The following is a 72,089-nucleotide window of genomic DNA, read 5'->3' as shown; positions in this document are numbered from 1 at the left end:
GGAGTAGGCAGGCCTCCCCCAGAGGCAATCTGCCACCTTTCTCCATCCCCCGGGTGGCAATTGTGGGTGTGTGAGGGGGTCCTCCCACACAGCCCGCCCTACCTGCTCCGCTTTGAAGCCCAATGGGGCAGAGGGACTCCCTATAAGGGAGTGAGAGCACTTGCCCGCTCAACCAGCCCTGTTAGTCCTTCGCCTCTCTTTTTTTAGAGACCGCGTGGTCAAAGTGCATGCATGTTAACCCAATTTTGAGTGCGTGTAAGTGCGGTGGTTTTTGTGGGAGGGGGGTGGGCATACTAAGCGCAGGCTTACCTCGCATAGCACACCCACCGGGAGCCGGGCTGAGACCACCAAACTCAATTCACATGTAGCCGAGACCGGGATGCGAACCCCTAGCTGCAGAGGTGAATGGCTTATCAGCGCAGTGCCAATCGCGTTGAGCCACCGCAGCTCCCTTCACCGGACTTTTATCCGTTGTTCCACAGATGGTCCTACCAGAAACAATTATAGTTAAACTACACTATTACTGCATGAAATCATAGTTACTGGCTGCAGCATATGAAAAGGACTCTTTTGTTCTTTTGCATATTAACTGTTCACTGACTTACTGTAGATTCTCTCACCATAGCTAACTGTAGAGGTAAATGCAGAGCCATGAAACCTCAGCTGCAAATCCTGATGCAACGTCAAATCAAGTACAGATGGAGTTTTCTGTTTGCAGTCACCTTTTCATACCTGCAGACTACTCTGATCTTCAGCTGACGACCATTTTCGCACCTCTTGAAAGCCCATGCAGTGGTTCTGTTTCCTGTTCTTCGCTGAAATATGCAACAGCCTTTATCGACCAGGGATTCCATGCTGCACAAAAAGAGGCCACTGCACATCTCCAGCCTATACCCCAGAAGTTCCAATGGGTTGACACCAGTCCATCTGCTTGTAGATCCTTATTTACTTCAGGGATGCTCCTGCTCCTGAGATACATGAGCTTTTAAACTCTCACGGGCCTATGTCCCCTCAGTTACCTTTCTCTGGGGTCTTGGCACTATAAGACATTGTTGCTGATTTTTCCAATATTGTTTCTATGTTTACTACTCCTGGTTTATTGCTACCTACGTGTAAATTCATCGGTCAATTTGCTTCCGTTCCACCCACTTTTTTCTAGTAGTGAACCTTTATCACTTCTTAACCCTTTGAATTCTGTAATTTTTTCTCCCAGAACAATGCAATTTAGTGTCTTTAAATAGTTCTTATGAAGCTTTTTATTTATCTTCAAAGATGGGTTTAGTTAGTGGGACAGTGGGGCATAAATCCTCTTGTAAAATGTTCCTTTATTTGACATGTTATGTTTTATATCACTCATCGCTCCTTAGAGCTCTGCTTGCAGTTTACAAGCACGCCTCTCTCCCCAAACCATCAAAAACATATCAAGAATCCAATTATTAAACACTCCCTCTAGATTTTGGTTAATGTTAAACACTCTGTAAAACTGATGTATACTTACTCTACATTACTTACAATAATACATAACCTGATGTTCCAACTAGATTATTAAGTACCACACAAATTCAAATAGTGGATCATCAAAAATGTAACTAGAATATATAATATGATATCTATTTTAGGTATTATCATTTTCAATCTCTTAATAGTCTACATAACATACCAGCAAGAGAAATCTTTTGATACCTTTAAATATAAAAAGTGTTTCCAACATTCTGGGAACCACATCTATGCTTCTCACATTAACCCCATATAAACATACATGTCTGCCTTATCCTTAAAGTGGTTGTATACCCATTTTGATAACTTTTAATGAATTAACAATAGCAGGCTATAGTATAATTTGGAATTTTTCATTTTTCTCTTACCTGCTTCCTTAGTGAGTAATCGCTGTTTTACTTTCTCTGCGCAAGCGCTGTAAGAACTATCTTTCCGGCCAGCAACAGACCTGGCCGGAAAAATGCTGCGTCTATGCCGGGCACGTCACTTCCTACTGCTGGCATCGGCCCGAGATCCCGCGAGACTCATTTCCCTTCTGACGTAAGGCAGCAACAGGATCGGCACCTATTCGCTGGAGAATGTTTCCATAGTGACCGGACACAAAAACGAGGCGTGGATTCGGCGGTAATGCGCATGCGCGAGATTATGTCCTGTTAAACCTACTGAGGGCAGAAATAAAGCACCGCACCAACACGGAAGGACCATAGTTGTGATGGCGGCGGCTGGGAACATGCGGGAGCATGCACAAGTCACTTTATTTGTAAAAGTAAGAACACTTTTGGAGCATATCATTAGTAGCATTGTAATGCAAAATAACTAACTTGATTGATATATTGCTTAAATGGATATCATTGTCAGAGTTTACAACCGCTTTAAGCAAAAGGCACTATTTACATTATCAACACTTTCTTATTGGTTGAAAAAATTTCTTGCTTCCACAAAATGGGAGATGATTTAGGGGAGTAATTGAAGAAATAGGATTGACTCCAGATTTGGGACACCACAGCTTATGGTTCTACCAATGCTGAAGCAGTGGAATCTAATTTTAAATTATTCAAGAGCTGGCATATGGTTCCCCAAATATTGGCCAAATCTACTCTGGGGTCACAAGGGCAGAGGGCAGGGATCAGCAGGGAAGAGGAGAATAATCTGCAGGGCAGGGTACAGGTTGTCAGCAGGACAGAGGACAGGGATCAGTATGGCAGAGAAGATGGGTCACAAAGACACAGGACAAGGACAACTAGGGCAGAGGAAAGGGGGTCAGAAGGGCAGTGTTTTTTTCCCCCTCTCTCTGTCTCCCTCCCCTCGTCCATCCCCCCCCCATCCTCTCCTTGGACCTACTCAGCTTTTGTCTCCCTGTATCTCTTCTCTCCTTCTCTTCCTATCTAGCTAAATCCTTAAATTGGCTGAGATAGACCAGGGGAATATATGCAGAGGTATATTTTAAATAGGAAGAGTAGTCTTTTGTAGGAAGAGCTCTACCAACATTGTATGTATTTTTTAATGTTTGGGGTATATTGAGACCATTTTTGTTGTATTTTTTGTGTTTTATGTATGTGTGTTTTAAGTATTTATGAATTGTAATGTTGAAAAAGGCTAATAAAGAAATAATTAAAGAAGGGCAGTGTAGAGGGGACAGCAGGATGGAAGACAGGGGGTTAGTGGGACAGTGTATATATGTCAGTAGGACAGTGTACAGGGGTCAGCAGGATGGAGAATGGGAGATCAGCAGGATGGAGGACAGAGGGTCAGAAGAACGGAGGGCGGGGGTCAACAAGTTATTACATAACTCTATTGAAAGTAAATTACAGTAGCAAAATTATAATTAAGTCATTATGAGACGGTATCCTTGCCCATGGATTTTACATAAACTATTTCCAAATATATAAGATTGATGCTGGTGATGTCTATCCCACATACGCACCATGCAACATACAGTATATGGTGGAATTGCCTTATTTTGCATACATTCTGGGACAATGCCTTTGAAATATATAATGCTTTTTCCTCAGACACAGACACCACTGTTTAATGTTTTGAAGAATGTTTTGCATCAAGGTGACTTACTTTTACCTTTTCTTTTACAGAGTTGAAAGAGTGTTCCCCCTGCAGAGATGTGGACATCTATGCAGGAGGCTTGTGGATCGTGAGACTTTCTGGATTTCAGACTCAAATCCCGAATGGGAGTGAAATTGTTCTTGAAGTTGTATTGGTTTGATTTGTTACATTAATGTTTAGTGAGGATGATTTTTCAACATTGTGAGGGTACTGTTTCTGTTTATGTGGTTTTTGAATAGATGTATATCCTTGATGCATTTTTTTTATATATTATCTTAGCCAATGTTGCTTGGTTTATAATAAGCTTTGAGTTGAACCACCTTGGCTGAAATGCATAAGTGGATTTTTGTATGAGCTCTATGGACTGGTAATAAAGATATTGTTGAGCATGTAATGATTGGCTGTATGGTTTTTACTGATAGCTCCCCTCCGTTAGTGCCCAACAGCTCATGGTATTTGCTTGGCAATAGTTATAGTATTCCATAATATTCAAAATATAATGTTATAAAAATTAAAATGCAAATTGTTACATTATAGGCATTAAAAAAACAATGCAGTTGTTTAGTTAAAGCCTATTCCCTTGAAAGGGATTCTCAAAGAAAATCTTCTCACAAATGCTAATATTAATAAAATGCTCTGATTCCTTTTTGTTAGACTATCAAGCAAATCCTCTTTAAACAGTTGAATTAAAGTATTTTCCGATGCTTTTCCCTGATAAAATACTTTGGAAAAACAAAAATACAAATATTTGGAGTAAAATGCAATTATTTCTCAGCTAACTATTAAAACCAAGAATACTTGTTTTCCTAAGTAATACAGAGGATTAGTCTATGCCCATAATTGAGCTGAATATGCATTTGCTAAAATGATTCAAAGAGATGAATGAGAGATTATTATAGGAACTATAGTTATACGTTAAAATTAATTTCCCCTGAGTGAGTAACTGGTAATTATGTGAGTTCACTTTTCTGTTTTACTTGGACATTAATGTCAGTGCTTACCAAGCTTATTTTTTCTATGGACTTGTCACTAAAGGCAATACAATGGCTACATAATTGCTTATCATTTCTAGTGGTAGAAAAACTTTCTAAAATTCATTCCACCAAGAGACCACTCATTTGACCATAAAACTCAAGTTTGCAAAAAGTAGGTTGCTGTCTGTAAATAATTTGGTTTAAAGGCATACTATTTGATGACTGCTACTTGTGAATTTACAGCAATAAGATTTGGGGAGATTTAATGGACTAAGTTGAATATGGTGTTTCCACTAGCAATCAACCAACACATCTCTATATGTAAGAAAGTAACAACAATTCAGTAGAGAATTTAAAAAAAGTGAACTTCAATTCAATAATTATTTAGGGGGAAACTTCATGCTGCTCTATCCAATTTTAAATTAAATTAAAGTGAACTGTTTACTCTAGTTATGACATAATTTATCATAATGTTTTGAAGCAATAGTTTATTTGGAACTTTGACTTTATTGTTCAAAATAAAGTAATATGGACCATCTTTTTGGCTTCTGCTTGTTGATGGAGTTTTCTTATTTTCAGAAACATTTTGTAGACGTTTAAGGAAATGCCTGGATCAGGCTATATCTAACAAAAAAGCCCATTGTTACAATTCTAGTATATTTTGCTACCTAACAAAGGAGCTTTCTAATAGTATAGTAAAGACAAGTTACTAAGTCAATTATTCAGTAGACATGTGCATTTGTTTTCGTCCGAATTTTAGGTATTTTCGTTATTGTTTTAACAAACGAAAACTAACGCACAGAATACGAAAACCGAAAGATCCAACATATACTCTACAAATGCTTTATTTTCGTTTTCGTTGGTCGAATGTGCCTAACCTTAACTCTATTAGTCCAAGATTATTCTACATAGAGAGAAAAGATTCGACATTATAGAGAGAAAAGAGTAGACATTATAGAGAGAAAAGATTCGACATTATAGAGAGGAAAGATTCGACATTATAGAGAGAAAAGATTCAACATCACTGCTGGAATTGGGTGGGGGAAGTAAAATAAAAATGATGATGATGAATGTTATTGGCTGATTGTAACCAAAGAGGATGAGCAGTAAAATAGCTAGAACTAACTTGACATTTCAACACGAACGACAAAGATTCGACAAAGTATCGAAAAAAGTGGAATCTGTCATTGAAGGCTTATGGTGTCTGTTGATAGTTCTAAGAAGATTCGACGGAGCTGCTAAACTGTATGACGCTGCAATCATACATTTCCGGTCAAATGCTCGGCCCATAGTTTATAGAAAAATTCTATTGTTGGTTGACTAGTAATAATAATTAATAAATATAATTATTACTAGTCATACAACATTAGAATTCTACTATAGCTTGTAGGCTGAACATTCGACCGGAAAAGTATGATTGCATTGTCGTACAGTTTCGCTGCTCAGTCGAATCTTCTTTGAACATTCGACAGACAGTCAGACACCATAAGCTTTCAATGACAGATTCAACCTTAATTCGTTCGGACTTTCGGACGAACGCAATTTCCAACGAAAAACAAAATAAATAAAAACGAATTTCGGGAGTAACTAAATAAATTTATTTTTCGGACGAAAACGAAAATCCGAAACAAAATATTTCAGTGTGCACATGTCTATTATTTAGTGATCCAGGAACTCTGCAGGATGAAGAGAACCTGATGCCGCATACACGTGACCGTCTTTTGGGTTCTAAAAAAATGCAGTTTTTAAGGGTCTAGAAAAAACAAAGTTTTTTTCAACTCGATCATTAAAATGGCCTTGCCTACACACGACAGTAGAAAAGAAAATGCTCTAGCAAAGCGCGGTGACGTGCAACACGTACGACGGCACTATAAAGGGGAAGTTCCATTCAGATGGCACCACCCTTGGGGCTGCTTTTGCTGATTTTGTGTTAGTAAAAGATGATTTGCGCTTTTCAGCCTGTTACTGCGTGATGAATGTGCTTTACTCCATTACGAATGCTAGTTTTACCAGAACCAGCGCTCCCGTCTCATAACTTGCTTCTGAGCATGCGCGTTTTTTCACGTCATTAACGCACACACACGACCATTTTTTACAACCTTAAAAACAACAACCTTAAAAACGTTGTGAAAAAATAGAGCATGTTCGAAATTTTTAATGGCCATTTTTTAGATTGTGAAAAATGCTCTGGAGCCTACACACAATCGTTTTTAATGACATAAAAAAAACATAATTTTTTTAGAACCCATGAAACGGTCATGTGAGGCCTTGAATAGGAATAAAGGGCCAGATTCAGGTAGAATTCCGGCGGCGTAACGTATTGCATTTACGTTACACCACCGCAAGTTTTACGGGCAAGTGCTTGATTCACAAAGCACTTGCCTGTAAACTTGCGGCGGCGTAGCGTAAATCCGTCTGGCGCAAGTCCGCCTAATTCAAATGGGGCCCGTATCATTTAAATTAGGCGCGTTCCCGCGCCGAACGTACTGCGCATGCTCTATTTTGAAATTTCCCGCCGTGCTTTGCGCGAAATGACATCGCACCGACTTAATTTTTTGAACGTCGATGTGAGTAACGTCCTTTCCTATTCACGGACGACTTACGCAAAAAAAAAAAAATTGACGCGGGAACAACGGCCATACTTTACCATGGCAAGTCTAAATATAAGCCAAGAAATAGCAGCCTTAACTATACGCCGGGAAAAGCCGACTAGCGACGACGTAAGAGAATGCAACGACCGCGCGTACCTTCGTGGATCGCCGTAAACAGCTAATTAGCATACCCGACGTGGAAAACGACGCAAACTCCACCCAGTGGGCGCCAAAGTACTACACCTACGATCCGAAGGCGTACGAAGCCATACGCCTGTCGGATCGAAGCCAGAAGCCGTCGTATCTTGGTTTGAGGATTCAAACTAAAGATTTTTTTTTTTTCACAATCCAAGGTTTATTGAAGCCAAAGAAAGATCGTACATAGGTTGTAAATACAATAACATACACAAGTTGCGTAGGTATAATATAAATCTGAACATAACAGATAAAAGAACAGTTTCTGAAAAAGGTAAAATCTTGTATATCACAAATGGGAAGGCATTAGGAAAAGGGGGTAAGGGAGGGGGGTAAGAGGAGGGAACGAGGGGGGCGGGTAGGGAGAGAGGAATGGAGGCAGGTCCAGAGGGGAGAGATGGTGGGCTGTAGTCTGAAAGGTATTTCAAGAAGGTAGTGATGAAAGGATGAGTTGGGTGTTTGTATCGTAAGGATATTTAGCTTATTGTGTGGGAATCAGTGATGAGGGATTCATATTCTTTTGAGTATGAGAAGGCAACCCAGGGGGACCAGTTTTCAATGAAGGAGGTGCTGTGTTCGTTTCTCATTGCAACAAGTTCTTCCATTTTGTAAATGTATCTCACTTTTTCCAGCCAATCCCTGACCCCTGGGACCCTGTTTGTTTTCCAGAACAGAGGAATCAATGATTTCGCTGCTGTAAGCAGGTGCCTTGTTAGGGATTTTTTGTACCCTCGGATGGAGAGGGAATTGATATGTAGCAAGCATGCAGCGGCGTCTAGGGTGATTGAGGTTTCGGTTATGTGCTTGATCCAGGTTGAGACCTCTTCCCAGTATTTACTGATTATAGGACAATCCCACCAAATATGTAGGAAGGTGCCCTTGTCTGAGTTACAGCGCCAGCAGGAGTCAGGGATCGCTAAGGACCATTTGTGAGCCTTCACAGGGGTAATGTACCATTGCGTAAGTATTTTGTAAGAAGTCTCCTGGTGTTTTGTACTTAAGGAGCATTTGTGTGCGAATAAACATGCCTTTTCCCATTGACGTACGCTGAATTGTTGGCCCAAATCTCTTTCCCATCTTTCTTTATGTTTTCGAGCTTCCGTAGAGTCATGTGAGATCAGCCACTTGTAGGCTAAGGAAGTGGTTTTGAGAACAGGGGACCTCTTGAGGCAGATGTCTTCTATAGGGGTTAGATTTTGGAAGAAAGAGGTTTTGTGTTTACTATTTGTCAGGAAATTCCTGAGTTGCATGTAAAACCAAGGGTTTGGGGCTGAGTCGCCAAATTCAGTTTTTAGGGAAGTAAGGGTTTTGACTGTGTTGCCTGTCATACAGTGGGTGACTAGAAATTTTTTGGAGGGATCAGGACATGGAAGGAGTCTTTGGTCCAGCCCAGGTATAAAGTCAGGGTTACCTACGATCGGGGTCAGAGGGCCTGGGATTGTGGCCAGGTTGTATGGTTGGGCTAGTTTGTGCCAGATCTGTAGTGTGTTGGCTATGAGGGGGTTGGTAGAGGATTTGAGGGATTTAGAGTGGGGGGTCCAGGGGTAGTAAAGGAGGGGTTGGGAGGAATGGGCTAGTTCTAGTTGTACCCAATCCTTATTGGGGCCGTTGCAGTGCCAGTCTATTACCCTTGTAATGTGGGAGGCAAAATGATATTTCCTGTAGTCTGGGAGGCCTAAGCCGCCTTTGTTTTTGGGGAGTTTGAGAATTCTCAGCGAAATCCTGGGATTTTTATTAGACCAGAGGAATCTCCTTTGGGCCGATTGAAGAGAAGAAAAAAAGGAGTTTGGAATATGGATCGGGAGGGCGTTAAAGAGATACAGCAGCCTCGGAAGCACCACCATTTTCAGTATGGCGGCCCTTCCGAACCAGGAGAAGAATCTAGCGTTCCATCTCTTCAGGTCCTCTGAGATTGATCCCAGTAGGGGGATAAAATTAGTTTTATATAAGGAGTGTAAGTCAGAGGTGAGTCTGACTCCGAGATACTTCAGGGATTCTTTTTCCCATTTAAATTTGGAATTTGCTTTAAGTAATTTGAGTACGTCTGGGGGAAGGGAAAGGTTGAGCGCCTCAGATTTGGTCGGGTTTATTTTGAAGTTTGAGATGAAACCGAACGTTTTAAATAATTTAGTTAAATTTGGTATGGAGATGTGTGGGCGGGTGATAAAAAATAGAAGATCATCGGCGTAGGCCGCTAGTTTAAATTCTCTATCTTTAATCATGAAGCCTCTGATATCTGGGGATAAATTTATGGTCCTAATGAGTGGTTCTAGTGACAGGATGAAAAGAATGGGGGAGAGGGGGCAGCCTTGACGGGTGCCATTACGTATGTCTATAGGGTCCGATAGGGTGGTGTTAATCTTGATCCGTGCGGTCGGGTTATGGTAGAGGGCCTTAATCCAATTCGCAATGTTCCCCGAAAGGCCAATATGGGAGCACACTGCGAATAAGTAATCCCATGATATTCTATCAAAGGCCTTCTCCGTGTCAGTAGACAGGAGAAGGCCCTCGATTTTAGAGACGGTTGCTTGATGGATCAGATTAAGGGATTTAGTTATGTTGTCCCTGGCCTCTCTGCCGGGCATGAAGCCGACCTGTTCGGGACCTATGATTTTAGATAGGAGGGGTTTTATCCTATTGGCCAGGATTTTTGCCAGGATTTTAATATCCAAATTTAGGAGGGAGATGGGTCTGTAATTTGCAGTTTCTGTGTGGTCTTTGTCTGGTTTGGGCACTACAGCTATGTGTGCCGAAAGTAGGGAGTTGGAGTTATGTGGCTGTTGTGCTAGATAATTAAGGGCCTTAAGCAGGGGATCAGTGAGGGTAAGGGAGAATGTCTTATAGTATTGGGACGTGTAGCCGTCAGGGCCTGGGCTCTTCCCTGATTTGAGATCTTTAATTATCATTTGGAGTTCAGAAGCGGTAATGGGTTCGTTTAAGATGGAGACCTCTGTAGTAGATAGCGTTGGGAGATTGCTGTCAGCAAGGAATTTTTGAATCAGTTCTTCTTTGGGTGAGTTTACGTGGGGCGGTTTGTGTTGTGGTGGAAGGTCATAAAGGCCTGCATAGAAGTTATGGAATATTGCGGCTATTTTTTCTGAGGTGTGTTCCAATGTACCTGAGTTGTTACGGATCGAATAGATTTGGTTTGCTAGGGTAGTTTCCCTAAGGGCTCTGGCAAGTTGCTTCCCTCCTTTGTCACCTTTTTCATAAAATATGTTTTTCTTGAAAAACAGAGACTTTTGGGTCTGGAAGGTTAATAATTGTGTGAGGGACTTCCTATGTCTGGTCAAGTCGTCTAGCACTCTATCAGACAGGGATTTCTTGTGTAGTGTCTCGAGATTGGCTATGGTGTTTGAGATGCGTGTGATTTCCAATGCTCTTTCCTTTTTTCGTCTCGCGCCCCATTTAATTAGTTCACCTCTTATAACACTCTTGTGTGCCTCCCAGTTGTTGAGAGGGTTAGTGTCAGAGTCCTTGTTCAGTTTAAAGTATGTTTCAATTGAATCTCGGATGTCGTCATGGATAGTCGGGTCTGTCAACAGAGATGCATTAAGTCTCCAATTGAATGGGGCCTTCTGTGTGGGTCTTAGAGAAAGTGTCGCAGCGACTGGGGCGTGATCGGAGAGTGCAATAATGCCTATTTCTGCCTTTGACAGTGCCGATAGGTTTCTTTGGGAGACAAAAATCAGGTATAGTCTAGCATATTTCTTGTGGGGGGGGGAGAAAAAGGTGAAATCCCTGTCTGTGGGGTGGAGAAGTCTCCACGTATCCACTAATTTAAGTGACTGTAGCAGGACCTTAATTCTCTTCAGGATCTTATAAGAGACGTGAGAGTGACCATTGGATGTATCCTGTGCGGGGTTGAGAGGGATATTGAAATCCCCGCCCAAGATGATACAGCCTTCTCCGAACCACTTCAGCTCTGACACAATTTTAGAGCAGAACGAGATATGGGCGGAATTTGGAAAATATACATTGGCCAAAGTGACCGGAGTGCCTCCCCAGGTGCCCTTAAGGAAGATGAAACGGCCTTCTGGGTCTGACAGTTGACTGGAAAGTTCAAATGGAGCGTGTTTGCTTAGTAAGATGGAGACTCCTTTGGTTTTTGCCAGGGGATTTGTGGCGTGGTATGCTTTGTTGAAAAAGATATTGGTGAGTTTAGGGATGTTAGGACCTTTAAAATGAGTTTCCTGAAGGAAGGTTATTAGGGGGCTCGTCTGTTTTAATTCCTTCAGGAGTTTCGTCCGTTTTTCGGGGACGTTGAGGCCATTGACGTTGTGGGAGATGATCGTAGGTGATTTGCCCAAGTGAGAGTATGACATTTTTTGGGGGGGGGTGAGGGGGGGAAGGGAGAATGAAAGGTGGGGGTGGTTGGGGAGGGAGAGTAGAATGGGCCGTGTGAAGGGGGGGTGGGATGGTATAGGTGAGTGAGAGGAAAGGGAGGGGTATTTGTAAGGAAGGCCTGAGAAGGCAATACACTGAGATCGAGACTGTACTCTGGGTGTCGCTTGTAAAAGCGCAGAGATATCAGGTGTCACCGGGTGATCACCTCTAGTGTCTCCGGGGGGGAAAGTGGGAGGTGTCAAAGTGGATGTTGGTAGTTGGAATATACTATAAATCCGAATATTAAGAACATTAGGTTCCAGGGAGAATTTGTGAAGAAACAGTAAGGTGAGGCATGCATGTAACACAACCCTATACAAGGGTGTCAGTAACAACTGCTTTGAATAACATTTACAGTAAAACTTAAATAACTTTTAGAACGCTTCCCCAGGGATAGCCAAGAGAGTGGATGAGAGAAAAACAAAAAAAAATAAAAAAAGGGGGGGGGAAAACCCCTGGGATGTAAGTGAGTGTGGTCCTTGGTTGTAACACTCCCTGCGTAACCACGGTCAGTGTTTAGCAAGGATAAGCGCTTATGTCCAGTATATTGGTATGGGGGCAGTGAAGGGCCTAGGCGGATTTATTCCGCTAGTATGGAAGTAGGCGGAAGTGTCAGATAGCTCTTACTACATAACCGTGTTGTCCCTTAACTAAACGTGAGACCCCAGGTCTGAACCCGGGCACCAATAGTGGTAGAAGGGTGATGGGACAACATGATTATCTGACCTAAAGGTCTATGTCAACAACTATACAACAATGCTTTGCAACCCATACATCTATTAAACCTGAGCTAGTGTACATCTCAGTAGGGCATTCACACAGTAAAGGTGCTGTAGGTACTATACCAGGTGATGTTCAACGGGAGGCAGGTGCCGGGGGATTCGGAAAGCCGGAGTCAGTCTGCGGTGATAAGGTGTTTCGTATTGTGGCGTCGGTCCCCAAGTAGAAGACCTGTTAACAGTTGTTGACTTAAAACATAATGTAAGAAATGCTAAAAAGGTAGTGAAATCAAGAACAGAACAAGTACTGTTAAGAGTGTTATTTGTGTAGCAGTACAGTAAGGCTGCCTGTAGGCTAAGCCAGGTGGTGTATAACATGGCAGAGTTTCTGATGGTTGGCCATAAGTCTAAGTGGTTATGCCCGAGCATGTCTTAGCCCAATTAAGTCACTGCAATCCGTTTCTGTGATGTCCAATGGGGAGCCTAAGAGGAAGACTATCGACATTTCAGCAGGTTCAAGGGCCGACCTGGGGCACTGATAGGTTTGCCGGCTTAAGTAGAATCCTCATAGCGTCAAAGTTATTATACCTGGAGTGTTGTCCCGGTCTGTGTGATGGCAGGATGAGCCTTCGATCGAAAGTAGTGCCAGCGGGGTTGTTAAGTAGATACCTCCCGTTCCAAGAGGGCGAGCAGGGTGGAGACATACATGGCAGTGATATTTTCTGTGTGCTGCCACCCCTCGGCACGGGGGGGTTGAATCCAAGCCCTGTGAGATGTAACGGCACGATGCTTTCTTCTAGAGCAGAGAACCAGTCTGTCAAGTCTAGGAAGGAAATGCTGATAGATTCCGTGGCAAGTCACATCCTGGTATGCAGCTTTTGAGGTTTCCCTAGGAGGCTCAGTCTTTAGGGTTCCGTTGGGACTATAGGTCGATTTGCCCATGTTAGCCTGAATGGGTAGCGGTAGTCAGCTCGTCGATCAGGGTATGATAATTTGTTGGCCGGGGAGGTAGAGGATGTCCGAGTGGATCTTCCGTTGCCAGTCTTGTCTCTCTCTTTCTTCTCTCCTTTCCCTTCCCTCCTCCTCCCCTCCCCCCCGCGGGAACCGCAAGCCGGCCGGGCACTGTAAGTGGTTCACTGCCACCTAGTGGCCGAGGTACAGATCGCCTCTATGATAGATGTAAAGTCTGCCATTACAGATCTAAAGTTCAGTGCAGGCTTCGGGGGATAGAGCATGCAGGTCATACTGTGTAAATTGAAAGGGTCATCCCTGGGGAACTAAAGGATGAAGGAACGAACCAGACAGTTGTTTGAGAATATTAAAAGGAAAAAAGAAAAAAGAAATAAGGCATAATTTTGTACCTCACATCTTGGGGCTCTTAGCAGCCGGTGAGTTGTGATCACTCCAGCCCGCATTTCTTCTGGGAGTGCCTTGCCTGTAAGGAGATTTAGCTGGAGATGGACCTTGTCTGGGTGGATGGTTGTTAATTTCAGGAGGAAGGCGGAAGTCTGCGTACCATTCCGGTAGCTCCACCGGGGCAATTTGTAGGGCTTCGCAGAATCTCTGGAGGTCATCGGGGGTCTTGAGCATATATTGTCTGCCATTATAGGTAGTTTGAAGTGCGAATGGAAATTTCCATCTGTATTGAAGACCTTTTCCTCTTAGCACGTCCAGCAGCGGGCGGAGAGCTCTCCTGTTTTGCAGCGTTATGGGGGACAGGTCCTGGAAGAGCTGGATTGCGGTTTCGTTGAAGGTGATCTGGTCATTCTGCCTCGCTTTTTGTAAGATATCCTCTTTCAGGGTGTAATTTGGAAGGCAGAAAATGATGTCCCTCGGGGGGTTGTCATCTGGAGCTTTAGGACTGAGGGCTCTGTGTGCCCTGTCGAATTCAATGGGAGAGGCCTCGGGCCTATCTATGAGGCCGTTGAAGATGGAGGTAAGGGTGGGCTTGATCTGGTCAGGGGTAATGGATTCGGGGATCCCCCTTACCCTTATGTTGTTTCTCCGTCCCCTGTTGTCCAGATCTTCTAATTGTCTATTCATGGATATGAGATGGGCAGAGTGTGCTGTAGCGATGTCATCCAATCTGACTAAGGCCCGGTCCCTCCGTTTGCCCGCCCTGTCGTTTACTGCCATCTGCTCCGAGAGCCTCAGCAATTCAGATTTAATGTCTGTGATGGCTGCCGCAAATGAGTTCTTAATATCCGCCGCGATGTCCGTCATAATGGCGTAATTCAGCGGGTGGTCATGCGGGATGTTACCCCTGGAGGAGCCTTCAGAGGCTGGGAGAGAAATCTCGTCGTCCTCCAGGTCATCTGCGCTTCGTGTCGGCGCCATCTTGGGGCTTTTACTGCTCCCGCCGAAGCTGAATCTCACTAGGTTTGCCTGGGTGAGTTTGCCTTTTGGGGTGGTCTTTGAGCGTAAGGAGCAGTTGTGGGGTCCTTTCCTTGCCAGATTGGACATTTTCAGCCGATGAAACCGGGTTGTGTTAAGGCAGATTTCTCCCTGGAACACGGAGCTCCTCTAGCATGCGACCATCCACATCACGCGCCAAGCCACGCCCTCAAACTAAAGATACGACGCAGGAAATTTGAAAGTACGCCGGAGTATCAGCAGATACTCCGGCGTACCTCTTCTGTGAATCTGGCCCAAAATGTGCACTGGAAAATCTGCAGGGATGTTTCCTTGGCTAGAACCACCCTATTTTCAGACACTTGTCTTATTGTTGATATGAGTCAACCTAATTTTTCCAAGACACCAATTTAGTGCTGCAATTGAAACCTGAGCACGCTAGGATCTTCATCTATTTCACTTTGGCACAATATACAGTATATAAATTGATTTGCTTTTATACATTCACACACACAGGAATATAATCATATCAATGTGCTAAAAATCATGCAATAGTGTGATAGTCCACAATCTTTGATAGTCCTTCAGAATATCTTGTGTAACATATTGAGGCCCGGATTCTCGTAGGAGTTACGCAGGCTTTTCCCAGCGTAAAGTTACCCCTGCTATATGAGGCGTACATGAGGCGTACCAATGTTAAGTATAGTTGTCGGGCCAGACGTAAAATTTTTCACGTTTTACGACGTTTGCGTAAGTCGTTCGCGAATAGGGCTGGGCATCATTTACGTTCACGTCGATAGCATTGGCTTCTTGCGGGTTAATTTGGAGCATGCGCACTGGGATACTTTCACGGACAGCGCATGCGCTGTTCGTAAAAATCGTCATTTACGTGGGGTCACATTAAATTTAAATAACACACGCCCACATCTACCACATTTGAATTAGGCGGGCTTACACCGGCCTATTTACTCTACGCTGCTGCAACTTTGGTTTGAGAATACGGCACTAGCCTGTCAAAGTTGCGGAGGCGTAACGTTAATAGGATACGTTACGCCCGCACAAAGATACACGCTTCTACGTGAATCCGGGCCTGAGTGTTTAAACCACCACCATGTAGTTTCCAACAATAGTGAAATATTTACCCTTCAATAGCCTTTTGGGATGTGCATTCACCATATTGATGGACCCATGTTCAAAGTTGGTCAAATCAACATAAATCCCTCCAAGGGTTTAAGTATCAGATCTTCGCTCTCACTTGTATTACCACTTATATAACAAATGAGTAGCACTCCACAGAATGAGCATAAACAAATCTCAAATCCTTGGCAACAAAAGGGAAATAGTAGTCCTACACTGCATGATGACATCGCTGCCCGTTAAGCTCCACCATGTTATATCCACCTAGACTTTTTCAGAGGCTTGAGCATAGGACTGGTACATCACACTATATAACCATAGTCATGCCCATCACTCCCATCACAGCAAGGGAAAGTTTCAGGGTAATGCTACAATCCCTCCCTCTGCTGCAACTCACAATACCTCTAGCTGCACTAACATTTCTCCCCCAATCATATGTCAACAGACAGCAGAACTGTATGCAGTGCTGCAGGGCAAAGCCTATGAGGGAGCTGTGTATAACAGCTGCCCAAACTGTTTATTTTTTCCACTGAATGTGGAGGATATTTCTTCCACAAATGACAATTACCACAATACAGGAGATTTGAGGGGTGTTTTTTTAACTATGTAATTGAAAAGCAAGTCCATATATACTGTAGTGGAGCTTGGTTACCATAGAGAAAAACTTAGTGGATCATTTCATTCCAAGAAGGCTCAGATGGGACATCCCTCCAGATGATGGTCTGACTGATAAGGAGTCTATTGATGAATGGGGTAATTTATTTAACACTAAAGGGAGTGAAGCATTGGAAATTTGGAATAAAGTGAAAGCTGAGACCATTTCAAACATAGATTGAAGTGATAAAGGAAGGAATCCTGTTAAGTATATATCCAAATTCATTACCTTATCTAGTGAATTGAAAATACTGTTAGAAAAGTAGACCAGGAAAGTAGAAAAAAAAGGAAGACATATCTGTAACGAAACGTCCCTGCTTGAGTGCTTTTGTCATATACTGCTTCCTCCCAGTCTGAATATAGGTATCAGATATTCCAACCGCTATCAACAACAAACAAGACAATAATTGTTTGATTGCTAAACATGGACTGTTTATTAGAACCAGAATACAATTCTTAAGCCTTGTACACACGGTCGGTCAAAACCGATGGAAACGGACTGAAGGTCCGTTTCATTGGTCCAAACCGATGGTGTGTGGGCCCCATCGGTCCGTTATCCTTCGGTCGAAAAATTTAGAACTTGCTTAAAAATTCAACTGATGGATGCCTAACCGATCGATCAAAACCGATGGTTAGTATGCAAAAGCATTGGTTAAAAGCCTGTGCATGCTCAGAATCAAGTCGACGCATGCTTGGAAGCATTGAACTTCATTTTTCTCAGCACGTCGTTGTGTTTTACGTTACCGCATTGGACTCGATCAGTTTTTTAACTGATGGTGTGCAGGCACATCAGACCATCAGTCAGCTTCATCGGTTAACCGATGAGAACGGTCCTTCGGACCGTTCTCATCGGATGGACTGATCGTGTGTACAGGGCTTTATATACAGTTTAAGAGGAGGAGGTTTCTACTTTAACAATACACCTGTAACCAGAAACATAAATTAACACAAGCTAATTAACCACTTCAATACCGGGCATTTTCACCCCCTTCCTGCCCAGGCCAAATTTCAGCTTTCAGCACTGTCACGCTTTGAATGACAATTGTGCGGCCGTGCGATGTGGCTCCCAAAAAAAATTTAGGTCCTTTTTTCCCACAAATAGAGCTTTGTTTTGGTGGTATTTGATCATCTCTGCGATTTTTATTTTCTGCGCTATAAACAAAAAAAAGACTGACAATTTAGGAAAAAATAAACACTATGGGCCATATTCTCATACATTTCAGGCGGCGGAACGTATGTACTTTACGTTACGCCGCCGCAAGTTTAAGTGGCAAGTGCCGGATTCCCAAACCACTTACCTGTGAACTTGCGGCGGCATCGCGTAAAGTCCACCCGTGTAAGCCATCCTAATTCAAATGATCCAGGCAGGGGGAGTGGATCATTTAAATTAGGCGCGCTCCCGCGCCGATCGTAATGCGCATGCTCCGTCGGGTAAATTACCCGACTTGCATCGCGCTAAATGACGTCTCACGGACGTCATTTGTTTTGACTGTAACGTAAATGGCGTCCAGCGCCATTCACGGACGACTTACGTAAACGACGTTCAATTTTGAAATTTCGACGCGGGATCGACGGCCATACTTAACATTGAGTACGCCACCTAGGGGGCATCTTTATCTTTACGCCGCGTATCGCTTACGGAAACGACGTTAAAACACTACGGCGGGCAAGCGTACGTTCGAGAATCGGCGTGAGTAGTCATTTGCATATTCTACGCTGACCGCCACCTAGCGGTCAGCGTAAATATTGCAGTCTAAGATACAACGGCGCAGGCTGGTGTATCTTAGGCATGTTTAAGTGTATCTCATTTTGAGAATACACTTAAACATAGGAAAGGGACTTACGTAGGCGTATCTGTTGAAACGCCTACGTAACTTGTTTAAGAATATGGCCCTATGTTTTTTACTTTTTGCTATAATAAATATCCCAATTTAAACAAAAAAAAATTTCTCAGTTTAGGCCAATACATATTCTTCTACATATTTTTGGTAAGAAAAATCGCCATAAGCGCTTACTGATTGGTTGCACAAAAGTTATAGGGCCAGATTCACAAAGCACTTACGCCGGTGTATCTCGAGATGCGCGGCGTAAGTGTAAATATGCGCCGTGTGTATCTATGCGCCGTATCCCCAAAACGAGATACGCCTGAAAAACAGCTTTTTCCGACCAACGTAAAAAGATTACACCGGCGCATCGTGGGGCGCAAAAATACGCTAGACGCACCATTGTTTTGCTAGTCAAATATGCAAATGAGGGAGATACGGCGATCCACAAAAGTACATTTGTGCGGCGCAGGCAACGCGCTGTGCGCATCAGCTGTATGTACGGTCTAAAGTTACCCTTTATAAAAGCAGCCTTAACTTTGCACCAGACATGTGCAGGTCAGCTAAAGCAACACCATTAGGGACGAGCTGAGCACACACACTTGCAGGACAACATTCTGTATGCCAACATGCCAGGGGCATCCATGGTCATAGCTATACTAGTGGCTTTAGATGCACGCAGAAGGAGGAGGGAACGGAGGAGGAGGAGGAGGAGGGCACGAGAGAGGATATACCGACCACGCATAGACGTCTTTGGCATGGCTGATTCTGAGGTGTATCGCATCTTCAGATTCAGCCCTGATGCCATCCAGGAATTAACCACAACCCTGAAAGATGACATCACCAGCCCAACACATCGCTCACATGCAGTGCAGCCACTGGTCAAGGTACTGGCAACACTCCATTTCCTCGCCACTGGCTCTTTTCAGCGCACAAGTGGAGTGGTGGCTGGGATGTCCTAATCCTCCATTAGCAGATGTGTGCACCAGGTTATCCCTGCAATCCTCAGACGCATGGCCAACCAAATCATCAAACCCACCCAGGAGGACCTGCGGATGAAGGCAATGCGTGATTTCTACAGAATTGCAGAATTCCCACGCACCGTGGGGGCCATTGATTGCACACATGTGGCACTACAGCCCCCCCGTGAGACAGAGCACATATACCGCAATCGGAAGCATTGGTATTCCATCAACGTACAGGTGATAGCCGATGCCCAATACCTCATATGGCACGTCCGTGCCAAACACCCAGGATCCAGCCATGACAGCTGCATATTCCGTCAGAGCCACATCCCAACAGAATTTGAACAGAACGTGTATGGGGACAGCTGGCTGGTTGGTGAGTGACATGGGTGTCAGACATGACTGTCCCCCCCCATGATGCCGACATCATGAGGGGCACATGCACGACTAACATCCTCCTGTCTTTTCCCTTCCAGGTGACTCTGCATATGCACTTGGACACCATATCATGACTCCATTCCGGAACCCCCAAACCCCAGGAGAGCAAAGATACAATGAAGCACACGCACGTACCCGTAGAGTGGTGGAACGCACCTTTGGCCTCCTGAAGTCCCGTTTCCGATGCCTGGATAAGTCTGGGGGTACCCTGTTGTATTCCCCAAACTTTGTGTGCCAGATCATCGGGGCATGTTGCATGCTGCACAACTTCGCCATGAGAAAGGGCCTGGAGATTGAGCTACGTGATGACCTGACCCCCGAACCAGACAATCCCCCCCTGACCGAGGGTACCCCATCTTCTGAGGGAGCAGCAGTCAGGAGACGCCTCGCAGAAGGCATCTTTGCACGTTAAACCCACACATTAATCATGGCACAAGTAGAATGCACGCATGCACACCACTGTGGTCCCTAGCACACACACCCCACATCCTCATCAAATTGGATTAGACCAAAGTACACCGCATGGTACTAGGGAGCAGCAACGCCATGCCAAGGCTCCAATTATGTTACTGTACATTCATACACCATTCACACGGACCTGGGATCACTTCTCCCTGGTCCTGGGGAACCCTTCTCCACCACAAATGAGGGTGACACCCAGTTTCCGGCAGGAATGTCACCCCAACATTCATACATCATTCACAAACATAAAACAAATCATAATCACAGTAAAAACAAAAACAAAAATAAAACACTGAAAACAAAAATACACAAAAAATTAACGACGTTGGTGTGACCCACGCCCGGGCCGGCCACGGCCCCGGCCCCTCAGGGGAGACTCATGGGGGGGAATCAGGGGAAGGAGGAGCCTCCCCTGGTCTCTGCCCACCTGCCGGCCTGCCCTCCAAGGCCACGGCTATCCTGGTGAGGCCCACATTCAGGGTTGCCGTATTGGCCTGGACTGCCTGGGTCAGGGCACACACCTCCTGACCCACGCCTGCTGTGGCGGTCTGCATTTCATTAAAGCAGTTTATGAATGCCAGGGAGTTAAAGCTTAGGTCCATCACTGAGTCCTTTATGGAGGCCAGGCTCTCCTCCATCCGGGCCAAAGTCTGGGTGACCTGACCCAGATGGCAGGTCTCAAGGGCCTGGTCCCTCCGCAGATTAGCAGGCAGAAAGTCTGCCACCCCCCTGGTCTTGTCCTTCCTGCCTCCAGATGAGGCTTGTGGCCTGGGAGTTGGAGAGACCCTTGGGGGAGCCCTGTTGGGGAGGAGTGGGAGGGGCTACCCCTGATGGAGGCCTGACTGCTGCCAGCCACAGGGGGAACGTCCTCCAAATGGAGAAGTACCTCATTGGCACTGGTGACCTCCTCCTCAACCTCCTCCCCCTCAACCTCCTCCTCCTCATGAGGTGAGCTGTGGCCACTCCCCTCCCCTGAGGACTCCTGGCTTTCCTGGGGGTCTTCCTCAGCCTGATGTCCGGGGGATGGTGCAGACTGGCCAGATGGCCCCGCACCCTCCTGCCCATCTGTGGATGACACAAAACATTCACAGGTTGGAGGATACACACACTTGTCACATATCCCCCCCCCACACACATGCTACTCGCCAGATAAAAAAAAAAAACGTATCTGTCCTTACGGCCACCTCGGTGTCAAAGCCAGGCAGGCCCACCACTTGCTGCCTGTGGAAGCACTGGGCCACCGCACGCTCCTCAGCAGTCAGCCTAATGGTGCATGGTGGTCCCCCTCCAATGCCCCTGGAATGTGCTGTTAGCTTGGCCAGCTTCCCACGGACCAGGCGCCTCAAGATCGTTGATCTTTTTTGTGATCCCACTGACAGTCCTCGTCTCACCCCCCAACACATTGATATCATCTACAATGTCCTGCAGGATCTGCTTCTTCCTGGCCGGGGTGGTGTCCCGACTCTCAGGGCCATGCAAAAACCGCCCATATAGGGTGATGGCCCTGGTCAGAATTTCCTTCTCCCACACAGAGAAGTTTAACTTCCTCTTCTTTGGTGCCATCTCAGCACCAAACACTCAGCACAAACAGACACAAAAAACAGACAGCACAAACAGACAGCAAAAACAGACAGCAAAAACAGACACCAAAAACAGACACCAAAAACAGACAGCAAAAACAGAAAGCAAAAACAGAAAGCAAAAACAGACAGCAAAAACAGTCAGCACAAACAGACAGCAAATACAATCTCCAATAACACTCTCCACTAAGGCTTTCCAATAACACTCCGACACAAACAGCCACAGACAACAGAACAAAAGCACCTTGCTTCAGGAAGGGAAACACATGGATGTACTTTTGCAATGGAAGGGCGTATGTCTGGGCCTATTTATGCACTGGGCGTATCTCACTAAGTACGCCGGGCCTAGTTCCTATCTCACTGATTGCGCCGGGCCAAGTTCTGAGCATGCGCACAGTCTGCGTCATGCGCGCATGCGCAGTCCAGCCGGACCTTCATTTGCATGGGGTCACGGCTCATTTCAATGGAGCACGCCCATTTCCTTCCCACTTTCAATTACCCCGCCTTACGCCTCGGAATTTACGTTACGCTGGCGCATATTTGGGCGCAAATACTCTGTGGATACGGTACTTGCGTCTCTAAGTTGAGCCGGCGTAACGGAAATGAGATGCGCTACGCCGGTCTATATATGCGCCGCTCTACATGAATCTGGCCCAGAGTGCCTACAAAATAGGGGATAGATTTATGACATTTATTTTTATTTTATTTTTTTACTAGTAATGGCGGCGATCTGTGATTTTTGTCAGGACTGCAATATTGCAGCGGACAGATTGAAAACTTTTGACACTATTTTGGGACCATTCACGTTTATAAAGTTAACAGTGCTATAAATATGCACTGATTACTGGCCGGTATTACTCTGCGGTATTTATTTTTTGCGCTATAAACACAAAAAAAAAACGACAATTTTGAAAAAAAAACAATATTTTTTACTTTTTGCTATAATCGATATCCCCAAAAAGTATATCAAATAAACAAATTTCTTTCTCAGTTTAGGCCGATATGTATTCTACATATTTTTGGTAAAAAAAACGCAATATGTGTATAGTGATTGGTTTGCGCAAAAGTTATAGTGTCTACAAAATAGGGGATAGTTTTGTAGCCTTTTTATTTTTTTTATTTTTTTACTAGTAACGGTGGTGATCTGCGGTTCTTATCTTATTCTTATCTATAAAAATGCACTGATTACTGTGTAAATGACACTGGCAGGGAAGGCGTTAAACACTAAGAGGGGAGGAAGTGGTTAAGTGTGTCCTAGGAAGTGATTCTAACTGATGGGTGTCCTGTCACTAGGCAGAACAGGGAAATACCTTGTTTACATAGGCATTGAAAGGAGAGTATTTTATATGGAAGACCTTAAAAAGTTGCCAACACCCCTGGTTTGAGTGAGAAAAAGGAGAAGTTCCCCCAGGATGGGGCTTTAACGGCAACAAAAAATGAAGAGAGTATAGGGTATTATAAAATGTATTGTATGAGAAAATTCCAAAAAAAAGGAGAAAAAAATATATGTATATATAAAGAACAACACAGTAGTTTAAAAGCAAGGTTCATCAGTGGGTGGTTTTGTATATTCGCAGGGATGGGTTCAGGCCCTACGCGTTTCGAGGTTCCGTCCCTTCTTCAGGGGCCAGAGTCCGTGCGAGCTATTATACTGTATGTAATAAAGATTATAATAAAGTAAATTACAAATTGTGTACATATACAAGAAAGGAAAAGCAAAAGATTTAAAATCTGCACAATACACAAAACACGTACCTATCACCACGTGTATGGACCGCGAGGACCGGAGAGCATCATGGCACCGAATCCCTAAGGTGTATAGGGAAAAAGCCAAAAGAGACACAAAAAAAAGATCCCAGAACTCCTAGGAGGCAAACCCTGGGCGAGCAGGAGGGGGTGTGAAAATTACACACGAGACTCCTGCAAAGGCAAGGAAGATAATGCAATTATATATATCAAGGGTAAGGTAAATAAAGTAGTAGTATGCATAAAAAATGAATATAGAGGGGGGCTATACCTAACAAGGGGCTTAAATGGCTTGGAGGCAGGACATGGTAGCAGTCAGTAGCAAAATGGAGTTATGGTTCCAATCATCCAAAAAATCCGCAACGTAGCCACTGGGAAAAGGTCTTATTGTAGTTAGTGGGCAAGGCTCCTAAAAAGGAAACACAAAAGTATGTGGGTAGTAATTATGCTAAGCAAGTAGGATGTGGAAAAAATATTTGTAACACATGAGAAAAAATGCTCAAGTGGGTTACCTTGAAAGTCTAAACCAGCTGTATAACTGCAGAGAAGCAGGGGGTGAGCCGGCAGCGGTCCCAGAAATCAGGAGAAATGAAAGTGTACTGACACTTATTTTATCCAAGGATCTACAGAGGACACAGTATAAGGCAAAAAAGAAAAAAATGTTTGTTTACATAGGCATCTCCTCATTCTGTAGCTCCGTAACACGATCGCGGGACACCGGTTGACATTGAGTTCGTGGGTCCAGTGGGTACAGTCACGGATCTCACGTAAGGGGCACGCGCGTGCCCACACAGCGGCAATTTCAAGGCAACATACAGAGGATGCTGCTTTGCGCAGCCATGCCATTATACATACGTATATTTGCAAGTGGCGGTCAGCAAGTGGTTAAATACATATTTGTATGCTATGGATGCCTTTATTACTTATGCTGTATGTAGAATATGTCCGGTAGGAGTTTTATTAACCACTTGTCAAGCGCCCGCCGTCAAAAGACGGCGGGAGGAAGACTCTGTTATCCTGGGTGGACGTCATATGACGTCGCGCCTTTAAAAATCACTAGGGGGCGCGCGCGCACCCGGGGCGTCACTGAGGACCCGGTGCGATGGCCGCCGGGCACCCGCGATTGCTCAGTAACTGAGCAGAAAAGTGGATCTGTGTGTGTAAACACACAGATCCGCGTCATGTCAGGGAGAGGGGACCGATGGTGTGTCCCTTGTATATAGTGACAACCTCCCCCAGTCACTACCCTCCCCCCACAGTAAGAATCACTAATTAGAGAATACATTAACCCCTTCCTCGCCCCCTAGTGTTAACCCCTTCCCTGCCAGTCATATTTATACAGTAATCGATGCATTTTTATAGCAGGGATCGCTGTATAAATGTGAATGGTCCCAAAAATGTGTCAAAAGTGTCCGATGTGTCCGCCGCAATATCGCAGTCATGATAAAAATCGCCAATCGCCGCCATTACTAATAATACAAAAATAATAATAAAAATGATATCATTCTATCCCCTATTTTGTAGACGCTATAACTTTTACGCAAACCAATCAATATACGCTTATTGCGATTTTTTTTATCAAAAATATGTAGAAGAATACGTATCGGCCTAAACTGAGGAAAAAAATTGTTTAAAAAAAATGGATATTTATTATAGCTAAAAATAAAAAATATTGTGTTTTTTTCAAACTTGTCCCTCTTCTTTTGTTTATAGCGCAAGAAATAAAAACCAATCAAATATCACCAGAAGAAAGCTCTATTTGTGGGGAAAAAATGATACAAATTTCATTTAGGTACAGTGTTGCATGACCGCGCAATTGTTATTCAAAGTGTGACAGCACTGAAAGCTGAAAATTAGTAGGCAAGTGGTTAAAGGGGTTGTAAAGGTAAAACATTTTTTTTCTAAATAGCTTCCTTTACCTTAGTGCAGTCCTCCTTCACTTACCTCATCCTTCAAGTTTTGCTTTTAAATGTCCTTATTTCTTCTGAGAAATCCTCACTTCCTATTCTTCTGTCTGTAACTCCACACAGTAATGTGGGACTTTCTCCCTGGTGTGGATTGTCGTGCTTGCCCCCTCTCTTGAGGGAGGAGGGGGCGAGCAGGAGAGTCAGAACGCTCTCTACATTGCAGATAGAGAAAAAAGCTGTGTGTTAGTGGGCATCCTGACTCTCCTGCTCACCCCCTCCAGGGAGAACGACACTCCACTTAAGACCCAGACCAATATGCAGGTAAAGGACCAGGCCCCTTTTTGCGATTCAGCACTGCGTCGCTTTAACTGACAATTGTGCGGTCATGCGACGTGGCTCCCAAAAAAAATTGGCTTCTTTTTTTTCCCACAAATAGAGCTTTCTTTTGGTGGTATTTGATCACCTCTGCAGTTTTTATTGTTTGCGCTATAAACAAAAATAGAGTGACAATTTTGAAAAAAATGCAATATTTTTTACTTTTTGCTATAATAAATATCCCCCAACAATATATAAAAAAAATGTTTTTTCCTCAGTTTAGGCTGAAACGTATTCTTCTACTTATTTTTGGCAAAAAAAAACCGCAATAAGCGTTTATCGATTGGTTTGCGCCAAATTTATAGCATTTACAAAATAGGGGATAGTTTTATTGCATTTTTATTAATATTTTTTTTTTACTACTAATGGTGGTGATCAGCGATTTTTTCCGTGACTGCGACATTATGGCAGACACATCGGACAATTTTTACACATTTTTGGGACCATTGTCATTTTCACAGCAAAAAATGCTATAAAAATGGATTGTTTCCTGTGAAAATGACAATTGCAGTTTGGGAGTTAACCACTAGGGGGCGCTGAAGGGGTTAAGCGTGAACTCATATGTGTTTCTAACTGTAGGGGGACGGGGCTGGATGCGTGACGTCATTGATCGCCTTTCCCTATATCAGGGAACAGACGATCAATGACAGTGCCACTGTGAAGAACGGGGAAGGTGTTTACACACACCTTTCCCCGTTCTTCAGCTCCTGTGACTGATTGCGGGACTCCTGCGGCGATCGGGTCCGCGGGTCCCGCGGCCGCGGTCAGGGAGCTTCGGACCGGGTCGTGGGCGCGCGCGCGCCCCACGGCTGGGCACTTAAAGAGGGCGTACAGGTACGTGCTTGTTCCCAGCTGTGCCATTCTGCCGACGTATATTGGCGTTAGGCGGTCCTTAAGTGGTTAAGTGAGCTGGTGGAGTCACAGTGAAAATGTATCCCAAAGTAGTGTGCTATTGGACCCAAGTTATTCTGGTGAGTTTTTGGAGGTGGAGGTGATAACACACAGTGGTGTGAAGTAAAGAATGGTTTGTGCATATTTATGATGAGGTGAAATATTTATGGATGAAAGACAGCGTTGCCAATTTAGTTTCATGAGTTTTTTATTGAAATTTTACAGTTTACATGAAGAAACATATTAAAACATATTCCATTTATTCCTTGGTCCTTTATTATCCATAACATTTCCCAGATATACAGTAATGGGTATGTGCCCTTATGATTCTAGGAATATCAAGTGTTTTCCTGGTTCAGGAGGTTGCTATAGGTTCGACGCAATGGCTGTCTCTGAACAGTGGTTTTCTGATCCCTGCTAGCTTATGTTGTCAATGTGACTGTCCTTAGAAGTTTAATAACCAAAATTAAAAGATGGAACGAACATAGAACAAACATTTCTTCTACCCATTTCAGTCATACAGTAGTGATGCCTATTGTCTTAATCACATTTCACAGCGTTGCCAATTTAAAGGAGCACAAGATATTTTATGAATGTTTTTTGAAATACTGGAGACTTTATGAATATTTTTGAAGCATTGGACACTTTATTAATCATTGCTATATTCATGCAAATTTCACTTCATTAATTTTAATAGGACAGTTGTGCATATATACTTTGGTGCAAGGAAGGATTGATTTGTAGGAGGTGAAGTTTCTTTTTTGGATATAAAGCTCTGTATAAATAGACAGAATTTTCAAAATCACAGTCCCACAATATCATTTAGGAATGATCTTAAAAACTGATGAAAAACAGCCTCATGCCGCGTACACACAACCGTTTTTCATGACGTGAAAAATTCAATTTTTTTTTAAATGTCATTAAAAACGATCGTGTGTGGGCTCCAGAGCATTTTTCATGATGTGAAAAATGTCCATTAAAAATTTAAAACAAGTTTTTCACGTTGTTGCTTTTCATGTCGTGAAAAACGGTTGTGTGTAGGCTTTAACGACGTGAAAAAAACATGCATGTTCAGAAGCAAGTTATGAGACGGCAGCGCTCGTTCTTGTGAAACTAGCGTTCGTAATGGAGATAGCACATTTGTCACGCAGTAACAGACTGAAAAGCCCAAATCGTCTCTCACCAAACTTTTAAGCCCCATACACACTATCAGTTTTCCTGCTGGTTTTCTCTTCAGGTTTACCAAAACCATGTAGTACAAGGACCTGCCTGATTGCATTCAAATTTAAACGCTTAAGGTTTGACCTCATATTAGATGGTTTTGGTAAACTTGAAGAGAAAACCATCAGGAAAACTGATAGTGTGTATGGGGCTTAACTAACACACAATCAGCAAAAGCAGCCCCAAGGGTGGCGCCATCCGCATGTAACTTCCCCTTTATAGTGCCGTTGTACTTGTTGTACGTCACTGCGCTTTGCTTGAGCATTTCTTTTTCACGATCGTGTGTGGGCAAGGCAGGTTCTAAACCATTAAAAATGGTCGTGTGTGCGTGGCATCAGACAAGAAATACTAAATAAGAAAAAGACAAAATGCCTTGTTCCTTCAGCGTGCAGGATTCCCATTATTTACTTTTTACTGAAAGCTCGCAAGAACAAAGATACCGACGGGGAGACTGATCGTTAATGGGATAGATTCTATTTGTTCACCATTAGACCAGTAAATAGAACAAGTTATTCCCAATGAATTATTACCATTATCAAACAAATAAAAAAATGGCACATAGTTCGAATGAAACAAATAAACAAATGCCTTCATTATTTTTTGTTATACATTTTTCGGATTTGTTGCCATTCTTTTCTATGTCCATTCGGAAATACATCATCCAAATCTCCAAAAATGAAATTTGTGTCCGGAAAACTAATCTGAATGAACCCGAATTGCACATACTGTATTTAATGTGAACTACTGTATGTTCAATAGCTACTGTATCATTAATTTGGGATTTGTATGCAGTGGAAATGTGTTAAAAAATACATGCATGAATAGGTACTTAAAGGGGTTGTAAAGGTCCGTGTTTTTTCACCTTAATGCATCCTATGCATTAAGGTGAAAAAACACCTCGCTGTCACGGGCCCCCCAGCCCCCCTGTTTTACTTACCTGAGCCCGTTTACCGGCGTCCTCTTCTCTGCGTCGATTGGATAGATTGATAGCAGTGCAGCCATTGGCTCCTGCTGCTGTCAATCAAATCCAATGACGTGGCCCCCGGGGGGGGGGGGGGGGGCGGGACCAAGTCATACACTCAGCGTCTATGGATGCTGACTGTATCACATGGGAGTGCGTCCGCAAGCTAACCCCCTCGGGAGAGAGCTTCTCAGAGGGGGTTAGCTATTGCGGAGAGGAGCCTAGAGAGCCACAGAGGGACCCCAGAACAGGAGGATCAGGGTCACTCTGTGCTAAACAAACTGTACAGTAGAGGTAAGTATGACATGTTTGTTATTTAAAAAAATATATAGCTTTACAACCACTTTAATGTTTTTAAGGTTATCAAAAAGCTATAAGTTCAGCTGAGCTTATGCAGAGAAGACTGTCTATAATGAAGAAATAGCACCAGTTCTCTATAAGGTACTTTTATTGTCCAAAACATTTGTTATATATGTCATATTACTTCTCAACATTAGACCTTGATTTTATTGAGCAGAACTGAACTAGCTACTGATCATTTGTTCACCATATATTCAGTCAAAGTTTGCCCTTTTTACCTTAAGTATTTTTTGACAGAAAAGTTACCTTTTCCTTCAAAAGTTATCAAAGTTTGCAAAAAAAGTCAGTTTTATAAGCTGTTACTGTTTGTTCTATCCCTGTCTGACATATTCTTCGGTTGTTTTGTTAAGGGTTTTTTCACATAGCAGTATGAAGCCTCATTTTTCCCATCATTTAAAAAAGGAAACATTGATGAGAGATGAAAGAGAGTTAACTGAAGACACATTGTGAAAAATTGAAAAATTATGTATGTTGCTCTTATATTTTCCTTCGATTTTTTTGCAGATTTATCTATTCTGCTTTTAAAGATTTTTCTTCTTAATCAGGGGCAAAATGAGGCTTCAACTGTAGCTATGAGTAAACCAAAACCCATGTTGTTTCACTACTTGCCATCTGGGGCAATTTTGCAATTTTTATAGACAGTACATATGCTTTGTTAAAAAAATTAATAGAACCAACAAATATGATATATTTTCTGAAAGAAGAGGCCCTGGGAAATAAAATGGTGGTTGTTGCACGAAATTTGCGCAGTAATTTATCAAACATTTTTTTTTATTATTAAACAAATACACAATACATTTTAGTGCACACAAACACAATTTAATACCCAATTTTTTGATAGAATATAAAAAACGATGCTCTGTTGTGTAACCTTTGTTTCACACCTACAGTATGTGTTTTTTAAATGCGTTTTTCATTTTGTAGAAAGCATTACAGTCCATTCTATTATGGTTTTCTATTGGACACTTACACATCTATGCATTTTTAGCCGCTGCATTTTTTTGGAAAGGGTTAGGGACTTTTTTATTGCAGAAGATTTCATTTTTGGTGCAATAGATTTCAATGGAACTTTAACAAAAACACAACTGAATTTATTCTCCCTGGGGAAGAGATACTTGAGAAGAGATATTATAGTGGTATACAAATACCTTAATGGTGATCCTAGCATAGGACGAAAACTTTTCAGTCTCAGAGAGTGTAAGAGGACACAGACCACACAATGAGATTGGAGGTGAAGCATTTTAACCTTAAACTGCATAGGGGGGGGGGTTTTCACTGTCAGGCCGATAAGGATGTGGAACTCTTCCACAATTGGTGGAGGCAGAGGGGAGTATGGATATTTTTAAAAGACTCTTGGATGTGCATCTTAGTGAACACAACATACAGGGATATGGCAAATGATTACCGACATTGACACAAATACACCTTTTCACAGGTCAAACTGGATGGACTAGTGTCTTTTTTCAATCTTACCTACTTTGATACTATTAATAGGAAAGTATTGAGCGTGACTTTAAAGCGACTTTACACTCTCTGGCACTCAAGTCACATCAAAGTGGTGCAGGAATCTTTTCAAAGCTCCTGCGACTTTAAGTTGCATAGGTTTGAAAGAGTTCCATTGCCATCAATGGCCTGTGACTTATCATTAGAACTTTATGTGTCCAAAGTTAAGGTCAGGAATAAGGGCTAGGGCTTATGCTGCATACACACGATAAGTTAGTCTGATGAAAACGGTCTGATGGACCGTTTTCATCAGACCAAACCAATCGTGTGTGGGCCCCATTGGTTATTTATCCATAGGTTAAAAAAATAGGAACTTGTTTTAAAATTATCTGATGGATAAAAAACCTATAGTCCATCGGTTAAAAATCCACGCATGCTCAGAATCAAGTCGACGCATGCTTGGAAGCATTGAACTTCGTTTTTTTCAGCACGTCGTTGTGTTTTACGTCACCGCGTTCTGACATGATCGTTTTTTTTTAACCGATGGTGTGTAGGCGCGACAGACCATCAGTCAGCTTCATCGGTTAACCGATGAAAAGGGTCCATCGGTCCGTTCCCATCGGATGGACTGATCGTGTGTAAGCGGCATTAAGGTTATTGGTTAGACTTAGTGATAAGTTCACCTTTGTTGATGTTTTTTTTTATAAATTCCAGCCCCCCTATGTACCAATATAGCATTTTACAAAAAATATCACAGCTTTCATTAATTCTACAAACACTTACTTGACCTCCATCCATATTTCCAAATGTATCCATTATTAATGTCTAACTTCCTGGACAGACTAGAGGTCATGACACAAGAAGAAGTTGACCAGCTGACCTCATTAGCACACACCCTCCTACCTACCCACCCATTCCCAGCTGCACATTTTTAAATTAAATGCAATCAATCAATGATCTCCCTTCTCACTAAATACACAATATACAATCAGATTGCATAGTGTATGGACATCTTTATACAAGTACATAGAAGGGAGTGGACAGAAACACTCAGCTGTCAAGCCCCGTTCACATTCCCACATGCATTTTTTTTCCTTAGCGAGGTAGGGACGTGTTTTAGAGCATTTTCACTCATCGCATATAGGGCAGCCCATGCTAACCTGCATCCAACAATCGCCCCAAAGAAGCATAAGAACTTTTTTAGAGCTTTTTTTTACTGTGATTTTTGGTGCAGCGCATTTCTGAACGGAAACGCACAGATGTGAATTGAGCCTCATTGTTCTTGTGTTACTGCATCAATTCACTTTCAGGCTCCATTCATATCTAGCATAGTCGGAGCACTCATTTTGTGTCTTGGTTTTTCTGTGACACGCATAGGGCAGCCTGTTGCTTTCAATTGGCTGCGCTATATGTGGCTCCTGAGACATTTTGGTGTTTTGTGGGTTGCATGTTTTTTGCTGTGTATTTTGCAGCATTTGCCACTCATTTCACATGGTAAAATGTGTGTTTGCTTCTATTTGGTGAGCCGTTAAAAGTGCAACTAGTAATTTTAGATGTATAAAGGTGGCCGTACACTATAAAATCTGAAAGATATAGATCATAATTTTGATGATTTTTATAACTGCTCCACCAAATTCACCATCTATTGTCTATCCTGCCCCTGTAACCTACTATATGTAGGCAGAACTATTAGAACCATCAAAAAGAGATTTGGCGGACACAGACGGACAGTAAAAGATGGCACCGACAAATGTAGTGTTGTCAGACACTTTCTAGAATTTCATCAACAATCCACAGGCCTTCGAGTTTTGGTCTTAGAAACCATCTCCAAGAACCTTCTGAAATCTGAACGGTTTTGACACCTTTACACAAAATAAACTTTTTGGATATGCACTTTGGGAAGAATGGGGCCAGGAGGCCACAACAAGGATATAGAGGTCCACTCCATCTTATAATTCATTCCTCTGCATAAAGTCATCTAGAGCCAAATCCACTGGTCTCTCTAATAACCATCTACATAACCCCAATTATTATCTTCACACATATTGACAGTACTTTCATTTACATTTATACATATAAAGCCTTTTGATCTCTCTATATACACATGTATATGCATATAGGTATACATGTGTATGCATCCGAAATTCTCTTTATAGGATTCTCCCACTCTCAATAGAACCTTTATGGCCATCTTCTGCACTACCTGTGCACTACCTTAAGCATTTTGTGCTGTACTTATCCTTTTTTTGGCTCATGTATTACCAATATCTACCATTAGAGAGCCAGTCTCATATCCACCATTCAAATAGTTCCAGTTACCTCTATACCAAATATCTTTTTCCCACTATCCCATATAATCTTGCTTACTTCTTTTATATACAATTTTAATTCTTAAATCCATTTTTATTCTGAGTATCCATGTACACTACACATTCCCCTATGCCTTTTTGCTGCACTAAATGTTACCATCTGACCACCGTAGTAGCTTGTATAGGACACTGTTTAATGTAGTTTCTCCCCCTTCATGTCAACATACAAATACTGCCTCATCCCATCTTGACGCTATCATTCCTGAAGAAGGAGCACACATGCTTGGAAAACGTGCCTGATGGCCCTGTGTCCCACATCCAGTGATGTCACACCTGACAAGGAGATGACTGCCAGCTTGGCTTGGAGCCTTGGAAACCCCTGCAGCTAGAGAGACAGCAGCAGTGCCCCGCACAGCCAGCTATCTGGATCATGACTACACAGCGCGCCCCCCTTGTGACTAGTCTGTTTTTAACCCTTACCCTGTGAGTTAATTTACATTTTTAACTTTATTAAATTTATTATCCAATTGTATTAATATACTGCAATCAAAAGAGTGCCGCTGTTCTGCCCATTATATACTTACAGAACAGATTCCTCTTCCACAGCTGGCTGCACCTCTAGAGCACTATAAACAGTATGGGCCGGATTCACAAAGCACCTACGCCGACGTATCTCGAGATACGCCGCATAAGTGCAAACATGCGCTGTCGTATCTATGCGCCGTGCCCACAAACCGAGATACGCCTAAAAATAGGCTTCATCCGACATATTTATGCTGGATGCAAGTGGCGCTCCCATTGATTTCCTATTCAAATATGGAAATGAGGGAGATACGTCAATTCACAAAGGTACTTGCGCCCGGCGCATAATATACGCGGTTTGCGTAAGTCGTACGTCCAGCGTAAAGTTATTCCCCATATAGGAGGCGCAACCCATGCAAAGGTATAGACCAGGGAACACAAGCCATTGTATCTTATGTCGTTTACGTTGTACGTGAATATGACTAGGCGTAGGTTACATTCATGTCGTAGGCAGTGATCCGTCGTATCTTAGGGAGTAGTTCTGACATGATTCTGAGCATGCGCAGTGGGATGCGTCCACGGGACGGTGCATGTGCCATTCGTTATTCGTATCTTTATGGTGCTCAGCCCATCCTTTGCATGGGGTCACGCCTCATTTGCATGGCTCACGCCCACTTCCACTTACGACGACTTACGCCTAGGAAACCCAGCGCAGATTTGGCAGCACTGGCTTTGTGAATCCAGTGCTTGCCTCTCTGCGCTACGTCGGTGTAGCGTATATGAGATACGCTACGGCGGCATAAATATGCGCCGATGTATGTGAATCCGGGCCTATGGGCCAGATTCACAGTCCGGCGGTGCAGCGTAACGTAACCCGTTTACGTTACACCGCCGCAAATTTTCAGAGTTAGTGCCCGGTCCACAAAGCACTTACCTAGAAATTTGCGGCGGTGTATCGTAAACAGGTACGGCGCAAGGCGGCCCAATTCAAATGGGGCGGGTACCATTTAAATTAGGCGCGCTCCCGCACCGGACGTACTGCGCATGCTCCCGTCGCAAATTTCCCGACGTGCTTTGCGTGAAATTACGACACACCGACGTTTTGTGAATCGCGACGTGAAAAAAAGACTTGCGCCGGGAAAAAGAAAAAAATGTAAAAAAATTCAAAAGCGACGCGGGAAAGACGGGCATACTTTAACATGGTGGAGTACTTTTACACAATATTAAAGGTGCCCTATCTTTGCGACGGAAATCTAACACTCGCGACGATGTAACGACGGGAAAAATCTTTGTGGATCGCCGTAACTCCTAATTTGCATACCCGACGCTGTATTACGATGCAAACTCCCCCCAGCGGCGGCCGCGGTATTGCATCCTAAGATCCGACAGTGTAAAACAATTACACCTGTCGGATCTTCTAGCTATCTATGCGTAACTGATTCTATGAATCAGTTGCATAGATAGAACAACAGATACGACGGTGTATCAGGAGATACGCCGTCGTATCTGCTCTGTGAATCTGGCCCAAAATCTTTAACCCATTGATGTATGAACAACCGGTAGAAGTAGACTGCACACTTGCTATGCTTTAACCATGTGGCATCAAGAAGGAGAGAACCATGTATTTTTTAAATGTTATATTTATAAGCATTGAACCACTATTTAGACAGGGGTAGGGGCCATGGTCATCATGTCATTACATTTTCATTGTACAATGGCATCATCCCCACATTTGTCTTTGTAAAAATAGGGCAAATAGAAGATGCCTATGGATGGAGTATGGATGGAGCATGGATGAGACATGGGTGGATGGATGAGACATATATGGGCACAGATCAGCGCTGTGGGCACTTCATATCCAGCCCACAGCACTGCTGCACCCGGCTCCCTCCCTCTCCTCACATGCTGGACCGATCAGTGCGAGGAGTGGGGAGGAGCTGAACCGGACAAGCTCTGGTTTGTTGACATCTGATCGCTCTGTTATTCCATGGAGCGATCCCATGGTAAAGGGCCGCTTTCATTGGCCCTTCCCCCCGATCCATGGTGCGCCTAGTCTGGGTGATGTGCCGGGTCTGGAAGACCCGACATTCACAGACATTCCCAGGTGCGTGCCCCAGGTGGCATTAAAGTATGCCCTCCCAGAATTACCCGACTGTGCTGTAGCCATTTTTCGGCTATGGCCCAGTTGGCAAGTGGTTAAAACCTTTTTTTATTTAGGTTTTAGACAGACTACATACACAGATCTGTGGTTAGTTCTTTAAGATGTTTGGAACAACCTACCTGCCGAGTTCCTTCAAAATCTGTGTGCAAGTATACCTAGAAGAATTGAGGCTATTTAAAAGGTAAAGGTTAGTCACACAAAATATTGATTTGATTTGTATTTCTATTCTGTTCAATTACTTTCCATTCTTAATCAATAAACAAAAACTATTAAAACTTCTATTTCTGAAAGAATTCTTAATCTACAGCATTTTTTCACACCTGCCTAAAACTTTTGCACAGTACTGTATGTCATAGGGATTAGGTGTCTGGGTCAGTCCTAATATGGCTTGGTGACAGTTATTGGTACTTGATCATTTTGGACCAGTTTTTGTTTTACAAGTCTAAAAATAGCCTTAAAGAAAATACCCTTAAAACATTTTATTATAAGCGTAAATACACTAAGAACATTCAGTTCTAAAAGAAAATCCCCTAAGAACATTTGATCAGAAGAGAAAATACCCAAAGTGCAATTGTTTCCTCAGAGAAGTTACCCTAAGGACCTTTTAATTAAAAGAAAAAATACCCCAAGAACATTCAAATAACAGCATTCATTTTAGATTCATTGATAAGAAAATATTTGAATCAGATTTTTGGATAAACATAAGAATGTTCAAGCCTAAGCGAAAATTTTATCAGAGGAAAACATATGAAAAAAAAATAGGAAAACATATGAAAAAGAATATTGAAAAACAACACAACCTTTAAAACAAACATTGGAATTTGTACCATTCACCTGAAAGCGATGTTCACATGGGACCAAAGAACATTTTATTTTCCTCCATCCGCACAACAGCCAGAGCTTTATACATTGTGAAAAATAAATCTATAAAACTAATGTTTGAATTCTGGTAAATTTTCACAGAATACATGTACATGTATGTTTATTAGATTAATAGTTTTGCAACATAACAGGTATCTTAAGATCTTTAAGTTTTGTAAAATGTCTACATGATTTTCTCTCCATACAAATCAATGGGAATTTAAAGCTAGAATTAAGCAGCTTGATGCAGATTAATAGGTGGTCAAACGCAGATCAGAAGGAATTCAAATGCAGGCCGAATGTACCATTATTTAATTCAGGTGGAAATCAAGGGCTCTCAACGTGATTTTATATGCAAGCTGAATGCAAATCAAAGTGTGGTGAATTTGCTCATCTATGAAAGCTCGAAAACGGTAGATATTCAATAATCACAAAAAAAAAGATGTATCCTTATGCCTGGTACACACAGAGAGGTGATTTTTTTCCCAACCCAGCAGGCTGAATAAAAAAAAATGGACAGATCACTGTACTAACACAAGCAAAGTTAGTACAGGGATCTCCCCACTGAGCTATTGTGTTCTGACAGGAGGACTGCCCCAAGAACAATGTGATCAGCTCTTACAGCCATTGGCTGAAAGCACTGAGGATTTTCCAGCATGCCCATTTGATAAAAGCCAGTCATTAAAATGGTTACTATCACACAGGCTGCTATATACCAGGCCCCGATCCCCCATTAGAAGTCCTGTTGGATGAAACGTGTAGGGATTGGTTTTGCCACTCTCCATATTGCCTCGTTTTTTATTGTCATTTGTGATCACTTTTAATGTTCATTTTTTGTGGTTTTATTATAATAAAACCTTTATACACTTTTGATCTGCACAATTGGGGCCTTGTTTTTTCTTTCTCCCTGCATGTTCTTCGGAATAAATTTTTTCGGAGCAGTACCGTTGTGCCCTCCAAATTCCCACAAGGGTCCTTTACAATCACCCCAATTATTTGTTGGATTCAGGGTGGATATCTTGGGAGATCCGGTTCGGTACACTGTTCAAGGATACCATCTATCCAGGGTCATTCATTGAAAATCATTGGGTTCCAGCCATCCAGTTCGTGGTTCCAACTGCACAGAGTCTTCAGTGAAGCCAAGTTGATTTGCCTCGAGATTTTCCATGCCTACACGATCTGCTGTCGCTGACAGGTAGATCCATTGGTTCTGGTAAGTGCATTCACATCTATATTTAGTTGGAAAGAATGACTTTGCCTATGAGGATTTCTTCATTGTTCATCCACAAGTTACATTGATGAACTCTTTCTTTGTTTTCTTTGTTGATGTGGATTTATCAACACATTTTTTCACTTAATTTTATTTGTTTTTTATATGTGTGTGACCACACATTATATATATATATATATATATATAGTGAGACATCACTGTCTCCTCTATATCACTAGCTACATTTTTTTCACATCATGCTATACACAAGGGTCAAATGTCAGCCGTTTTTTTGTTGACCCCGTCTAAACCAGCCGATATTTGGCCCATGTATACCAGCCTTTAGATCCCGTGTAGATTCACAGCTCCACTTAAAGTGGTTGTAAACCCACTTTAAAAAAATAATAATAATAATAGTACCCTACAGTGAGTATTACACTGCTCCGGCGGCGGACATCTCTCCCGGGGGTTACCTCTGGGTATTGCTTCTCAGGCATTGTGATTGTCCGGACCCGCATGCACGCGGGAGCCACCAGTCACGTCATGACCTCCTTTATAAATGGCACGATCACCGTTTCTAAAAGTGCGCCTGCACCGGTGTCTATGGTGCATGCGCCGGAGACATTTGCGCCCGTCATTATTGTAAATATCTCCTAAACCGTGGAGATTTAGGAGATAATTTGAGCACCTACAGATAAGCCTTAATATAGGCTTACCTGTAGGTAAAAGTGGTTGTAAAGGGTTTACAACCACTTTAAGATTTGCATTGAAAAAACATTGAGAGGATAAAAAGACAATTCTAGTGCAACTGATTTGGTGTAATTCATTTTTATGTTAGACAAAGGGCCATATATCTCAAATAACTGTGGGATAACTGCCATGACTTGTGCAGTTCCAGAGTGATAAAGGTTTTTAGAAGTGGCCATTCACTCAAACTCATTACCTAGACATTAAAAATATATGTCTTATTTCTGTAAATGATTGCATCTTATACCTTTTAACTTATTGATAATCTCTATAAAGTCCAAGGTAACAAAGTTAAAGGTCTGTTCCACATATAAACAGAAAATATCTTCGCTTTGCTGCAAGCAAAGCCGGTGGTGAAGATCAGGATCCTCATCATACCTATCATAATCCTCTCAGTCATGAACATTATCTATTCGACCATCATAAATAATTCATCTCAGGAAGGAAGTAGCCTATTAATTAACATGTTGGTATAAACTACAAGTCTCTAAGCTTGGCTACAGATCTGTATTTTGCAATGTGAGCCCTTCCAATCTTTCAGGGAACCGAGTTGATAATTTCAAGGGCCTTACAAAGGAATGTTTTTGCTTAGATATTAACTTATTAGCTTTAGGATGTGGGAAGTTAAAAGACCTTATAAAGATTTAACGTATGTACTTGTGAGCATACATGCGCACTTATCATCTTATTGGTGAAGCACCCAGCTCTACCTATCTAACAATTAAAGGGTCTTATGTTTGACTTAGTAGAGTAATTTTTTTAAGAACACTTTTTAGGAAAGTTTTAATGATCTCTAAGCTGCCTTTATTAGAGAGACACTATCATGTGCTAATTCATGGCAGTGTGCAAGTGCCTCTTGATAACCAACCCCCCAGGTTCACTTTCTGCTCCACTCTCCCTAACATCTTACCCACTATAAAACATTAAAGCCTTAGTAAAGGAAAACATTTTTGTCATTTAAAATAACAAACATCTTATACTTACCTCCACTGTGCAGTTCGTTTTGCACAGTGGCCCCGATCCACGTCTTCTGGGGTCCCTCGTGGCTGTCTCTGGTCCTCCCTGCAATTACTCACCACAGTTATGCGAGAGCTCGCATGGTGGTCAGTAATTGAGGGTGCGCTCCCGTGATACAGCGAGCGGCCATAGCTGCTCACTGTATAACTCGGCCCCTCCCCTCGGTGCATCGCATCACAGGATGTGGTTGACAGCAGCGCCAGCCAATGGCTGCGCTGCTTTCAATCCATCCGCTCTAGCCAATCAGTGGCCAGGCTGAGCGGCGAAGAGGATCTCGGGACCGCGCGGGACTTTCGAAGGGTCAGGTAAGTATAACGGGGGCTCGGGGGGGGGGGGGGGGGGCGGCATCATGAGATGTTTTTTTCACCTTAATGCATAGCTTGCATTAAGGTGAATTTTTTTTTTACTTTACAACTCCTTTAAAGTAAGTTCTGGTGTTGGAGTTTACCCAGATGGATGATGCTGGGCCAGGAAATTAGCCGATTAGGGCTGAGCACAATCTTGTGGTGAGAACATAAGGTCCTCCATACCCAGGAGTCCCATAACAGAGGAATGGCAAAGCAAATAATGGCAAGGGAGCATAAATGTAGATGAGTGTACTTTCCTGGGGGTTGGCCTGTCACTTTGCCTTGGATTGCATATTACCAGAGCTTCTTTATGCTTTCTTTTTTTTTAAATTAAGGTTTACCTAAAATAACCACTTCAACCCCGGACCATTTGGCTGCCAAATGACCGGGCCACTTTTTGCAATTCGGCACTGCGTCGCTTTAACTGACAATTGCGCGATCGTGCGACGTGGCTCTCAAACAAAATTGACGTCCTTTTTTTTCCCAAATAGAGCTTTCTTTTGGTAGTATTTGATCACCTCTGTGGTTTTTATTTTTTGCGCTATAAACAAAAATAGAGCAACAATTTTGAAAAAAAAAAGCAATATTTTGTACTTTTTGCTATAATAAATATCCCCAATTTTAAAAAATAAAATACAAATATTTTGTTTAGGCCGATACGTATTCTTCTATTCTTTATGTTAAAAAAATTGCAATATAGTGTCTACAAAATAGGGGGTAGTTTTATGGCATTTTTATTATTATTTTTTTACTTGTTGTGGCGGCAATCTGAGATTTTTTTCGTGACTGCGACATCATGGCGGACACATCCGACACTTTTGAAACTATTTTGGAACCATTTACATTTATACAGTAATCAGTGCTATACAAATGGGCAGAGATGGCAGAAATGTGACTGGCAGTGAAGTGGTTAACCACTAGGGAGCGGGAAGAGGTTAAGTGTGTCCTAGGGAGTGATTCTAACTGTTAGGGGGTGTGGCTTACTGTGACACATCACTGATCACTGCTCCCAATGAGAGGGAGCAGACGATCAGTGTTGTGACACCAGGCAGAACAAGGAGATGCCTTGTTTACAAAAGCATCCCTTGTTCTGCCGTTCTGTGATCCAATCACGGGACACCAGCGGACATCGAGTCCGCAGGTCCCACGGGCAAGGTCACGGAGACCATGGCGGTATGACACTATCCAATCAATTTGTTGTTTGGATAGGAAGCAGCTGTTAAGTGGTGTAAATAAGAATACCATCAACGCTGATAATTCTTTTGGGTATGCCATGATTACAGGCTTTTCAAAAATCAGCATTTTTCAGTGAAAAAGATTTTAAAAAGACACTGGAATGTTCTGAAGAACGATCGAGTATTGGGTTCGATCATTCCAGATCAACCGGTGGTTATTTTTAGGGGTGCACCTTCATTGCGTCATAAAATAGCTCCCAACGTGATTGATCCTCCAAGTACTACACACTTCTTTCAGGACATGAAGGGTTTCTTCCCCTGTCGTAAGTGCAGTATTTGTAAAATCAACGCCTTCCAGGGGCGTAAACTTTTGTCTTTTCAATCTACTCAGACCCTTAAAACATATAATATTGATTCCTTTATTACCTGCTCCAGCGTATGTGTTGTATATCTTATACAATGCCCATGCTCCAGGCAATATATTGGTCGGACCAAAAGAGCCCTTCATGTAAGACTGGAGGAGCATGTGGGCAATGTTAAACGGGGCTTCCCTAAGCATAATCTGTCCAAACACTATGCTAAATACCATGCAAAAGATATTAAAGGGACCCTGTTTCTACCTATCGAAAAATGGTGCCCACATTGGAGGGGGACCAATAAAGTTTGTTCTATATCTAAACTTGAGACTCAATGGATTTTCAATATGAAATCCTTAATTCCGCATGGGTTAAACGTTGATTGGGACATTAATTGTTTTTTAAACAATACCTAAGAGGTTTATAATCATATTGTTTTTTTTCTCTCCTATGTTTGAAATTGTCTTAAATACCCTTGCTTTTGTCTGATTGTCTTCTAAAAAGTTTTTTGGAACGTTTTTTAACATGTAGTTTTAAAATGTATTTTTAACGTAATTTTCTAGCAATTCTCACTAACATTTTTATGTATATGCTTTAATTAGTATGCATATAATTTTGTGCATTTACTGTTCATAGGGTGATATTACGGCGCCTCCATGATCTGTGTCCTTCCTTTGCCATTGCTTGAATCCGTTGTATGCAGTTCTCCTTTTTTTCCACAAGATGGCAGATCTCTGCCTTTATTATCCTTTAAGTCTGCTTACTCCATAGACATTATGCGGTAATACGTGTATGTCTGTTTTGCCTTTCCCACACTTCCCTTACATTTGCCCTCATTCAAAATGGAGTCGAATTGGTATATAAGGGACTTAGTGATGACGTACACTCAGCAGCCTATCCCCGACGACGTCCTTTTGATGATGAAACGCGTAGGTGTGGCCTAGCTAAGTGACGTCATCATGCACCGTACGGAGACACGCAATGACGGAGTCGAGCAGACAAAGGAAGCCCTGAGGAGACGCCGCTTTCCTCCCTTATGTTATTGAGCTCACATCTTCATCTAATTGTAAGTGCATCCATACCCTTATTAAATCTGTTATCATAACGGTTTTACACTATGTGGTATCCCCTCGTTTTATATTTCATGGGAGCCTGATTGGGTATTGATCAACTGGAGCGTATACTATTTGGAACTGTTCCCTGCACCTTCCATACTCAGAGATAGTCCTATTGGGAAGACTCTAAACATCCCTGGGCCTTATGAGACCGCTGCAATTACGATCTATCCATCTGGTAAGGAGATTATATTCTCACTAATTTGGGTGTTCTTTCCGGTGGAGGATTTTCATCATATCTAAAAACATTCACCAGCACCCCATGAAATTTCTTCTCATCCATTCAGTTGAATGTGGATCACGTTTATGGGCTTTTCATATTCTTTTTACTTTTCATATATGTCACGGTTTCTTATATCAATATTTCTCATTTACATATTGGCTGTCATTGTTTAACATACCAATATTCTTCTTTATACCAATATTTCTCAATCACATATTGGCTGTCATTGTATAACATACCAATATTTCTTAATCGTATATTGGCTATTTTGGTTCACTGTTTTTATATTGTTTTATTTACTTTGGCACAACAGCGCACATAACGCGTCACGACTTCCCAAAGGAAGCTCGGGTCGGCTCGGCTCTATTCAGCGCCGGTGCGTAGGTGCGGAATAGAGCCGAGCCGACCCGAGCTTCCTTCGGGAAGTCATGACGCGCTGTGTGCGCCGTCGTTTAGCATGCCAATTGATTGGCATGTCAATAGGAACGCCCACTCCCGCGGGATTCCCTACCCGGAAGCCGTGGTGAATTCTATGGCTAAACGATATCTACAGGGGAAAAAAAAAGTGTCATGTTATTTGCAGAACTGGGCTGGATATAATGTTAGAATTTTTTTATAGGGTGAACCTCCACTTTAAGTAATAGTACTGGCAGCTTTTCATACACTCACGTGTGTTCACTTATTTTGTTAGCGCAGTGTTTTTTTCCTTCCTCTTGTAGGAAAGAAAACTTTTTTCACTATAGTTTGCTTTGCCTGCTGGTGCCATTCTGCCGACGTAAATCTACGCAAGGCAGTCGGCAAGCGGATAAGTAGACATGCAAGGTGGTGTATAATATTAATTTTATGGTTTCCATTTTTAAAGATCTAATTGGTTTCTTTATTAAAGCAAGCACTAGCAGGAGGTAGATAACTTAATAAATATATGCAATAATTTAAGCAAACAAATAAATAAATATATAAATACTCCTATTAACACAAGGCAATTAATTTAATTACCACTGTTGAAACAATTGCAGGTGTTTTTCTCCTGATATTTTACTCTCCTTTTCTATCACTTTTTCAATAAATATATATATATCTTTGAGATTGCTAATTTTTCTTGTCATGCCTTGGGCAAAGACTTTCTTTTGCTCACTTCTCCAGCCATGCCTGTAAATTGCTTCCCTAGAGGATATTCTCCGGTTTCTCTTTTCAGACATTGGTGTTTGAAAACAATTGATCAATAATCCCTCATTGTTCACTGAGTAATGGTATGTAATTAAAGGCAAACTGTGGTATATTTTTAGTAAGTGCATGTTCTGAGACATTAATGACACTTTATTTAATCAATATTTTAATTATATGTATATACAGATTTTTGCAGTCTCCCTCTAGTGGCTCTTTATATGAGAGTGTCGGTCAATGCCCTTACCAAAGGACTGCCAAAATAAAAATCAGTTACATTTAGAGATAAAAGAATGATGAACAAATCATGCTGCTGGCAATTCAGCAGATCTGCACCTGCCATCTGAACTTTTAATCTGCCAACCCACCAGCATTAAATTCAAATCGGTGTCTACGTTCCAATAGAACATTGTTTGTCAATGTTCTATGGAACCTCAACTACAATCCCTAAACAAAGGCTCACACAAAAATTCTGTATGTAAGGCCTCGTACACACAACCGAACATGTCTGCTGAAACTGGTCCGCGTGTGTACGGCCGACCGGACAATTTTCCGGCGGATCAGACAGGTTTCCAGCGGACAAATGTTTCTTAGCATGCTAAGAAACATGTCCGCTGGAAGCCTGTCCGTCGGACATGTTCGGTCGTCTGTACGACTCACCGGACATGTCCGCTCGGCCGAAAGCCCTCGCATGCGTCGAAGTGATTCGATGCATGCGTGGAATCATTGACCTTCCAGGGTCGCGCACGTCGCCGCGTCATCGCCGCGGCGATGGCGCGGCTACGTCACCGCTTATCCTGTCTGCGCGGATTTCGGTTTGATGGTGTGTACAACCATCAGACCGAAATCTCCGAGCGGACATGTCCGATGAAAACGGTCCGCGGACCGTTTTCAGGGGACATGTCCCCTCGTGTGTACGAGGCCTAAGTCTACAGACAACTGTCATAGACCACACACTTAATAGAGGAAATTATAAGAGACTGTAGACATGCTTCAAGTGTATTTGAAATGGGACACATTACATAAATCATTTTTATTTGAATCTATGCAAGGCTTTGAGGCAAAAGATTACAATTCGTGAACTTAACAAATACCAGGAATTCACTGTAAACCTATGGTAGTGGCAAACCTAAACCTCTTCACTTCCGACTGGTGACTGTATTTTTTTTACCACTTGCTGTATGTGAGTGACAGCAAGGAGTCAATCCCAGCATCACAAGCAGGCATTGTTCAAGACTTACAGATTGCAGACAAAAGGAGGTGGATGGGGGGACTAGCTCAGTTCACTATAAGGCATCGTACACACCAGCGGACATGTCCGATGAAAACGGTCCGCGGACCGTTTTCATCGGACATGTCCGCTCGGAGATTTCGGTCTGATGGCTGTACACACCATCAAACCAAAATCCGTGCGGACAGAGAACGCGGTGACATAGACGACACCGACGTTCTCTCTCGCGCGAGTTCAATGTTTCCACGCATGCGTCAAATCAATTTGACGCATGCGCGGGATTTCGGTCCGCTGGTTAGACATACTAACCAGCGGACATGTCCGCCGGACAGCTTTCCAGCGGACATGTTTCTTAGCATGCTAAGAAACACTTGTCCGCTGGAAATCTGTACGCTAGCCTGTACACACGATCGGATCTGTCCGCTGAAACTGGTCGGCGGTCGTGTGTACGAAGCCTTACACTTAGATAGAAAACATGTGTACTGACTAGGTAGACTATACTCTCAATTCTTTTTTTTTTTTTTGCCGGGGTTTCACCTTTAAATATCCTTACTGAGATCTAAAATCTCTAAAATGATTACAAATCATCAAAGGAAGTGATCAGTCCTGAACAGCTGGACCATATCAGCTGTAGACCCCTGACATGTCTCCTTGCCCGTAGCAGAAAAAACAGCAGTAAGCCTGCCCTTTGCTGTTTAAAGTGGAACTTACTTGTAAATGAATTAAATCTTTTTGGAATAAAGTCTTCACACTCATTTCTGAGATATCGGACAAAGTAATCCGACTAGATCTCTAGTTAGCATTACTTTACCTGGGTGTGGAACAATTCCCTACCAACTCCAGAAAGATTATTATACACTTACTATATGCAGCAAATGTCAACATTACTAGACATGTGCACACTGAAATATTTTGTTTCAGAATTTAGTTTTCGTACGAAAAATAAATGTATTTAGTTACTCCCGAAATTTGTTATTATTTATTTTGCATTAGTCCGAAAATCCGAATGAATTAAGGTTGAATCTGTCATTTAAGGCTTTATGGTGTCTGTCAATTGTGCAAAGAAGATTCGATAGGGCAGCGAAACTGTACGACGCCGCGATCGTACATTTCTGGTCGAATGTTCTGCCTACAAGCTAGCTATAGTAGAATTCTAATGATGTATGACTAGTAATAATTATATTTATAAATTATTATTACTAGTCAACCAACATTGGAATTTTTCTATAGCCTATGGGCCGAGCATTTGACCGGAAATATTTGATTTTGGCGTCGTACAGTTTAGCTGCTCCGTCGAATCTTCTTAGAACTTTCGACAGACACCATAAGCCTTCAATGACAGATTTGACGTTTGTATGTTTTTTGATGCTTTGTTGAATCTTCATGTTAAATTGTCAAGTTAGTTCTAGCTATTTTACTGCTCCTCCTCTTTGGTTACAATCACCCAATAACATTCATCATTATCATTATTTTTATTTTACTTCCCCCACCCAATTCCAGCAGCGATCTTTTCTCTCTATAACGTCGAATATTTTCTCTCTATAACGTTGAATATTTTCTCTCTATGTTGAATCTTTCTCTCTATGTAGAATAATCTTGGACTAATAGAGTTAAGGTTAGGCACATTCGACCGCAGGTTCGATAGACACAGATTTTTATTTTCAGCGTCATGTTGAATCTCCTATCTATATCGAACTGTTGTCGCAACGAAAACAAAAATAAAGCATTTGATTATGTCGGATCTTTCGGTTTTCCATATTCTGTGCTTTCGTTTTCGTTTGTTAAAACGATAACGAAAATACCTGAAATTCGGACGAAACTGCATTTGGACGAAAACGAATGCACATGTCTAAACATTACTAAACTCTGGAAGTCTGATTGTTCCAAAATCCTAACTGTACGGTTTTAGTATGATAACCTAACTGAAAGCAGAATAATTATGGTAATTGGTATTAAAATTGTTACACATTTACCACTTATGTTGTAATGACTGTTTCCATTTCATAGCCATACATTGACTGTACTCATTATAAACTGCATGTGTACGTATATATCTTTTACAAGTACCTTAATACAGCATTGAAATTAGGACCAATCATTCTCCTATATTTTGTAATTGTGAGCTTGCTTGTTTATTTGGTTTGTTTTGCTTAATCTTCAAGTAAAACTATTGAAGCATGAAGTGGAACTTACCCAAAAGGAGAAGTTACACTTTTCCCCCTCCCCCATTCTCTGCCATATTAGGATTTTTGGGGGGTATAGGGTAAGAAGGGGACCTAGTTTTGACAGGTACTAGCTTCCACTTTCACTCAGATCACCTAGGCATTCCAAACAGAAAGGGGGGGGGGGCGTCTACCCTGGGCATCTGTGGCATGGGAGGGGGCGCTGCCAGGAGAGTTTCTGCGACTATTAGCTGACAGAAGTAGTGACAGTGGCATCACTACTTCTGTCAGATTAGTGTTGTATGATATTTGCGAAATCTGGAGAGAAAGAGAGTGGATTGTACTTTCCCTCTCCTCTACAGCTTCACACTCACTGTAGCGCTCTTTCATCGGGACTGTAAAATCACGACTTTACAGTTTGCTTACCCGTCTCCCCTTTCTCATCTCCTCTCAGAAAACAATGTGTGTATGGGGAGGGTAAGCAAACTCTGGTAGTGTAATCAACCCCTTTGTGCTGCATTAGTGGTCAGTGTCAATGTTAATTAACCTATTTATGCTGCAGAATTTTGAAATGTATCAACACATACCACCTTTGCTGGGGGTTATTATTGCAGCTACTACGCCAATGATGGGGCTTACTGGATAAACTAGCACCAATGCTGGATTATTGCAGAAAATGGCGCCAATGCTGGCGGTTATTATTGTGGAAACTGACACCAATGATGAGGGTTATTTGGGCCAGGTGGGAGGATTTGTGCTATGGGGATGGGGGGAAGAGGATTTGTGCTAGAAGGGGGAATTTGGGGAGGGGGGGTTGTGCTAGAAGAGGTGATAGGGGGATTTGTGCTAGGAAAGAAAATATTGAGACTGTTAGAAATGGGGATTGGTGGGAGAATTTATGCTATTAGGAATGATGGAGGGGAAATTTGGGAGGAGGATTTGGTGGGTGATTTGGGGGGGTTGTGTTAGGGGGTGGGGGAGAAGAGGATTTGTGCTAGGAGGGATTTGGAAGGGGGATTAGTGCAAGAATGGGAAATTATTTGGGGGGGATTTGTGCTAGTAGAGATAATTGATGGGTATTTATGCTAAGAGGGGGAGGCTTTATGCTAGTTGGGAAGACTGAGGGGTATTTGTGCTAAGAGGGGACAATTATGGAAGGGGATGATTTTTTCTGGGAGGGGGGATTTGGAGAGGGGGAGGTTTTGCGCTTTGAGGGGAAATTTGAGGGGTGAGGATGTGTGCTAACAGGGTGCTTTTTTGGGGAGGGATAGTTGTGCTAGCAGGGAATGTTTGGGAAGAGAGAGGATTTGAGATTAGGGCCAAGTATGGCAATTAGTGCTCAATTTATAGAACCGGCTTGGGTAAAGATGGCGCTGGATCCTTGGGCAGGTGAGTATGTTTTATTAAGAGTCAACAGCCATAGTTTTTGTAGTTGCTGATTGTTATTTTTTTTCAGAACTGACTGAAGAACCTCTTTAAGTGCACATTCAGCTAGAAAATCTTAAGAACCTATAATGTACTCTATTAAAATGCCATTAAATTCCGTCGCTCACTCCTGTACCATTTTTATTGTAAAATGACCTACATTTGCTTCTAACTTCACAATCCAAATATTTTCATATATGTTAATACAGAATGTCGTATTCTAATACAACCATTATGTCTTCATTCTTCCTTGAGGAAAAATGAACAACCATAATGCACTATTCAGTACTTTGTTCTTAAAACTGCATTAATACCACCACAACTAAATAACAGCCTCTTTCCCATTTTTTGAATAATACAGTTAGTCATATACATATTTTTTATAACAATTTATCCTAGTAGGTTATGCACTATTTGTCCCCTCTTTGGGCCCGTTGATACACTGGTCTCATTGTTTAAAGCTGACCATGAAAATAACTGTAATTCTCCTTATCAAGATGTGCATATGTTAAAAAATAACAGAAATAATACATTTAAAACATATTAAAATAATTTCAATTCCATTACTGACAGAGATGGATTTCAATTCCACTACTGGACAGAACAGGGATTAGGGAAAATATATATTTTTTCAAACAAAATGTTAGACAAATTGATCATGTAAGTGTCATTTTTTTAAATTGTGGCTCATTAACAAGCCTATTTCATTTTAATCAGATGTGGAACTATTACTTTAATTTATATTTATTATATGAGATTTAGTTGTCCGTGTCAGATTATTATATATTAAAATTCCCATCTCTAGGTAATTAGAGCACAGTAGAATCTTCCACATGTAAGGTGTCATCTCTTTCAATTGGTACAACTGCAGATGTGAAAAAGATGATATGTATAACAGACCTCATTAGGCTGGATGTTCGGGTAGAATAAATTTAAAGTAGATGAGGCTAAAAAAGATGTTCTGGTTACCTGGGAATTCAGACGCTTTGATCGTGCTGTCAGAACGATTGGGGAGCATAGGAACATCATGAGGAGAGGCAAGTGACTGTGAAGTGTTAAAGATATTTTCTGTATGAAAATACAAGGCGATCTGCCATTTTATGGTTCCAAAAACAGTAATAATAACATTTAGCCAGGAAAAAGCAAACACTTGTAAAGTATTTTAAAATCTAATAATAAAAAAGGTACTTTATTGCAAATTCTAGTCCCTAGATGTGATGACTGCTTCAGTTTTATTTTTCAGGATTTTTTTTTTTCACCTGGTGATTTTGCCAGTAACACTGTTCAAAGAAGACAATGTTTACTCACTGTAAATATAACTGATAAACTACAGCGCTACTAAATCCAAAATACACCACACAATTAATAAATAAATGTAAAAAGCTGCAGTATGTGAAAAAGGTTACCAACCAAACAACAAAATGTGAAAAATATAAACATATGCGCTAAAAACAACTAATTTATGTGATACCTTACTAAGATCAATCCAATTGTGATAATAATTCAAAACCCTGAATAGGGGCTTAGTCGTGTTGCCACAATGGGGTGAAGCACACAAAATATATATAGATGAGGGAAAAAAATAATAATTAGTGTATAAAAATTAATTAATAAATTAATACAAAGCTAATTAATTCAGAGCATCAAATAGTACTCAATCTCAGAATACCGTCCCTGTAGAGTAGATGGTAAAATAGGGTTAAACAATGTTGATTAGCAGCAGCGTGAGAGTGTCACTGGATACAACAGCTCTGTGAAACAGGTATCTCATACTCAGCTTCAAATCACTTCAGTAGCTCCAACGACATAGCCTTGGTCATTAGCGATGGTGCAAAAAACAGGCTTCAGCCCCCCTCTTCAATACACCACAACAGGTGTGGAACATGTAAGAAAAAGGGAAACACAATAGTGTGATACAGCCAGACACGACAATACCGCTGCCAATGCTATGCGCCGATCCACTCACGCTCTCCCCGTCTTTGAATCAAGCCACTCAGTAACGAAAAGTGTAGAGGTCCTCACTCGGGAACTTCCGACAGATCTCGTACAGCAGACTCCTCCCCCACGCGTTGCATCACTTGCCACGTGACTTAATCATGGGTAATGTCCATAGAGCAATGCCGGCCAAACTTATAGTGCTCAGGACGGACATGTGACAGGGAGCAAGCGAATCGGGGAGAGCACACTAACATGTTACATCATTGCGGCATCGAAACCAAAGTGGATTTGATACAATACATTAACCAACTTTAATGAAACAATATTTACGATAAAAAACATCCACAGTATTATTAAAAATTATTAAAAATTAGGGATTGACATCACTGAGCAAAAACATAAAAGTGGGAATTAGCATACACTTATGGCCACTCCCTCTGGTGGTTAAAAGGGATAATCCTACTATGCATACACAAAGGCTAGAACCAACCACAGGCCATTGTAATAACAAGTAGAGATTATACACATTAAAATGATGAAATCGAGTTAATAATGAAAATATATATATACACAATATACATATGCCATATACTATATTAGTTAAAATTTAAAATTAGATTGTATAAAAATACTATAGAAATATTATATATAAAATCAAATCAATTGATACCCATGAGTCCAGTGGCTCACAGATAATGATAGAACCTGACAAAAAAATATATATTATATCAAAAATCTGAAATAAAGCAATTGAGGTCAAAATCGATATTTAAACCATTAGGCGATAAAGACTTGATCTCAAAAATCCAACGGGATTCAGATTTACTGAGTTCCCTCACTTTATGGCTTCCTCGCCAATGTGGGTTATATTTTTGTATAGCCCAAAATTTCATCCCCTTGGGGTTTTTTTTGATGACAGACTTCAAAGTGCCGTGACACACTATGTTTTGGAAAGCCATTTAATATATTTTGGACATGCTCCCTCATTCGTTTCCACATAGGTCGCTTGGTGTGCCCTACATATTGTAGGGAGCATGGGCATTCCAAAACATAAACGACCCCCTCCGTTCGGCACGTAATGAGGTCATCGATTTTATATTCTTTTTTGGTCACATTTGAAATAAACTTCGAGCATTTCTGGCCCATATAGTTGGTGTTTTTACAAGCAAAGCACCTTTTACAGGGGAAAAAACCTTTTCCCTGAAAAAATGTCAGATTATTCCCCTTTTGAGGGGGGTCAGGGACGTTTTTGGCCACCAGGTCCCTTAGTGTGGGTGCCCTTCTATACACCACCCTGGGGTACTTAGGGAGAGTCCCTTGTAATTGGCGATCTGCCTGAAGGATTGGCCAATATTTCTTAAATATAGCCTCTACTTGCTTGTGCTGTGCTGAGAAATTTAAAATGATAGGTACCCCATTTGTTGAAGTCGTTCCTCTTTGTTTATCCTTAGTTAGTGTGTTTCTAGGGATTTCGTACACTTTCTTAATATTGTCCTGGATGAACTGGCTATTATAGCCTTTATTTACAAATTTAGTTCCAATTTCATTTGCTTGCTTGAGGTACTCTTCTGGATCAGTGCAATTTCTCCTTATCCGCATCATTTGGCCCTTGGGGATATTTATTAACCATGGCTCGAAATGGCAGCTGTCAACTGGGATGTAGCTGTTTCTATCCACAGGTTTGAAGAACGTTTTGGTCATGATATGTTGGTTTTCCAAAACAATTTCTAGATCCAAAAATTGAATTGTTTTCTCACTTATCGTGTATGTTAGCTTGATGTTTTTTTGGTTGACATTGAGTGTCTCAAAAAACTCCATCAGGGATGCTTCATCTCCATCCCAGATAAGTACACAGTCATCAATGAAACGCCTGTAGAGTACTAACTGCATTGGGAGTTCATCTACAAGGATGAACTCTCCGCCCTAATCCAAAAGGGGAGGGAAAAAGGGGTACTCTCGAAAAGGGAGGCTAAATACCTTAACCCGGATCAGTGCCGCATCCCTATTATTTACACAGTGCCTAAGGTCCATAAGGACCCCGTGAAGCCACCTGGAAGGCCCATTATTAATGGCATCCAATCAATAAACTCACGGATAGGCCAATATGTGGATAAGTACATACAACCTCTGGTACCACATACAAAAGCGTTTCTGAGAGATACGAAACATCTTATCCAGATACTGGAGAATACAGTGTTGGATCCAAGCAAAAAATATTTGTTAGCAACGGCTGACGTAGCCTCATTGTATACAAACATTAACCATGAGCAAGCTATTGGAGCCACGAAATGGGCGATGAACACGTTTGGCAACCTAGTACCAAAACAACAGAGATTTGTTCTCAGATGTCTAGCATATGGTTTGCAACACAACTATTTCTGGCACCAATCTGAATTCTATAGGCAGTTAAACGGAATTGGGATGGGCGCTAAATATGCGCCCAGTGTAGCAAACGCCTTTATGGCAGAGTGGGAGGAAACTGCAGTTTATTCAAATCAACCAATGCAGTTAGTACTCTACAGGCGTTTCATTGATGACTGTGTACTTATCTGGGATGGAGATGAAGCATCCCTGATGGAGTTTTTTGAGACACTCAATGTCAACCAAAAAAAAAAAAAAAAAAAAAAAAAAACATCAAGCTAACATACACGATAAGTGAGAAAACAATTCAATTTTTGGATCTAGAAATTGTTTTGGAAAACCAACATATCATGACCAAAACGTTCTTCAAACCTGTGGATAGAAACAGCTACATCCCAGTTGACAGCTGCCATTTCGAGCCATGGTTAATAAATATCCCCAAGGGCCAAATGATGCGGATAAGGAGAAATTGCACTGATCCAGAAGAGTACCTCAAGCAAGCAAATGAAATTGGAACTAAATTTGTAAATAAAAGCCAAATAATAGCCAGTTCATCCAGGACAATATTAAGAAAGTGTACGAAATCCCTAGAAACACACTAACTAAGGATAAACAAAGAGGAACGACTTCAACAAATGGGGTACCTATCATTTTAAATTTCTCAGCACAGCACAAGCAAGTAGAGGCTATATTTAAGAAATATTGGCCAATCCTTCAGGCAGATCGCCAATTACAAGGGACTCTCCCTAAGTACCCCAGGGTGGTGTATAGAAGGGCACCCACACTAAGGGACCTGGTGGCCAAAAACGTCCCTGACCCCCCTCAAAAGGGGAATAATCTGACATTTTTTCAGGGAAAAGGTTTTTTCCCCTGTAAAAGGTGCTTTGCTTGTAAAAACACCAACTATATGGGCCAGAAATGCTCGAAGTTTATTTCAAATGTGACCAAAAAAGAATATAAAATCGATGACCTCATTACGTGCCGAACGGAGGGGGTCGTTTATGTTTTGGAATGCCCATGCTCCCTACAATATGTAGGGCACACCAAGCGACCTATGTGGAAACGAATGAGGGAGCATGTCCAAAATATATTAAATGGCTTTCCAAAACATAGTGTGTCACGGCACTTTGAAGTCTGTCATCAAAAAAACCCCAAGGGGATGAAATTTTGGGCTATACAAAAATATAACCCACATTGGCGAGGAAGCCATAAAGTGAGGGAACTCAGTAAATCTGAATCCCGTTGGATTTTTGAGATCAAGTCTTTATCGCCTAATGGTTTAAATATCGATTTTGACCTCAATTGCTTTATTTCAGATTTTTGATATAATATATATTTTTTTGTCAGGTTCTATCATTATCTGTGAGCCACTGGACTCATGGGTATCAATTGATTTGATTTTATATATAATATTTCTATAGTATTTTTATACAATCTAATTTTAAATTTTAACTAATATAGTATATGGCATATGTATATTGTGTATATATATATATTTTCATTATTAACTCGATTTCATCATTTTAATGTGTATAATCTCTACTTGTTATTACAATGGCCTGTGGTTGGTTCTAGCCTTTGTGTATGCATAGTAGGATTATCCCTTTTAACCACCAGAGGGAGTGGCCATAAGTGTATGCTAATTCCCACTTTTATGTTTTTGCTCAGTGATGTCAATCCCTAATTTTTAATAATTTTTAATAATACTGTGGATGTTTTTTATCGTAAAGATTGTTTCATTAAAGTTGGTTAATGTATTGTATCAAATCCACTTTGGTTTCGATGCCGCAATGATGTAACATGTTAGTGTGCTCTCCCCGATTCGCTTGCTCCCTGTCACATGTCCGTCCTGAGCACTATAAGTTTGGCCGGCATTGCTCTATGGACATTACCCATGATTAAGTCACGTGGCAGGTGACGCAACGCGTGGGGGAGGAGTCTGCTGTACGAGATCTGTCGGAAGTTCCCGAGTGAGGACCTCTACACTTTTCGTTACTGAGTGGCTTGATTCAAAGACGGGGAGAGCGTGAGTGGATCGGCGCATAGCATTGGCAGCGGTATTGTCGTGTCTGGCTGTATCACACTATTGTGTTTCCCTTTTTCTTACATGTTCCACACCTGTTGTGGTGTATTGAAGAGGGGGGCTGAAGCCTGTTTTTTGCACCATCGCTAATGACCAAGGCTATGTCGTTGGAGCTACTGAAGTGATTTGAAGCTGAGTATGAGATACCTGTTTCACAGAGCTGTTGTATCCAGTGACACTCTCACGCTGCTGCTAATCAACATTGTTTAACCCTATTTTACCATCTACTCTACAGGGACGGTATTCTGAGATTGAGTACTATTTGATGCTCTGAATTAATTAGCTTTGTATTCATTTATTAATTAATTTTTATACACTAATTATTATTTTTTTCCCTCATCTATATATATTTTGTGTGCTTCACCCCATTGTGGCAACACGACTAAGCCCCTATTCAGGGTTTTGAATTATTATCACAATTGGATTGATCTTAGTAAGGTATCACATAAATTAGTTGTTTTTAGCGCATATGTTTATATTTTTCACATTTTGTTGTTTACTCACTGTAGTGTACTGTATCTACTTAGGCATTATCACTGTAGGACAGGATTAAAATAACCCTCCTTCGCCTTTTCTCCATAAATTAGGGGAAGGCAATTTGTAGCCTCCAGGAGATCTACTGGGAACAATGTAGCTGATAAGAGTACAGCATGGGCAGAGCACAAAATACAGTAGTAACTTGGTTTGAGAGTATTTTGCAAGACAAACAACATTTTTAAATACATTTTGACTTGATATACAAGCGATGTCTTGATATACAAGTAGTGTTGTGTCACAACTGTGTGTAAAAGAGAAGAGAGGAGCCTCTAAGTGTAGAAATATGGTTACATTTAATGAAGGTACAACATTTAGCAACATATTGCTACACTAATGCCTTGTACACACGGTCGGACTTTTGATCGTGCAAAAGTCTGCCGTGAGCCGGTCGGAAGAGAAAACAGAATCTTTTTCTAAGGTCAGTCGGACTTCTGACCAAAAAGGTCAGATGGAGGCTACACACAGAGCCCATCTGACTTTTTTTCTTGGAAAGTCCGGCCATGTGTATGAGGCATTAGAGGCACTTCTCTTCTCTTTTATACTCTGTAGCTCCTGCTGGATTTTGCTTCTAATCCCCTTGTGGAGGCTTCCATTTGTGGATGGACATTTTATGGTTACACAACCTGGTCATATTGCTATAATCTTTTTATATGGACTGTAAACGGAAGGACCTGTGAATAACTGGTTGTGGAACGAATCATTTGAGTTTCCATTATTACTTATGGGGAATTTGCAATCCAAGGTTTCACTGTAAATTATCAGTCGACACAATTTTTGGATGGATTAACAGGTATTTTTGCTAAATTATTTTAATATCATGTTTAACCACTTAAGCCCCGAACCAATATGCAGCCTAAAGACCAAAGGTGTTTTTACAGTTCGGGACTGCGTCGCTTTAACAGACAATTGCGCGGTCGTGCGACGTGGCTCCCACACAAAATTGGCGTCCTTTTTTCCCCACAAATAGAGCTTTCTTTTGGTGGTATTTGATCACATCTGCGGTTTTTAGTTTTTGCGCTATAAACAAAAATAGAGCGACAATTTTGAAAAAAAAGCAATATTTTTTACTTTTTGCTGTAATAAATATCCCCCAAAAACATATATAAAAACATTTTTTTTCCTCAGTTTAGGCCGATACGTATTCTTCTTCCTATTTTTAGTAAAAAAAATCGCAATAAGCGTTTATCGATTGGTTTGCGCAAAATTTATAGTGTTTACAAAATAGGGGATAGTTTTATTGCATTTTTATTTTTTATTTTTTTTTTACTACTAATGGCGGCGATCAGCAATTTTTTTCGTGACTGCGACATTATGGCGGACACTTCGGACAATTTTGACACATTTTTGGGACCATTGTCATTTTCACAGCAAAAAATGCATTTAAATTGCATTCTTTATTGTGAAAATGACAGTTGCAGTTTGGGAGTTAACCACAGGTGGCGCTGTAGGAGTTAGGGTGCACCTAGTATGTGTTTACAACTGTTTGGGGGTGTGGCTGTAGGAATGACGTCATCGATCGTGTCTTCCCTATAAAGGGAATGACGCGATCGATGCGCCGCCATAGTGAAGGACGGGGAAGCCGTGTTTACACACGGCTCTCCTCGTTCTTCAGCTCCGGGGAGCGATCGCGACGGAGCGGCTATAAACAAATAGCCGCGCCGTGGTCCCGGATCGCTCCCCGAGCGGACCCGACCTCCGCATGTAGCGGGGGGGGTCCCGATCGGACCCCCCACCCGCTAATAGGCGAGGACGTACCTATACGCCCATGTGCCTGTACGTGCCATATTGTGGACGTATATGTACATGGGCTGGTCCTTAAGTGGTTAACGGACCAAAGAGAACCAAATAAGAAAAACTTACTAAAGAGTTACTTCACTTTGTTGAGAAAAAAACCCAATCCCTTCTAGGTAATCAATGTGCATTCAGTGCCCGATGACCAAACAGGCAGAAAAGGGACCAGCCTATAGGCACCATGCTGTTTAAGGGACCCGTGAGAACAGATCAAAATAATATTGATTTGATCTTCAAAGAAAATTTACAATGAAGCTTACTTAAATGGTTTATAAAAATAGAAAAACATATAATAATTAATCAAATCAAAGAAATTATAACTATAGAGAAAATACTGTATTAATGTATAGTAAGCCAATTACATTTAATTTAATTTGTAACCCAATTACATTATAATTAACCCAATAACATTCATTAACATTCATAAACCGTATAATTAACATTCATAACATTCACAAACCATAGACACCGGGTTCACATTACAGTTTGTTGCCTGAACATGTATATTTTTCAGCTGTCAGTTTGTAAAAAAAATGGTGCAACCTACGTTCTTGTAATGTACAGTAGTGATGGTCATCCCCATCTAGCGGCCAACATGCACACTACTTAGTTCAATGTTATCCCAATAGAGTGAGTGCACAAGAAACCTCCAGAAACCTGTGAGGGGGGCCCAAGGTTTCAACTGCCTAAGGGTTTCCACAGAGTGTAATCCGGAACTAGGTGCATTGCAAGAATTGTAACAAACTTTGTTGCATATTCTTACCTGTTTCTGCTCTAAAGAAAAAGCTTTTAGTCTATAATGATGATCAGAGTTAAACTGAATAGGGGTGACTTTTTCATTAGCAATGAGCTTTTGCACTTGCAGAGTTCTAATGAGGAAAGTGGTATGGTCTGCATCTCTTTAGATGTGACTAACCCTTTGGGAGTATCTCGCCAACAATGAAAGTTCTGTTACAAAGTATGTATAAAATCTGACTTGTATCTAATGCCGTGTACACACGGTCGTTTTTTTGTGATGAAAAAAAACGACATTTTTAAAAACGTCATTTAAAATGACCGTGTGTGGGGAAAATGTTGTTTTATGTCTTCTGAAAAACGACAAAAAAAATTTAAGCATGCTTCAATTTTTTATGTCGTTTTTTAAAACAGTGTTTTTTGTGTCATAAAAAATTACCGTGTGTAGGCTAAAACGACATTTAAAACAACGTTTTTAAACCCGCGCATGCTCAGAAGCAAGTTATGACGCGAGCTTGAATGGAACAGAGTGCCGCCGTACGTGCTGAACGTAACCGCGCTTTGCTAGAGCATTTTGAAAAAACTATGGTGTGTAGGCAACGTTGTTTTTTAAAATGAAGTTTGAAAAACGTTGTTTTTTTTCATGCAAAAAAATGACGTTTTTTTTCATCACAAAAAACGACCGTGTGTACACAGCATTAGAGTAGACTTCTGGGAAAATCAGTGAGCCAATTACACAAGCAGGAAATTATATTTCTGGAGGTATTCTGTACACCAACAGTTTAAAGAATGCCTCCAAGTTATCATATTGCTGCAGATTGAAAAGGAAAGGACATTTTTAAAAACATTGAATTATAACATGGCTTATATAGCAATTTCAGGGGTGGAGTTAACCTTTAAGTGTAGTAGGCTCCTAATGGAGACAGGCTGGCTTAGTTTAAAGAAAAACACCAGGCTTCCCTCAAAATTTTTTGGGTCAGTAGCTACAAATACTGTAGCTGCTGACTTTTGATATAAGGACACTTACCTGTCCCAGGATGCAGCGATGTTCTCACTCGAGTTGACTCTTCAATCAGCTTCTGGTCCAGGCGTCGGCATCTCAAGTAAGGGAAACAGGCAGTGAAGTCTTGCGGCTTCATAGCCGGTTATCTCCTGCCCATGTGTGAGCCATGCTGCGCCTTCTGGGACCCTTCCCCATAAAAAAGTGGCAGATGTGGCAGTTTGGGTGAAGTTCTGCTTTAACCACTTCCAGCCCAAGGCTGTCATATGACGTCCTTGACTTTCAGTGGGGATATATGAAAGATGCCGGCAGCTACAGGCATCATTCAGATATCATTCTTTTCTGCGGGCGATTCTGTGCACCATAAGAGCAATCATGGCAGCAGTTCCGCTACCATCCGGTGCTTTTCCGGGCTCTCCTGTGCCATTGGGGACCCAAAGAAAGAATTGGCCACCGCTGGATGCCATCACGTCCGACCGCCGGAGGCTCGGACGTGACGTTATGACGTCATGTCTGGGCCGTGGAGATCTGTGAATTTTTTTTCGATCTCATGCTTTTCAGCCTGGAGGAGAGATGTGGGTTCTTATTGACCCTGCATCTCTCCATAAAGTGGACCTGTAACGAACAATTCCTATTACAAGGGATGTTTACCCTTAGAAACAGAATATTAATAACCAGAGTGAATTAGAAAAAAACATCACACCAGGATATTCTCATAAGGGTCAATCAACCAAGCGACAGGCAGGGAGTTTAGTTCTATCTACAAGAGGTCACACATAATTATTAGGTGTGCAAGGGTTTAGGGAGGAGGCAGCTGCACATATGCAATACACTGATGCATAAAGAGGTATATAAGTTTGCCTACAATCAAATAAACAATTACTATATATCAGTTTTGTTCAAACTAAAGCTTGCACAAAAAATGTATATCACAGGTGTAGATGAAAATTGAGGTAGTTGCGCGCTAATATGGTATGAAATGTGAAACTTAGGCCCCATACACACGACCAAACATGTATGCTGAAACTGGTCCGCGGACCAGTTTCAGCATACATGTTCGGTCGTGTGTAGGCGCGAGCGGGCAGAATTCCAGCAAACATTTGCCCGCCGGGCCTTTTCCCAGCGGGCAAATATTCCTGGACTTGTTTTAAAACCGTCCGCTGGAATCCTGCCCGCTCGGACATGTATGGTCGTCAGTACAGACCTACCGTACATGTCCGAGTGCCCGCCGTCCCTCGCATGCGTCGAATGACTTTGACGCATGCGTGGAAGCATTTAAAAGGCAGGCCCACCCACGTCGCCGCGTCATCGCCGCGGCGATGGCGCGGACACGCCCCGCGTATTGTTTACGTGCGGACTTCTGTACGATGGTTAGTACAGCCATCGTACAGAAGTCCCCGGGCAGACATGTACGGTGAAAACGGTCCGACAAACATATATTTTACAGCAGCTGTCACTAATGTGCTCCCACAGAAATCTGTAAAAAAACAATATAGGTGTGAGAGCACTGTAAAAGTAAAATAAACAATTATGGTGATAAATAGGGATGATCGGAACACCCCCCCCCCGGTTCGGTTCGTAGCAGAACATGCGAACAGGCAAAAAATGTGTTCGAACACGCCAACACCGTTAAAGTCTATGTGACACGAACGTGAAAAATCAAAAGTGCTTATTTTAAAGGTTAATATGCAAGTAATTGTCATAAAAAGAGTTTGGGGACCTGGGTCCTGCCCCAGGGGACATGTATCAATGCAATTTTTGTTTTTTTAAATGGCCGTTTTTTCGGGAGCAGTGATTTTAATAATATTTAAAGTGAAACAATAAAAGTGAAATATTCCTTTAAATTTCATTAGGGATGTCTATAGTATGCCTGTAAAGTGGCACATTTTTCCCGTGTTTAGAACAGTCTCTGCACAAAATGTCATTTCTAAAGGAAAAAAAGTCATTTAAAACTACTCGCGGCTATAATGAATTGTCGGGTCCCGGCAATACAGATAACTACATTTACTACAATGGAAATTTTATTTACCCAATAGCCTAACTCATGGTGGGCTCTATAGCTGCACCTGCAAGAATGAATCAAGCATCTCTTCTCATTATAATAAATCAGCCCCTAGTATTATTCTTATTACTTGCAGCAAACTTTGATATTCTTCAACATAGATTACCCATTCGGGGAAGCATTAATATTGTCATTCTATTTCTATATTGTACAAAAATGGTTGCAATTTATAACATGGCAATGGACAATATGATCTTTTCCTTTTTTTGGACTATTGTATTATTCATGTTTTTATTTTTCTTCATATACTGAAAGAAATGATAAAATCGTGTATAAATTGCTTGGAAAAATATCTGCCACCTCTATTTCCTAAAATGACAAACTCTGTAAAATGTACTAAATAAATCTACAATATTTGTTCATCTGACAGCATTACAGATCTAATGTATCAGCCTTCCTGCGTGGCTCAACATCATAAGCTACAAGTAAAGATGACAATGTAAAAAATGGGGAAAGAAAAAAAATTACATGTTGGCACTGATATCAGGAGTGCTTCATATGTCAGCATCTGTTTATATAGGATGCCGTGTTATGTATGAAAAACAATCTAGCTGCTTTTTTATTGATTTTATGGAAAAGACAAGATGCACACTAAATGTAACAGTAGGATATCAAGATAAGAAATGTATTATATGAAAAAATAACTCTCTAACAGATTAATATTCATAAGTAGAGATATAAATGTTGTGGGATCCATCTCAAAATCCATACTAGACAATTATCCAAGCATGCTGCTCGGCAGGTCAGGAAAGGGAGGCAACGAGCGAACGCCCAACCCCCCCGAACCATACCAGGCTGCATGCCCTCAACCTGGCCGGTGGTTATCAGGGTTTGTGGGGGGGGGGCCTTCGTAAAAGATAACACTATATTGTCAAAAGTATTGGCACACCAGCCTTTACACGCACATTAATTTTAACCCTCTTGGCGATATTCCCGAGTTTGACTCGGGGTTAAATTTTTATGCTGCGTTCGGTAACCCCGAGTCAGACTCGGGCTCGCCTCGCAGCATCCACAGGCAGTGTTTACTTACCTTGTCCCTGGATCCTGTGATGCTGCCGCTCTGTGTGAGCGAGCAGTGTCCTCCTCACTCGATTTACAGTGCCTGTGTGCCGCCGATCTCCGTTCCCTGCGACGTTATGACGCACGGGGGCGGAGAACGGCGCCAAATTCAAAAAAGTAAACAAACACATTACATACAGTATACTGTAATATTATAGATTACAGTACTGTATGTAAAAAATACACACCCCCCCTTGTCCCTAGTGGTCTGCCCAGTGTCCTACATGTTCATTTGTATAAAAAAAACTGTTCTTTCTGCCTGGAAACTGTAGATTGTCCATAGCAACCAAAAGTGTCCCTTTATGTCAAAAATGGTTTTAGAGCAGCTAGAAAACAGCGATAATAAATTATAATCACTTGCAGAATTGAGCGATAGCGATTTGTGGGGAAATTTGTCATAAAAAAATAAAAGTAATGACAGCGACAATTCTGCAACTGAGCAAATTTCAGTGATTTTGAGTTGATTACATTATTGAATAATGTTTATTATAATTATATTATTATTAGTTATAATTATTTATTATATTATAATTTATAATTTTGTTTTTAAAAAAATGTTATACCCGGAATGCCTACTAGACTCTTGTTTGGTCAGATTTAAGTGAGTTATTCCTAAGAATTACAGGCCTACAGGATAAAACGCCAAATTTCCTTGCAAATAATGGTACCGCATTCAGCACCTAAAATCTGAAATAATCATACCGCCAGGGAGGTTAATGGAATGCCATTCTTAGGCCCCATACACACGGGAGGATTTATCCGCAGATACGGTCCAGCGGACCGTTTCCACGGATAAATCCTCTCAAGGATTTCCGCGGATTTCCATGCGATGGAGTGTACTCACCATCGAATCGAAATCCGCGCCGAAATCCTCTGGCGATGACGTGTCGCGCCGTCGCCGCGATTATGACGCGGCGACGTGCGCGACGCTGTCATATAAGGAATTCCACGCATGCGTCGAATCATTACGACGCATGCGGGGGATCCCTTCGGACGGATGGATCCGGTGAGTCTGTACAGACCAGCGGATCCATCCGTTGGGATGGATTCCAGCGGATAGATTTGATAGCATGTCATCAAATATTTATCCGCTGGAAATCCATCCCAGGGGATAAATATCCGCGGAAACAGATCCGCTGGAGTGTACACACCATAGGATCTATCCGCTGAAACCCATTCGCTGGGATTTTTCAGCAGATGGATTCTATCGTGTGTATGGGGCCTTAGTTCGTAAGGGTCAATATTCAGTTTGCCCACCCTTTTGCAGCTATAACAGCTTCAACTCTTCAGAGAAGGCTGTCCACAAGGTTTAGGAATGTGTGACCATTCTTCCAGAATGGTCACACATTCTCATAGCTGCAAAGCGTGGGCCAACTCAATATTGAACCCTACGAACTAAGACTGGGATGCCATTAAAGTTTATGTGCATGTAAAGGCAGGTGTCCCAATACTTTTGACAATATAGTGTATGCTTAATGCTGGGCTCCAGGCAACAGCCACGCACACAAGTGAAATACAAATAGGGCAACTGTTTTGCCTGCCAAAGGATTTGTGTAAAGAGCATTTACAGGTATATTCATGAGGTTACTTGGGATTTTTTCCCCAAGTGGTGGCTTCTAAAACTATCCACAGATATATTACTTGCTTGCCAGACTTTAAGACTCAGTTCACATCTATGCAGCTGCGCTTGATGCATTTTTCAGGCACGTTTTACAGTGCATTTTGCATTTTTAAACTCTTGTTTCTTTGCATGCAGTTTTCTGCCATCTCTTCCAATGCCGTCTCTCCTGTTGCTGTCTTCTCCCGCTGCTGTCTTGTCCCTGGGCCGTCTACTCCCGCTGCTGTCTCTCCAGGGGGCTGTCTTCTCCCACCACTGTCTCTCCCGCCGCCATCTTATCCTGCCATTGTCTCTTCCGGTGCATTCTACTCCGGCCACTGTCTCTCCCGGTGCCTTCTTCTCCCGCTGCTGTCTTCTCCTCAAGCTTTGCATATGAAGACACTAATAACAGTTACACACATCTAATTCAATAACAAATGTAGTTTGCTAAGCAGCAGCATTCTATATTCAATTAACTAAACATGCACCAGCTAAATGGTGGCATACCTGTTTAAAATGCTACTGTTTTTGAGCTATCTTACATCTGTTAGCTATTTTCAATTTACATTTCGAGCAGAAATATTACTACATGCAGTGCATACTAATATTATTGAAGTGTAAAAAAAAGTGTATTCTTCACAGGAGTTATGTAGTGTGTATGCACATATATTAATGCTTTGGCCATGGCAAGCACACATAAACAATTTCTTATACTACTGCATTTAAATGCATGTGTTAATAATAAATGCATGTAGTTACACTACTATATGTGCTCATTGTTCTGTAGTGTATAGTTTTTTTGCAGCTGCTTCTGTGTTTGGCTTATGTGTTTCAAACCTTAGAAAGCAATGATGGTACTTGTCCCTTTTTTTAATCTTATTTTGAGCATTTTTTTGTTCATTTTATCTGCATGTTAGGCACAGAAACTGAAACTGAATGTTCAAGCAATCTGCTAACAGGCACTCCATGGTATACATTGAACATGACTGTATGCTTCAGTAGATCAGTTAAGGGATTGCTTTTGTTGGGGCTGCAAAGGTCTGTATGCTCATTTGACATAAGTGTGCAATAGCAATTTCTGCATTATTATACAGGATTTTTATAGCGACAATAGTTTGCACAGCGCTTTACAATATAAAGGAAGACAGTACTGCAACAGTACAATTTAATACAAGAGGGTTAGGAGGGCTCTACACTTGACAGTTTATAATCTAATAGGGAAGTGCAATTGAAACTGTGAGGGAAGAGCTGATGGGAGAAATACAAGATTCAGTTGTTAGCTGAAGACCGGATAGGCTTCCCTGAAGAGATGAGCTTTCAGGGATCACTTAAAAGTGAATACTGTAGAGATGGAGATAGCTGGACAGATTGGGTGATAGAATTTCTGAGGTTGGGAGAGGAGCTGTGAAGTCCTGGAGACAAGTATGGGAGGAAGAGACAAGGGAGCTAGAGAGCAGGAGGTCTTCAGGGGAACCAAGAGGGTAGTTTGGGTGATATATTGACACAAGATTGGTGATGTAGCTTTGGGCACTGTTGTAAATGGCTTTGTATGTTGTTAAAGTTTTACATTTTATTTGTTGGACAGTGTAGGAAGTGGCAGAGAGGGGTTTCAGACACTGAGCAGTTGGTAAGGTGGATAAATGTGGCAGCAGCATTCATGATGGCCTAAAGGGGAGCTAGCCTTCATAGAGGTAGGCCTATAAGGAGGGAGTTGCAATTATCAAAGCGAGAGATAACAGGGGAATGAATGAGTTGTTTAATGGTTTCATTGGTTAAATAGGTGTATATTTTGGAGATGTTATAGAGGTGAAGTCTACCAGATTTGAACAGTGACTGAATTTGGGGCTGAAAGAGGACAGGTCAGAGTCCAGGATTACACCTAGCACCCTGGCTTGAGGGAAGGGACTGATAGTTGTATTTTTGATCTTTATCGATAAGTCAGGGTAGAAGGCATGGGTGGGAATGAATATTATGAGCTTAGTTTTGGAAAGTTTGAAGAAATGGTGTAATATGTCATATTAAACTGATATGTCAGGTAATAAGTTAGTCATGCAAAAGGAGAATAAAAGGGTGTGGTGAGATGCAGATGGAGAAGAGGAGGGGTCGGAAGACAGAACCTGCAGTAAGAGAGCACCTGCAGGGGGGCACCTGCAGTAAGAGAAATGGAGAGGATGAAACAGAGTTATAGGCAACACTGGAGAAACACTGTGAGGCCTCGTACACACGACAGAGAAACTCGACGTGCAAAGCCCGTCGAGTTCCTCGACGAGTTCCTTGTTGAACTTGTCGAGAAGCTCGGCAGGCTTGCTTTGCGTACACACGTAACATACCAAAATCTGGTCGTTCTCCGGCGCGATGACGCTCACGACGTATGACGCGACTATAAAGGGGAGGTTTGATTTTGTTGGCGCCACCCTTGGGGCTCCTTTTGCTGATTCCGTGTTTACGCGTGTTAGTAAAAGTTTGGTGAGTGACGATTCGTGCTTTTCAGTCTTTGTGCTTTCAGATTGATCTCTGCCGTTCAGTTTGTACTTGTGTGGGTCGTATCTAGGCAATCGAGACGTGCGGTCAGGTCGTATTGTTTTACATTGCGGTCCTGTCCCCGCGTTTTTCATTGTCAGGGTCGTTCTTCATAGGTCTTGCTGTTCTTCACTGCGGTCTGTTTAGTGCAATTCTGATTTGTCGTTCGTAACTAGCCTTGTAGCCATGTTGCAGGCACCTAGTCGTCGCCGACTTCGTGCTAAGCATCTTCTGTCTATAGGTCTGTTTGTTTATGACCTAGACAATGAGGAGTTCATGAACAGGAGGAGGACACGTTCATGGACCAAGAATTGGTTGCTCCGTAGGAACCAATTCTCTCACATGCCTTTGCTGCGGGAGCTTCAGGAAAATAATCCTGTTGATTACAGGAATTTCCTGAGGATGTCTGATCCCGTCTTTCAGCACCTGTTGGCTTTGGTGTCCCCCTATATTACCAGGCAGGACACCGTTATGCGGGAAGCCATCAGTGCTGAGCAGAGGCTAGTTGCCACCCTCCGTTATCTGGCAACTGGGAGAAGCCTTCAGGACTTAAAGTTCTCCACGGGCATCTCCCCCCAGGCTCTGGGCCTCATCATTCCTGACACCTGCTCTGCCATCATCCAGGTTCTGCAGGAGGAATATATGAGGGTAAGTTTTCTCCTTTAATATCACATTTTATGTCTATAATGTATGCTAATGTCTTGTAGTTATCTCCTCCTTCCCTAATTACCATGTCTGGAATATGCTGTGAATGTCCCCTTTGCCCCCATGCATGATGTAAACTTTGATGCCCCTTTTTTGGCCTACATGCATATTTTCCATCACTTACCTCCCCAGCATGCTATCCTGGGCCCCAACCTACCTAGTCTAGTCACTTCCCAATGTATTGTGTTATATCCATTGTAATGTCCCCCCCCTCCCCTCCAAAATGTGTTGTAAAGTCTATGTTCACCAATATTTAATTTTATTTGATTTTAATTTTAGGACTCCCAAACTCATCTAGCCCTCCCCTCCAAAATGTGTTGTAAAGTCTATGTTCACCAATATTTAATTTTCTTAGATTTTAATTTTAGGACTCCCAAACTCATCTAGCCCTCCCCTCCAAAATGTGTTGTAAAGTCTATGTTCACCAATAATCAAAATTAATTTTTTTTAGTACTCCCAAACTCATCTAGCCCTCCCCCAAACTTGGGCATTGGCCCATCAGAGGGGGTGTTTAATGTGTTAATTGGCTAAATATATTTAGATATAATATGCTAGTTCCCAGAAATGTTATAATGCTTATAATGTCTTTGTATAATCTGCTTGCAAGGTTATGTGGCTAATTTTTTCTTTTTTTCTTCCCCAGCTTCCGTCCACACCACAGGAGTGGCAGTCTGTGGCTTTGGACTTCCAGACCCGATGGAACTTCCCCAACTGCGGGGGAGCCATCGACGGGAAGCACGTCCGCATCGTGCCTCCACCCCGTTCAGGATCCCAGTTCTTTAATTATAAGGGGTTCAACAGTATTGTGCTGATGGCGGTGGTGTCAGCACAGTATGAATTCCTTTTTGTGGATGTCGGGATGAATGGACGGGTATCGGATGGGGGAGCCTTCAGGCAGACGGAGTTCGCGCTTCGCCTTCAGGATGATGATCTGTCATTGCCACCGGATGACCAGAATGTAGAAGGCCTGCCATTTGTTTTCCTGGCTGATGAAGCGTTTGCCCTGGGACCCCATCTTATGAGGCCATTCCCTCAGCGCACCCTCACCCCAGAGAGGAGTGTCTTTAATTTCCGGCTGGGCCGAGCACGTAGAGTGGTTGAGAACGCTTTCGGCATCATGGCCAGCCGGTTCCGCCTTTTCCTCACCTCTCTCCACATGGCGGAATATAAGTGGAATACAATTATTTTTGCCTGCTGCATTCTCCACAATTTTTTAAGGAGACAATCTCCAAATTATATGGCCCTGGTTGGGCCCGAGGCACAACATTTGACCCCTGCAGAAACTTTGGCGGGCCTTGAAGCTGGCCACACAGGACTGCCCCCCCAGAGTGCCCGTGAAGTCCGGGACAAATACATGGACTATTTCATGGGTAGGGGGGCAATACCATCTCAATCAAATTTGCCCTAATTGTAGCTTTCTTAAAAATAAATCATAATTTTTTTTCTAAACTTGTTATGTCTTGCTTGTGTTGTTTGGAGTTCTTTACTAAGTGTAACTAAGTGTATTTTCATTATCAACTAGCAAACATTTCCCAGGTGACCCCCAAACCAAACACATAGAAAATTTGACGTATTTTAGGAAAAACACCACACACTTTTTTGATGTTCAAAAGCTCTTTATTTTCTAAATTTTTTTATTTTTATTTATTCATAAATACCCTACAAAATTTTTTGTTATATTTTCTCATACAATATACAATCATTTTTGTGTGTGATTTTTCTCATACAATATACAATCATTTTTGTGTGTGATTTTTCTCATACAATATACAATCATTTTTGTATTTTTGTGGGTGATTTTTCTCATACAATATACAATCATTTTAGTATTTTTTTGGTTGATTTTTCTCATACAATATACAATCATTTTTGTATTTTTTTGGTTGATTTTTCTCATACAATATACAATCATTTTTGTGGGTGATTTTTCTCATACAATATACAATCATTTTTGTATTTTTGTGGGTGATTTTTCTCATACAATATACAATCATTTTTGTATTTTTTTGGTTGATTTTTCTCATACAATATACAATCATTTTAGTATTTTTTTGGTTGATTTTTCTCATACAATATACAATCATTTTTGTGGGTGATTTTTCTCATACAATATACAATCATTTTTGTATTTTTTTGGTTGATTTTTCTCATACAATATACAATCATTTTTGTATTTTTTTGGTTGATTTTTCTCATACAATATACAATCATTTTTGTATTTTTTTTGGTTTTTTTTTGATTAAATAAAGTAGAAAATCTTGTTTTATTATTTTTTTGGTTTTTTTTTGATTAAATAAAGTAGAAAATCTGGTTTTATTATTTTTTTGTTTTTTTTTTGATTAAATAAAGTAGAAAATCTGGTTTTATTATTTTTTTGTTTTTTTTTTGATTAAATAAAGTAGAAAATCTGGTTTTATTATTTTTTTGTTTTTTTTTTGATTAAATAAAGTAGAAAATCTGGTTTTATTATTTTTTTGGTTTTTTTTTGATTAAATAAACATTAAAATCTGGTATATAAAATTTTTTTTTGTATTTTTTTTAGATTCAGAGTCTCCCCAAAACATCAAGTAAATTTTTTAATTTATTTTCCACCCTCCTTGTTCTTTCTTTAATTTGTCGGTTGGCCAGATGAATCTCCTCCACCTCTTCTCTGCAGGCCCAGATTTCAGATATAACCATCTGTTTTGTATGCCTGTCCAAGCCACCACCTGATCCTGAAATGTGGGACAAAACCATTTTTTAAAATTAGGCAGGCCTACATCTACATTACCTGAAGCTGGGTTAGTTATATGTTACTTTACCTGATGTGGTGGCAGGCTGCGCATCATCACCATCCCTCGGGGGTGTGGCTTGCTGGACTTCTTGCTCCCGTGTCGAAGCTTCATGACGCCCTACGAGAATGAAGAAAATGGAAACAGGTTTTTTCTAGCTTATAGGCCTGAAAGAGGAATATGATTCACTTTAGACAATTTCTGGGACTATTGATGTTTTGAAAAACCCCTCAGGGCAAAACACAGGATTGAAGGCATTCACAAAGATCCTGACAAATCTTGTAGCTTTGGTCTACTTTTAAACATGTAAGCCAACAAAGTATACACTGGATCACCTCAGCTCTGTGTGAATCCCAAAATGGGTTATTAAAGGGGACAACAATTATGCAAATGAGTCCACATGTGTCACCGACTGCTGAGCAGACTCTCCTTTTACTGTATATTTAATTAATAAAAAAAGTTTGGTGGTTTTAATAGCACATCTACATTATTTTCACGATTGATCTCACCACAATTTTAAAAAAATGTCCTAATTTCTAGGATTTTAAACACAATATTTAGTCGTTCCGAATGGACGTCCAGTTTGACGACAAATTATTGTGCCTAAAAAAATATTACAGTACAACCTGAAATCAAAAACACATGGCGCGGAACAAATCTTACAAAATATATAACAAACTTACTTCTTCTAATCACTCTCCTGATCCTCTTCATTTGTTCCGGCTCCCGTTTTTTAAGGTCACACCACCTTTTCCGGATCTGCTCCTTGGACCTTTTCACCCCAAATTTCTGATGGAGACTCCTCCTCACCTTCTCCATTATTTGGGCCTTGACCTTATTAGGGTACTTATATGGCCCATGCCTCCCATCGTAGTCCTCTGCTTTGAGGATGAGGACCATCTCCACCATTTCCTCAAAGGTCATGTTGGAGGCCTTACACCTGATTCGCCGTGCTGCCATCTTCTCCAACATGTGCTTCCAACAAAAAAAAGATGGAAAAGGGGCGGGGAAAATACGATACCATGAACGTCAGGGGCGGGGAGACGTGCGTAAAGTCCCACATGCGCGTGTATAAAGGGCTACCACGTGAGTAAAAGGGGCGTTCACAGTTTGTGGAAGACGGCGGAGATAACGATCGGGTCAAAGACCGGTATGTAACTACATTTTACATGTTTTTCTTGATTGAATGATTTTGTGGCCTACATCTTAGGTTCAGAAATTACAACATAGCCAGTTTTTAATTTGAAGGTAATGGTCCGCTATAGTGCCGTCGTACGTAAACAACGCTTTGATTATGCATTTTGATCCAACTACTGTTGTGTGGGCAATCTCGGTTCTCATCAGGATGTCTTCTAAAAACAAGTCGGTTTAAACATGATGCAAATGGTCGCTTTTATGTCTTGACCAAACTATATCGGAGTGCTTTTATCTAACTAACGTTTCATACACAAATGAGGATGAGATCTGGCTTATTAGTTCGACACAACTGGTCATCTGTTTCCTAGGAACTGACCCAACATGATCTCTTGCCAATTCCACCTTGTCGTTTTTGCGACGGAAGATAAGGGGCGGGGGGGAAACATCAATTTTTTTTAAGCATGGGCGGATGTCGTGTGCGGAGTGTATATAAGGCTCGAACACATGTAGCGTCCATACGACCGGGTTGCGTAAGAAAGACGTTTGAACGACAAGCGTGTAGGTATGCTTCGAACTTGGGACAGCAGTGGCATATTCAGGAAAGACAGACATTTAAAGGAGCACTAAGCCAAAATTGTTTGGGGCAGAAATAACTAACTTTACATTATATCAGTATTGATTTCATGTCCTCATTGTCCCTTTTTGCTTTTAAGCAGCTGTAATCATTTGCATAAATCATCACTTCCTGGTTCTGCTCCCTCTCAAATTTATCAGGGGAGCTTGTCACTGTGGTCTAAGCTGTGTGTTTAAAAATCAACCAAAACAATGCTAATAATTTTTGACAATAAAAATATGCCCTGCTTTTATTTTTTTTTGGTTCTGTGTGTCTCTTTACTTCACAGAAACAATAACTAAATTTAAAACCAAAAGTGAAACTAGAGGCACATTATATGTATGCACTTGTATGTCTCTAGACACTGTAAACAGTAATTTCCTCAAAAAATATAGTTATCCATTAGTGACCCTTTAAGGG

This window comes from Rana temporaria, chromosome 2 (assembly GCF_905171775.1).
Source record: "Rana temporaria chromosome 2, aRanTem1.1, whole genome shotgun sequence".
Lineage (NCBI taxonomy): Eukaryota > Metazoa > Chordata > Amphibia > Anura > Ranidae > Rana > Rana temporaria.
The sequence above is the reverse complement of the archived record's forward strand: the minus strand, read 5'-3'. Positions refer to the sequence as shown.